General features: G+C 49.5%; 1 protein-coding gene across 3 annotated transcripts; it reads right to left on the bottom strand.

Annotated features, from left to right (window-relative positions):
- Positions 1-1316: 1316 nt before the first annotated feature.
- On the bottom strand, positions 1317-40200 carry ACAN (aggrecan). Of its 3 annotated transcripts, XM_030931685.1 has the most exons (19): positions 40131-40200; positions 37045-37428; positions 35902-36076; positions 34130-34257; positions 32362-32655; positions 30120-30497; positions 28573-28747; positions 27953-28080; positions 26250-26543; positions 23941-24180; positions 18882-20755; positions 17192-18821; positions 16187-16300; positions 7474-7587; positions 4262-4420; positions 3737-3819; positions 2792-2936; positions 1785-1967; positions 1317-1393 (listed from the first exon to the last, which is right to left on the bottom strand). In XM_030931685.1, exons 1-19 carry the CDS (start codon positions 40198-40200, stop codon positions 1317-1319), a joined length of 6645 nt encoding a protein of 2214 aa, XP_030787545.1. The 3 variants fall into 3 exon arrangements, with proteins under 3 accessions (XP_030787545.1, XP_010360606.2, XP_010360608.2); XM_010362304.2 differs by lacking the exon at positions 7474-7587; XM_010362306.2 differs by lacking the exons at positions 1785-1967; positions 7474-7587; positions 16187-16300.
- Positions 40201-60948: the final 20748 nt, after the last annotated feature.

The raw sequence follows: 60948 nt of genomic DNA, 5'->3' as shown, positions 1-60948 counted from the left end.
ACTGTCTGCAGTTTGTTTTTCCCTTCCCTTCTTATAAATCCTGATTTTTGTCTCTGTTCTTGGACTCAGTCTACCAACCTACCAGAGCAGTGTGATCACAAAGAACCAAAGCACGCAAGGAGACCAGATGTCTTGCTTGAGTTGTTCTTTGGCAGTGCCCACTTGTAAATCCATATGGTACCCACTGACTGACACATGTCACACATATCACGTATGCTTACATGCAGATCATCTACCAAACACATTGGCACCCTAGGAAAAATAAAGCACAACAGTTGTGACTGTCCCAGGTGCTCTGAACAGACCAGAGTCACAGAGTCACACCAATTTGAGATCATTTGATCAAAACCTGTCTCCACTGCCACCATTCCTAAGAACCCCTTTGGGGGACTCTGGGTCATGATTGCCCTCTTCTTAAATTAAAAAAGGGAAAAGAAAAGAGATAGATCTCTTCCAAGGTCTTTATTATTATTATAATATCATCATCTTCAGTTTTCAAAAATATAAATAGGTGCACGGAACCCTGGTGCCTGCACGGTCCCGGGGGCGGGGGTGGGGAGGGGAGAAGGTTGGGTGGCACCCCCACTGGGCAGGAAGTGCCCCCAGCAGCCCTGCTGAGTTGCCACCTGCTAGGGTGGCCGACCCAGGTGAGAGAGAGGACGCTGGAGGAGGGACCCTTGGAGGGAACCCAACCCCCAGGCAGTGGAAGGTCCTTCAGATGGCTCTCCCCTGCCGGCTTACCCTCGGCAGGAGGCAGGAACCCGCCCCTCTCCCCCAAGGCTTCTCCCTCGTATAGATGGTGCAGCCCTCCTGGCTCCTTCTCATCCAATACATTCAGCTGCAGTTCGGAGTTCTTCATGCTCTCAGGCCTCTGCCCCTTCCAGCTCCTTTGGAGCCCTCCTCCCTCCTCCCTAGCTCTCCCCGGAGGTGAAATAACCAACGATTGCACTGCTCTTGGATAAAGTCAGGAAACAAAAATAATCTTCTTTATTTAACTTAACCCCTCCCCTTCTCCCCCTGTCCCTGCACTGGTCCCTGGAAAGGCACGATGGGAGATTGAAGAAATGTCTCTAAACTCAGTCCACGGGTTATAATAAGTTTGCTTTGCTTTGGCATTCGGCGGACAAATTAGATGCGGTTTTGCTGATTTGGAGGGGTGAGTGGGTGCATACACAATGTGGGATTTATTTTTTCCTTCTTTAATGGGATTCCTTATTGACAAAAAGCGACAAGAAGAGGACACCATCTGGGTGGGATGCATGTCAGCCTGGCAGGCTCCTGGGCTCAGCGTCCTGGGTGCGTCCTGGAAGCTCTTCTCAGTGGGCCGTGCTGGGGCGGCTCCTCCGAGGGTGCCGTGAGCTCCGCTTCTGTAGTCTGCGTTTGTAGGCGGCGGCTAGGGCGAAAGGGAGATGGAAAAATATCAATGGGCCTGGAAAGAAAGTGGGGCGAGCCTAGGCTCTCCCGAGACTATCCTCTCTCCCTTGTGGAAACCAGGGACTCAGCGAGGCACCTGAGGCTTTATCAGCTTTCCTGATTTTGATTTTTCTTGGACTTTCTCCCTTTTTCTCTTTCATCCTCTCAGTGAAAGTGAGCCCTCTCTGGGACAAGTACGTGGCCCTTCTAGGGGCAGCGATCAGCTATTTGTGACTGAGCAGCCCCCTGACCTCCCCTCCCTTGCTCAACCCTGCGGATGGTGCAGGGTCCCCAGGAGAGGGGATGGGGGGAAGGCTGTGCTGGCAGAATCTAACCCTGTGCTCAGTGAGGGTGGCCAGGGTGATGCTTACCATCTGTGCAGGTGATCCGAGGCTCCTCCCAGTGCCCGCTGGGTTGGCACCGGATGGTGGGCACGTGGCGCTGGACAAACCCCTCTGTGCACTGGTACCGCACCAGGGAATTGATCTCATACCGGTCCTTCTTCTGCCCGAAGGTCCTGGCATGCTGCACCACAGGGGGCTCTCCACAGGCCACTGAGGGGCAAACACCCTTTATAAAGGGTCTCCTAGGGTCTCCTGGGATGACCTAAACTGGCTGTGACCTGAGGCACTGTGGGGGACACAGCCTCAACACCTGACGGTGAGCCCAGGATGTTTTCAGTACAGCGCTAAGAATCTAGAAGCTGCTGGCTCTGACATCTGGGTTCCTCAACAACTTAGAACAGCAGGAAGGTAATACAAACGGGGTGGTCTTTAAAGGGATGAAGAGAAGATGAAAGGGAGGTAGAAAGGTGTGGAGGGCAAGAGCCAGGCAGACTTAGGCTTCTTGATGAAAACATCCAGTTCAGGGTAAAATGAGACCAAAAGGAGGCCTGGGGGATGCAAGGTGGTGAGCAGGGGCAGTGGGGCACATCCTACCAGCACCTCAATGTCCACAGACTGAAAGCCAAGGGATTGAGGCCTGACAACTATGACTCTGTGATTGATGGCCTTGGGAATCCCAAAGACAGGGAGGCTCCCCACCTCAAGCAGAGTTGCCCTTGTGGGTAACTCTGCTGCTGCTATCCAAGGGACTGTGTGGAGTGTGGAGTGGGGGTCCTGTCTTCTAGCCTGCGACCTTCATGTGCTCGTTGTCCCTGCAAATGGTCCCTGGCAGCAAGCTTGCCCTTGCCATTGGCCCTGGGATGCTGGTGCTAGGAGGGACCCCCAGGTCAGCTCCAATCTGCTTTTTGGACAGGTGAGGAGACACCAGAAGCTAGGAGACAAGGGACTCACCCCAGGCCACACAGCAAGAGCCTCACCTGTAGCTGGAGGTCTTGATCCTATCCTCCCCAGGCCCCTCCCAGGCCTCAGCTTACCTGTGCCCTTTTTACACGTGAAGGGGAGGTGGTAATTGCAGGGAACATCATTCCACTCGCCCTTCTCATGCCAGATCATCACCACACAGTCCTCTCCAGCAGCAAAGAAGTTGTCAGGCTGGTTGGGGCGCCAGTTCTCAAATTGCTGTGGGTGGGAGTGGGGAAGGAGTAAGGAGGGGGCAGGACAGTGCGGGTTGGCCTGCTCCGACTGTCTTCCCCATGGAGCCTCTTCATCGTCTCCTTTCTCTTTTAGCCCCAACTTCAGGCTCCTCTGATAGCAGCACAAAGGCTGCTGGGAGTCTGGTCAGGGCTGTTCTAGGGGCCACGGAACCCGGTGGCCCCCTAGGGAATCGGTCACACAGCCTGACTCGGGTCCTTCTCAGGAGCTCAGAGCCCCCAGGACTCACAGGCCCTGTACATGAGCTGATTCCACTCCTCTTATCCAGAAGGGCCAACCAGGGCTGACCACATTGGGTAGGGATGGATGGTAGGAACATGGCTCTAAAGTCTGGCCTCTGCCCACCAAGAAGTCCTCCCAAGGCTTATCCTTCCATCCTTGCTTCAGGACAAAGAGAATCACTGGGTGCCTGTACCATTCACTTGGCATCTATGTTGCTTTCTGTCTGTCTCCTTGAGTAGACTCGAGTCCAATGTGGGCAAGAAACCTCTCTAAAGCTTCCGTGTACTCCTCATAGTGGTGGCTGTTATTCCTTCATCTCCTTCCTGGCTTCTTCCCTTGCCTCATGCCGTCATTGGCTCAATCTGTCCAGCCCCAGGCTGGGTTCCAGAGGCAGAGATGAAGGAGACAATCCCTGCCCTCAAGGACTCCCGGTCTAACAGCCGGTCAGTGAGTATCTGCATGGGGTTTGAATGCATCTCTCTCCAGGGGTCTTTATCCCACGCCCTGTCCTCTGGGTCACCAGCTGTGCCTACGGCAGAACTCACCATGGGGTGTCCATCTGACCAGCGGAAGTCCCCTTCGATGGTTCTGTCATTCAGGCCGATCCACTGGTAGTCTTGGGCATTGTCTGGGGAAAGGGTGAGGGTGTCAGGCCTCACGCTCGACATGCTGGGGTGTCTGAGAAACTTGAGCTCATGGAGGCAGAGGGGATGGAGGAGGGAAGGAGGTAGGTGGGCTCCTAGGAGCAAGCCATCTGCTTCTCAGGTCCTCACAAGGTGCTCGGCACGTGCATGCTTGGAGTGCACTTTGGGCCACCTCTCTAAGCTGGCATGGACAAGTGACAGCCACAGCTTAGTTTTGGGCTGACTCTGGCTGGCATTGGGTCTGCCCTGGGTGCAGCCAGAGCTACTGGCCCCAAAGACCGCTGTCTTCTCTCTGAGAGCTCAGACCTCCCCCAGGTCCCTGTCCTGCAGTCTCACGAGGCCCAAGTCTGCTGCCTTCTGAAAGGTGAGGCCATTTGCCTACACCGCCACTCTCCTCTCAGGCTCCAGAGGCCCTGCTGCACTCACTGTTGACAAACTCCTGCTCCTCGGGGGTGACGATGCTGCTCAGGTGTGACTGCTGCTCCCGACACCGCCGCTCAGCATCCACCCAGGTCTCGCGGTCTGGGAAGTGGCGGTAACAGTGGCCCTGGTACTTGGTCCAGCCCTCTTCACATACCTCCTGGTCTGCAACACAGGTCAGGGGCTTGAAGGGAGGGGCAGAGGCCACCAGGGGATGGCAGATGCTGCCAGTCTTATGGCATAGGTTCCTGCATTTACCCCACCTTCAATGCTGTGCCCTTAAGGGAAGGGAGAGGCACAGCTGGAGGGGGTTCAGGTTGGAAACTGGTCTGGTCCCTGGGAGCCTCTGCACATGCTTCCACTCTGGAAAATGCCAGGGGCCCTTTCCTTCCCTGATGCCACGCCCTCCCCCCTCACCCTCTCCCAAGCTTTCCTCCTCTTGATGCCTGCTCTGGTGGGCCAGCAGAGGTCAGCAGGCCAGGTAAAAAGAGGTGGGAAGGTGGGAGGTCTTGAGATTTAAGGCAAGATTTGAGGCTCTGAGGGGCTCCAGGGAGAGAGGGAGTGGAGCTGTGGGGAAGTTCGTGGAGGCAGTGGGAGCTGGTAGCACTGGGGCATGGAGCGGAGCTGGCAGCTTCCTTCCTGCAGAACCTCAGTGGGAACAGAGGAGCAGAAATAAGTCTGCTTGGGGTGCAGAGAAGACTCAGAGCTCTAAGGCTGTTGATCAGAGGTAGCTTTAGTTAAGCACACTGTGCCTGCCTCTTGGGGCAGTCAGATAGCCCACTGGGGGTCTGGGATCCAGGGGCCCTGGCTTTTTATTTTGGGGGTGAATCGGAGGAGGGGAGGAACTTCTCTCCTCACAAACCTAAATTTGTAATGGGTTCTCAGTCTGGAGAAGGGGCTGGCTTGGAGTTCTTGGAGCCTGGGGGATAGGCAGAACCGTGCTGAGCTGGCTCACTCAACTTTGAGAGAGCTCATTCTTAGTGTCTCCTCCCAACCTCGCCTTCAGTGACATCATGTTGATAGCTTTAAACTGGCTCTAGTGGAAGCATTTATACCTCAGGAATTGGCAGATGCTCAATCAGGGCTCCCTTCTCCTCTATGAGAGCTGCTTGTTAAACATCTGCCAGCACAGCGTGGGACAGAGTGAATTCCAAGGCCCCCCTTCTTCCTTCTTCCCCTGGGGTCTCCTAGGTGGAGGGCCACGAACCCCTCCGGCTACATGGTGGTCTCCCTGATTGGGTGCCACCATAGTCTGGCTGTCCTGGAATGGAAGGACCAGTACCTGAGCGGAAGGAGTCGTAGGCTGAAGGGGCGGATGCTTGGCAAAGTGGGGGAGAGACAGTTGGGACAGTGGAGGGAGAGCAGAGCAGGGGGTCAGCAGCCTGAGAAGAAAGAGCAGAGCTGTAGGATGGGCTGTGGAGGCCTCTGGTGCCTCAGCTACGAACGCCTTCCCGAAGGGATGAGGCTGCAGTCTGGAAAGAGGTGGAGAGGCCTCAGAGTAGCTCAGCACTCTGAAGAGGCCAGATATATCATCTTAGAGCTGACTTAGGGGGTCAGTTTTTGGCCCCTTCAGTGGCTGAGGGCTGAGCTGGGCAGGCAGAGCTGGAGGGTGCAGCTTCTCTGGGAGGTGGGTATGGGAGGGCAGGGCTGTGCAGGCTGAAGGTTCTTAGGAAACAGAAATAATTCCAGGGAGGCTGGAAGAGGCAGCAGGGACAGAGCCAAGGCAGGAGGCACCGTGGAGTGGTGAGGACTCAGGATTGGAATGGGAGAGGAGATGCAGCCCTGCTTAGCTGGGCCCACAGGCCCAGGGCCAAGCTGGGTGGCTCTGTCACCATCACTCTTCCCCATCAGGGTACAGAGCCCTATGAGGGTCCTGCCTCATTCCAGCAGAGCACACTTCTCCAGTCTGGAACCAAACAGCTGTTGTCGGCGTGGAAGTCCCAGACTCTTCTACTCTGTGGCAAATGTTTTAGTATCATGGGGAGAAAATCCTTGTAGTCTCTGCTTCCACCCCAGCCAAGACCCTATATATCAATTTCTTGGGGTCTTCGGGTGAGGATGGAGGGTGGGAGGCTGCAAGGGAGTAGAAGTGTCCAGGCTTTTTTTCCCAGAAGCCTTAAATTCCTCTACCAGTTTGTAACTTGGCAGTGCCTCAAAGGAATATGAAACCCAAAACTACCCCTCCCCACACTGCTTAGGACCAAAGGGAGACTTCTCAGGAGTTTCAGCTGCTTTCTGGAAGTTTCTGGGAATCCAACTTGAGAGTTTATTGAAAAGGGTTTTAAGCCCCTACATACTTCCAGTTCTCTCTGGGCCATGGAGACAAGCATCCAAAGGTCCCATCTCCCCTTTTCTGAGCTGGGAAACCCCTGAGATCCAGGAGGCTGGTGGGGAGACTAGGAAGCACCAAAGGTGAGAGAGCTGAGGGTTCAGTTTGTCCCTGGGAGGGTTCCTGGTGCACAGCTCCTTTTGGTAGAAGTGGTGGCCCTGCCTAACTGCAGAAATGGAGAGGTTGGCAAGGCCCAAGAGAGGTAACTCAGCTTCTTCCCCTTGTAACACAGTTCTGTTCTCTCTGGCCACCCTTTGCTTTGCACAAGGGAGGCAAAAAGGAAGCATAGGCTGGCATGCCATTGCCATGGCAGCTGTCACAATAGTGATGAGAAGAAGGTAACATGCAGCAGTCCTTGCTCATGCATGACCTGAGCATGCTGGTGACATGGGAGATCTCAGGCAGACCAACCACAGCTCTCACCCCAGGAGAAGAGAAAGGCAGCTTGGCCAATGTGGCACAGTGGCTCCCAGGGCCATGAAGGAACCACAGAGCTCCCATGCCCATGACCACACTGAGAAGATCCGTGGCTGTCATCTGGAATGAGAACCAATTACTCCCACCCCATAGCTTCCTTCAAGACAAGTGCTCAGAATTAGCCCTGTCCTCTGAACCATACACCAACCTCAGTGGTGGCATCAATAGGTCTGGAAGCCCTGGAAAAAGTCAGATCAGCCAGTGCTCCAGAAAAGGGTTTTCAAGGAGGAGAGCAAGAAAAAGAGTGGGAATCAGTGGGGCAGACTTTTCAGTTGTTGTCCCTGAAATGGCTCTCCAGATGGACCTTGGGGGCCCCAGCCAGGGCCTGGAGCCTATCATTAGGAGGGAAAGGTGAGGGAGGAGGAGTGGGTGCAGCAGTTAGTAACATTAGCTGAAGCCGAGACGGCCGTACCGATCTCACACAGGTCCCCTCCGTAGCTGGGAAGGCATAAGCATGTGAAAGAGTCGATGGCATCCACGCAGGTGGCTCCATTCAGACAAGGGCTTGAGAGGCACTCATCAATGTCTGCAAGAAACCAAGGGCCACCATTAGGACTCCTGCCGGCAACTGCAGCCTCACAAGCACTGTGGCCTCCTTTTGAGTGGCCAGTCCTGCTGCTCTCCAGACCCCTGGGAGGGAACAGGCTGGTTTTCCTAAGATCTGTTGCTGCTGCTGCTGCTGCTGCCATCTTGGAGTGCTGAAGCAAAGATCCAGACAAGGGTTTTCTTGGGCATGTGTGATTCTTGATTGTTAAACTTGGAGCACTGGAGCCAAATTTCCCAGTGGTTTGAAGAGATCTGATATGTCTAAAGCCAAATGCCTTTTGTGACAGTGAACATAGAGTTCCTCCAAGATGCCTTCTCTTGCGAATATTTTGAAAGACCATGGATTCTGAAGTGGTTACGAACATGGTGGTGAGCAAGGAAACTGAAGTCAAGTTCTTGAAGCTTGGTTAGAAGTCTTTCTTTTCCTGGCTTCCTTTGTAGTTATAACCCAGAGAAAGAGGGCAAGGCTGTGTGGGGCTAGAATGAATGACCTCGAAATGGTCTGAAGAGTGTAGAGCCATATGAAAATGGCAGCATGGGATGTTCACGTGAGACTCATCAGACTTCTTGGGCTGCAGACATCTTCTTTGTCTTCAGTAGATATGATTTTAGAATGTCTTGTGAAAATGAAGCCTGAATCTTTCTCTCGGGAGAAGGATAGAAACCCTGTCCAACATTTCCCCATATAATCTCCTTTCAGCTTAAGGCCCCAGATGGTGGCTATCTCCAGGGAGACACAATTTCCAGATGGACTCCATCCTGGCCAGTGGGAGACAAGCGTTTGGAGCTACAGAGGTGGTTAGCAAGTGGCCGCACAACACTGGCACCAGTCTGGGATACAGGCACATCCCCATCCTCTGCCTCTTTTCAGATAGGCTCTTCTTCTCTTCTGTTCTTCTGGTCCTGAGATATCCTTTCTGATCAAACTTCTTTGTGGTACTTGAGTTGGTAAGTCATTGGCCATTGCCTCAAATTTTCATGAATTAGTCAAGGTGAGAACTAAATCTCCTCATCTGGTCTTTCTGCATCTTGCTGAGAAACCAGAAGACCTGGTTTCTCTTCTGCCTTCTTTGTATTTGTACTTCAAAGGTTCCTGCTGTTTTATCCCCCCACTTCATTTCCTCTTCTGGGAACATGATAAATAGTATTATGAAGCTCCTCTTGCCAGGAGATCAGTAAAATTCTGCAACAAGTGGGTTTTTCCACCGGCTGTGGGGCACTATGACATGTTGTTTGAAGATACTGAGCCTCAGTATGTGCAGCTGTGTTCACACAACCTTTCAGATCCAACGACAAGTCTGTAGGTGGGCTCTGCAGGACAGGGAAGCCCTGTGGTGGGAATAGGATCTCAGAGTCCTAAACATGTGCCAGGACTTAGTTCTTCCCTCCCATTAGAGCAGACCAGACCTTAAAGTCAACCTTCTGATGCGATGGTAAAGGCACTTTCCTCTGAGTCCTTACGCTGGTGCATAGTAGACATCTTCTAGGCCAGAGGCAGATTTGTGCAACAGGTGGCCTGAAAATCCCCAGCTCTCAGGCATCTTGCTCATCCCACGAAGCTCCTAATCGCCAGTTGTCAGGCATCTCTTTCTTCCCACGAAGTCTTTAACTTCTTCTCAAGGAGTGCACACCATGGACTAGAACCAACAGTTCCAAGTCGGAACTGTTCCAAGCAAACCCAAAATGCATGGAGGAACAGACTGAAATCCCAGCATGCACTTGGATTCCCAGCATGCCCCAGGATTCCCAGCAGCAGCAGTAGCAGCAATAGGTCAGGCCAGTCGGCAGGGCGGAAGCTGGGGGCGGCTCTCCTGCATGTTCTGTTTTGTCCATTAGCATCATTATGGGAGATGGGAAGCACTGGGCAAGGGGAATTAAGCAAATGTAGGTGCTAAAGCAGTTGTACAGAGCAGGGAACAGGAGTGGCCTCTGGGGAGAAGAGCAAAACATCAACACTGGGGTCTCTGGCTGCCCATGGGAGAAAGGGCAGGAAAGGAGAGACGCCCCAGTGGAGGGGCATCCAGTTGTCCCAGAGGCTGATGGCACAAAACCTGCTCCCAGGCTGCCCGAGTCGGGGTGAGGGGTAGTGTTGCTTTCTTTGTGTTTGACCAGGGCACACAATCTGAGAAGGCTGCGGGGACTGAAGGAAAAAATTCCTGGGCTCAGAATTTTTTTTTCAGGGACCTGGATTTATAGATGAGGAGGGAAAGAAGGGCCACAATCCTGAAAATCAGAAAACCTGTGTTTGCCATCAGGGTAGTTTGGAGAGGCTGAGTCAGTATCTTCAGCAGTGGGCAGAAGGCCAGGTGTCTGGCGTGGGGCTTTCTTATTAGCTATTTTGGCCTGTGGTGCCTCATCTCCTCTTGCTCTGGCTATAAGAGCCATTCTGGCCCTGCATGGCCCACCTCTTTCCGAGAAGGGCAATTAGGACGTCTCGTGGCTTCTGGAACTGGTAGAGGAGTTGGGCTGGGCCCTGCTACGAATGCAGTGAGGGATCCCAGATAAGGAGCTTGCAAGGGGAGGGAGGGAAGGGCTTTGGGCAATGGGCAGGCTTCACAAAGAAAGAGAGGAAAGGGAGGAAACCAATAACTCTCAAGAACCTCCTGTGAGCCAAGTGCTGACTCACACATGTTCTCCTTCATTATCCTTCCAATGGCCAGGTGGCAAGACATTACTATGCCATTTACAGGTGAGAAAACGTGAATTCGTTAACATGTTTGAGATGTAAAAACAAAACAGAAAAAGAAAGAACAAAAAGAAAACAAGTGAGGTGACTTGCCCAATCTGGGTGTTGGGGAGACAGAGTGGAAGAGATGGAGGAGTCAGGAAATGAGACTGGAAGTTGGCTTCTGCCCCACGTGGAGGCGGAGAGACACTGGAATCCTGGACTGTCAGCACCTCCTTACCATTGCTGCTACAGCAACCCAGGACTCACCCATCATCACTGAGCAGGGACTCTGGGGAGCATCAGGATTCTCAGGGTCCTCTTCCCACTACTATAACCAAAAGGGCTGGTTTGTTCCTGAACAAGGCCCTCCAGCAATATCTCTAACTTGGGAGAGAAAATAACTGAAACCCCCTGATAAAGGCTAGGAGAGTAGAGATAGTTGCAAAGCATCACGTGGTTGTCTGAACTGGAGACCTCAGGCCTCTACCTTGAACATATCTTGTCCAGCTTTTGCCTAGATCAGAGCCCAGGACCTCCAAGTGAGTGAGAGTTTATTTGCTCATAAAAAATGCTGAATGAAGAGCGATGCAGGTGCTTTTACTCAAATGATACTCAACTAAAAGGGTTGCCACTCATAAAGACTACAATATGAATAGAACTCCTCAAGTTGTTTAGTGCACACTTGTGCAGCTGTATGTGCTGACTCTGGACATAACTTTCCTAGGCAAGGATGGGGGAAACCTCTCAAGAAACACAGATACAATTTCTCAATTCAATGGATGCTCTGCATGCTGCAAAGACCTGGGATCAATCAAGATGAACAGACCTGAGTAGATACACTGCCTTTCTGGTTGTCTGTTACACAAGTGAGAGAAGGATTATAAAAGCATATTTACAAGCCCTAATTTGGTTTTAAGATAAAATAATTAAATTAAAAAGTATAGGTCGGGCGTTGTGGCTCACACTTGTAATCCCAGCACTTTGGTAGGCCGAGGTGGGTGGATCACAAGGTCAGGAGTTCAAGACCAGCCTGGCCAACATAGTGAAACCCCGTCTCTACTAAATATTCAAAAAATTAGCCAGGCATGTTGGCGGGTGCCTATAATCCCAGCTACTCAGGAGGCTGAGGCAGGAGAATCACTTGAACCCTGGAGGCAGAGGTTGCAGTGAGGGGAGATCGTGCCACTGCACTCCAGCCTGGGTGACAGTGCAGGACTCTGTCTTAAAAAAAAAAAAAGAAGACCAGGTGCGGTGGCTCATGCCTGTAATCCCAGCACTTCGGGAGGCTGAGGTGGACGGATCACGAGGTCAGGAGATCGAGACCATCCTGGCTAACACGGTGAAACCTCGTCTCTACTAAACATCCCAAAAAAATTAGCCAGGCATGGTGGCGGGCGCCTGTAGTCCCAGCTACTCGGGAGGCTGAGGCAGGAGAATGGCATGAACCTGGGAGGCGGAGCTTGCAGTGAGCCGAGATCACGCCACTGTACTCCAGTCTGGGTGACAGAGCGAGACTCCATCTCAAAAAAAAAAAAAGATTATAATGTATGTTATCATTATTCATACTATTCAAATCTTTTGTATTTTAAAGGTTAATCTTGAATATAACTTTATTTTTTTTTTTTTTTTTTTTTTTTTTTTTTGAGACGGAGTCTGGTGCTGTCGCCCAGGCTGGAATGCAGTGGCCGGATCTCAGCTCACTGCAAGCTCCGCCTCCCAGGTTACGCCATTCTCCTGCCTCAGCCTCCGGGTAGCTGGGACTACAGGCGCCCGCCACCTCGCCCGGCTAGTTTTTTGTATTTTTTTAGTAGAGACGGGGTTTCACCGTGTTAGCCAGGATGGTCTCGATCTCCTGACCTCGCGATCCGCCCGTCTCGGCCTCCCAAAGTGCTGGGATTACAGGCTTGAGCCACTGCGCCCGGCCGAATATAACTTTAATATCTTGCTTTTTTTTTCTTTTTTTTTTTTTAGACAAGGATCTCACTCTGTCACCCAGGCTGGAGTGCAGTGGCACGACCATGGCTCACTGCAGTCTCGACATCCTGGGCTCAAGTGATCCTCCCACCTTAGCTTCCCAAGTAGCTGGGACAAAAGGCATGTACCACTATGCCCAGCTAATTAAAAAACATAATTTTGTAGTGATGGGATCCCACTGTGTTGCCCAGGCTGGTCTTGAACTCATGGGCTCAAGTGATCCTCTTGCCTCGTCCTCCCAAAGTTCTGGGATTACAGATGTGCACCACTGTGCCCAACAATATCCTGCTTCTTAAATCAATTAGTTGCCTATTAAAATCTGCCCAGGAACTTTTTGGTTAAGTCAAGAAGGTATACTTTGTATTTTCACTTGCAACCCTGTATTTTCATTTGCTTTGAAAACATTTCTTTCCCAGGGATAAAGGTTTCACTGAAATTCAAACATCTCTGCTAGACAAAGAGAGAGTGTAAGGTCATAGATCAGAGCTTCAAACCTAGAAAGTGAAAAATAGCAGTAAGATAGGAAGGAGACTGATTAAGTTCAAGGTCATGTCCTCCTAACAGAGGAGATAAGAGAAGTCTGCATAGCACCAGTGCTGACTAGAAATTGGATGTGAGATCTGGTTAGAACAGTATTTTTCAACCTTGGCTGGCACATTAGAATTACTGGAGTAGTTTTAAAATGTATTCTTATTTAAAGATTTTTTAAAAATACCAGTGCTGAAGTTCCTCTTTAGACCAATTGAATCAGACTGTCTCAGAGGGGGCCCAGGTATGATGCTTTTTAAAAGCACCCCAGGTGATTCTAAGCTGCAGCCAGTTTAGAAACCTGAGTCTGAAGCCTAATTCCCATGGCTGCTGTCAGTAATGGAAGTGGGGAAACACGCTGCTGTTTTGCAGTGGATCAGAATAGCATACTCTTGCTTTTAATCGCTAAATAATCTGAGTATTCATTAAACGGATCTTGACTTTTTTTTTTTTTTTAATAGAGATTGGGTTTCACATGTTGCCCAGGCTGGTCTCAAACTCCTGAGCTCAAGAGATCCGCCCACTTCAGCCTTCCAAAGTGCTCAGATTACAGGTGTGAGCCACCACACCCAACCTAGATCTTCATTTGAAGTCAAAAGTACTGATTGATAACTTATCAGTTATCAATCAGTAACTTATAACTTATGAATAACTTATTTATGGAAGACTGACTAAACAAGATGACAGTAATTGTCATTTTTTTTTAAGGGCTAAATACAGCTTCTGACCCCTTTGACCAGGTGGAAGTTTTCCCTGAGGATTCAAATATTACTGCAGGAATCATGCTGCATTTTGCTCCCTATGGTTCCCTGAGGATACTGATCCTTTTTTTTTTTTTTTTTTTTTTTGAGACGGAGTGTCACTCTGTCACCCAGGCTGGAGTACAGTGCAACAATCTCAGCTCACTCAACCTCCGCCTCCTGGGTTCAAGAAGTTCTCCTGCCTCAGCCTTCTGAGTAGCTGGGACTACAGGCGTGTACCACCACACCCAGCTAATTTTTGTATTTTTAGTAGAGCTGGGGTTTCACCATATTGGTCAGGCTGGTTTCGAACTCTTGACCTCAGGCAATCCACCTGCCTTGGCCTCCCAAAGTGCTGGGATTATAGGCATGAGTCATTGCACCTGGCCGATCCGTGGTCTTTTTAACAACCTGTGGTTCCTGGTTCTGGTGCAAGACAATGGTGGGTCACCCGTGGAGACTGGCCACTATCTGCAGTCCTTCTGGAAGCACTTGAACCTTGAGCTAAGTTGAACAGGAGTGACCTGGGACCCCAAGGTACAGTCACGGGAAAAGAGACCCAGGTTTTGTGCTGGTCTGATCCCCACCACTCATTCTTTGGACATACTAAAGCTTCTCTGAGCCAGTAGAGTGAGAGATGGGGAAAGGGAAGCAATTTTTATTAAATGCCTCTTCTGACCAGATGCTGTACGTGGGTGATCTTCACCCTCACAGCAGCGGTTCTCAGCCCTGGCTGCACATTGGAGTAGCCTGGGAGTTTTAAAAAGCCTCAATGCCAAGGCCACAGAACCACTTCAATCACAGTCTCTGGGGGTATATCTCAAGCATCATAATTTTTCAAAGCTGAGAACCATTACCATTGATCCCTGTTTACAAATGAGGAAAATGAAGGCTGGGCTGTAAGTCTTCAATCTGACCACCTCGGATTCCTCAGCTCCTCCCCAGTCTGGCTCCCCTGAAGTCCAGCTTCAGTTTTTTGAGACCAGCAACTGGTTGTTATGTTCAAGAGGGAGTTTCTTATTTAGCCAAGTGTGTTAAAACACGTGAATTAAGGTCTTGATTCTTGATTCGATCCACTTACTCAGTATAGTTAGGCAAAATACTTAACTCCTGTGTGTTCCAGTCTCAAATGGGGGTAGTTACCAAGCTGCTTACAGAGCCGTCTGGGGAGAAATCGTGGGAACAAAAGCCCTTTGGAAATATACATGATCACAGAAACACTGTCCTTACAGCAGAACAGTTACGGCCCACTGACACTTATTTCTACTAATTTCAGGGCTGTCAAGAACATGAGCCTTGCTTTGACTTCTGATGCTAGTGTCAGATTTTTGCCTCAAGTATCAGGTTGAGAAGGATTTGCCAAGAGTGGAGTTACCCATCAGGGGTGAGTGATGGTGGGGTGCAGCTACTGTCCCTGGGGTCACTATAGCCCAGTGGAACTGCTGTCCCCTTCTGCAGTAAGCCCGGGACCTTCCCCGGATAACCCACCCTCTCTGTCCTTGGAGCCCACACGTTGGGGAAAGAGTGAATGAATATCTACCCTAATGCTTGTTTATATGTACATATATAGTTACTGCATATGTACCAGGTATACAGCATGTTTATATTATATGATATATAATAATATATAATGATGTATTAATTTGCGTGTATATTAATATATATAGACACAGAATTCTTCTCTGTGTTTGATGTAAAGGCTATAGAAAGATAATTGCCTGACATGAGGTTTACCTGGAAGTGATTGTTTTTTCTCCAGGATTCATTTTTTCATTTTTGCACATGTCCCAGGGGTGACCCCTTTTATGAAAGGCCCTAGGTCTCTGATTCTTGACTGAGGAGGGAGGCTGGGGATAAGGGCACTGGGGCAGTAGGAGAACTAATGAAAGAATATGAGCTTGGTGGTAATTGGGCATTTCTTTCCTCAAGGGTGGTGATGTTGATGAGATGTCCTCATGACCACGGGCCTCCCGTGTGTCCGTGGAACAACAGGTAGATTCTAACCATCTCCTTCCGGGGTCCACCTCAGATCAGAGGGTCTCCAGGTCTCCACCCATCCCACAGGCTGCTTCATCCATGGCTAAGGACAAACAGGCTCATGGTGGGTGCCTGGGCAGATGCGCTGCTGGGTTACAGCTGCCCTACAGTCACGAATCCCTGTGCTGGGTGATTAGCACTGTTTGTGTCATATCCTTCAGGGCAAGAAGGGGACCCAAACCTCATGCAGACCCAAGCATGGAGGCAACTTGGTGGGGTTCAGTCTGCACGATACAAGACGGTCCCACTCAGAGACTCCTCACAGGAGCGGAGAGGTGTGACCCTCTGTATTTAATACTCACCCCATGCTCAATATTTCTTTGAAGTCTCATCTCCAAAATTCAAGCACATTTTTCATTGTACTCCTACAATAGTCATTGGCTTGATATAAAAATACTTACCAACTTAATTACTTGACTCTTTTCTCCTAAACCTAGTCATTCAAGAAAGTTAAGCCATGTCTGTCCTGTGGTTTCTGCCCCTGACATGTCATCATGCGACTCCTTCCCAGCCTGAGAAGCCTGAGCCTCAGTGGACCTTGGTTGCCTCCCCTTGCCTGGGGACCCTTTGGGGGATGAAGGAGTCTGTCCAGCACCTCTGCCCACACTCTCCACGGCCAATGAGGGCCTTACCTATGTTACAGCGCTCGCCAGTGTAGCCAGGGGGGCACAGGCATATGACATGACCCTCTGTCTCCTTGCAGGTCCCAGCGCCACAGGGCTCCTCTGCACAGGACCTGGCGGGGGCTGCAACCCCCAGGGGAGAGGTTGAGCATCAAGAACACAGTCACCTGGCTACCATGGCCTCCAAGACCTCAAAGTTGGGGCATGAGGTCCCTGAAGTCCACGAGGCTGGCTTTGGGTCAGCACTTTTCCAGGGCCTGTGTCCCTCCTGGGCACCTGACCCACAGCATCGGGGGGAGCTCTACAGCTGTGAAAGCTCTCTCAGCACAAAGGAAGGTACAAGGGACCCCAGAGCAAAAAAACAAAGGAAAATCAGCTACCAGTGCCCACTGCCCGGCATATGGGGTTATGTCACAGTGAGACAATCATGACAGTACAGGAGCCCCTTTGTACAGGGATGGGGTTGGGGATGCAGAATCTAAAGCCAGATAGCCAAATGACATTTCATAGTTCCTTAAATTGTGCAGGTTTTAACCCTGCACAAAATAAATATTCAGCCACAAACACCATCAACAGATTTACTCTCTCATCTCACACTCACTCCGGGGCAGAGTGCATGAGCAGAATTTCTAGCACTAGCTAAACAGTCATCCTTCTCTCCCTGTGCCAAGTACGGATAGTTGAATTCACATGTAAAAACTCATGGACTGTAACTCTGCTGTAACAATAGCATCACTAATCTTTATAAGTGTGCACTGTATGCAGAGTGTGATGCTAAGTGCTTGCTTTATCTATGTTTCTATTCTGCTTGATCTTCCCTGGTATGGTATTATCCTACTCTTACGTTACAGATGAGGCTCAGAGAGGTGAAGACTATTGCCTGAGGCTGCACAGCTAACCTGTGATGGAGCTGTTCTTGGAACCTTAAAGCTACGCTGTCTCCTTCTGTGCTACAGTAGCCTACAGTCTGAACTACCCAAGCACATTTAAAGGGGGAAAAAATTCCAACAATACCTGCAACAGTTGACTCTGATTCACCTGTCCATTCTGGAGAAGCTGGGATGGAAGCATCTGTTGGGGAGGTGGCTGTTTCGGCTGTGTGAGTCTCTTCTCCTGAGTATAGGAGGCTTGAGGACTCAGTTTCTAGATGCGCCTCTGCAGGGCGCTGGATCTGCTGGGTCCACTCAGATTCTGGGATGCTGGTGCTGATGACAACGCCCAGCCCCGAGGTATGACCAGACAAGTCTCCACTGATTTCAGTCCTGTCTCCAGAAGCCGTGGGAGTGGCTGAAGGCAAGCCTGGTGCCTCTGTCCCCACATCACCGGTGGTGGTAGATTTTCCACTCACTTCTGGGGCAGCTGATGCCTCGCCTTCTTGAAATGTCAAAGTGCTGCCACTCACTCCTAGGCCAGAGGATCTCTTGAGGTCAGCTTCATGGAATGCAGAGGTGGTTTCACTCAGATCAGGTGACCCAGAATCTTCTCCGCTGGTCTCAGGGGCAGCAGATGCTCCAACTCCAGCCTCAGGATAGGGAGATGTCTCACTGCTAGATTCTGGGACTGATGACACTTCTACTCCAGACCCAGGGAGCACTGGGGTAGCTCCACTAATGTCCCCAGCTGCGGAGGCTTCTCCACTGGACTCAAAAAGCTGGGGTGTGTGTGTCACAGGAGGCCTTTGGCCAAGTTCCTGAGAAACAGTTGGTTCAGTAACACCCTCCATGAACTCAGAAGTGATTAAAGTCACTTCTGGAAGTCCTGAGGCCTCTCCACTGGTGCCCATGGCTGCAGAGGATTCTCCACTTACATCGGTGGTGCTGGCAAAATCCCCACTAAAATACGGGGTACTTGGTGGCTCTCCGCTGGGCTCTACCAGCCCGAACTGCAGCCCACTTAGGTCCAGAAATCCAGAATGGTCCCCAGACATGTCTGGTGCTCCAGAATGAGTACCACTGAGTTCTAAAATGCCAGAAGGCCCTTCTCCTGCCTCTTGGGCTGTTGGAGCCTGGGTTACAGATTCCACCAAAGTTCTATCTACAAGAGAGACAGTGGGGAAACCAGATGGAAGTCCACTGCCATAATATGCTCCCGAGGGCAGGCTGCTCCCAGTCTCAGCGCCAGAGGATTCTCCACTGACCTCACCTATGCCAATTGGTAGGCTACTGAATTCTGGAGTCTGGGATGTAAACCCACTGGAATCAACTGTTCCAGAAAACTGTCCACTGACATCCACCACCCCAGATCTGCCTGACAGATCTGCCTCTCCAGAAGGGAGGCCACTGAGTTCCACAGACCCTAAGCCTTCTTCTTCTTTAAATATAGTAGGGGTCACTTCGACCAAACTGGTGTCCACAAATGTAATGCCAGAAGATTCACCGCTGCCACTCGTGGCACCAGAAACCAGGTCAGGGACTCCTGATGTTGCCCCACTGAACCCTGGTAACCCTGAAGGCTGCCCACTGAGATCAGGGACCCCAGATGTTTCTCCACTCAGGTCGGTTATGCCAAAGGGTTGACTGCTGCCATAAGGAACCCCAGATGCTTCTCCACTAACACCTGGTTGTCTAGAGGACAGCCCACTAAGCTCAGTCACTCCAGATGTTTCCCCGCTAGTGTCAGGAAACCCTGATGGCTGCCCACTAACCTCAAAAATCCCAGATGTCCCCCCACTGATGTCAGGAAACCCTGATGGCTGTCCACTGACATCAAAGAGTCCAGGTGTTTCCCCACTGACATCAGGAGACCCAGATGCTTGGCCACTGAGTTCAGTTCCTAAAGGGAGTCCACTAGCTTCCCCACTAATGTCCAGCTCACTGGAGGGCAGCCCAGATATTTCTCCTGCACCACTGATGCCAATGGTTCCCCTCCCTTCCAGTTCACTTGCAGTGGAGGCTGTGACCACTTCCACCAATGTAGAATCCACTAGGGAAACAGTTGGGAATCCAGATGGAAGTCCACTAAAGTCAGGCAGGCCAGAGGGTGGGCCACTTCCAAGGTCCACCCCAGAATACTCGCCACTAAATCCAGAGGGAAGGCCACTTGTTTCTGGAGCTTGCCCACTTCCTAGAGTTCCAGAAGGCAGTTTGCCCAAGTCCAGGTCTCCAGAAGCTGAACCCACCAAGTCTTCTTTTCCAGAAGGCAACCCACTGAGGTCCTCAGCTCCAGAAGCTGAAGTCTCTAGACCCTCCCTTCCAGAAGGAAGTCCACTGAGGTCAGTCCCTACTCCAGAAGCAGAGGTCTCTAGACCTTCTCCTCCAGAAGGAAGTCTACTGATGTCCCCTACTCCAGAGGCAGAAGTCTCTAGAACTTCTCCAGAAGGGAGCCTGCTGAGGTCTTCTACTCCAGAAGCAGAGGTCTCTAGACCTTCTCCTGAAGGAAGTTCACTGATATCCTCTATTCCAGAGGCAGTAGTCTCTAGAACTTCTCCAGAAGGAAGCCCGCTGATGTCCTCCACTCCAGAGGTAGAAGTCTCTAGAACTTCTCCTCCAGAGGGAAGTCCACTGAGGTCCTCTACTCCAGAGGTAGAAGTCTCTACAACTTCTCCAGAAGGAAGTCCACTGAGGTCTCCTACTCCAGAGGTAGAAGTCTCTAGAACTTCTCCAGAAGGAAGCCCACTGAGGTCTCCTACTCCAGAGGCAGTAGTCTCTAGAACTTCTCCAGAAGGAAGCCCACTGATGTCCTCTACTCCAGAGGCGGTAGTCTCCAGAACTTCTCCAGAAGGAAGGCCACTGATGTCCTCTACTCCAGAGGCAGTAGTCTCCAGAACTTCTCCAGAAGGAAGGCCACTGATGTCCTCTACTCCAGAGGCAGTAGTCTCTAGAACTTCTCCAGAAGGAAGTCCACTGAGGTCCTCTACTCCAGAGGCAGTAGTCTCCAGAACTTCTCCTGCAGAAGACAGTCCACTAAGGTCCCCTACTCCAGAGGTAGAAGTCTCTAGAACTTCTCCAGAAGGAAGCCCACTGAGGTCTCCTACTCCAGAGGCAGAAGTCTCTAGAACTTCTCCAGAAGGAAGTCCACTGAGGTCCCCAACTTCAGAGGCAGAGCCCTCTAGGATCTCAGCTCCAGAGGGCAGTTCACCAACTGTAGGAGTGCTGGACCACTCAATTCTCTCTTCATCCCCTGAGGCTAGTCCACTGTCCACAGGCAGGCCTGAGCCCACTGTGGAAGTCAGACCACTGGAGTCAAGGTCTCCAGAGGGCAGTCCACTTGCCCTGTCCCCTGACAGCTGCCCACTGAAGTCAAGGTGTCCTGAAACATCTCCACTGCCTATGAAGTCACCACTGACATCAGGGACCCCAGATTCCTCCCCAGAGCCTGGCAGCTCAGTCCAGCTGGGCACCGGGGGTGAAGGTGTATATGGCTCTTCTGAGGCTGATGGCTTCTCTGAGGGGGACGGCTCCTTGGAGGGGAATGGCTCCTCCGAAGGGGACGGCTCCACTGAGGGGAATGGCCTCACTGAGGGGAATGGTTCCTCTGAGGGGGATGGTTCCTTTGAGGCAGTAAGCACTTCAGTTGCAGAAGGGCCTTCTGTGCTTTCCTCTGTTGCTGTGCCAGTGGGAGGCCAAGTAGGAAGGATCCCTGTAGGAAAGAAGGAAGAAAGATGAGGTATGAGTTTATTAACTGTCCCCCTTTTTAAGCTCATACATAGAATCTAAACTCCATTCTTTCCACGGTAAAATTTTTCTCTCAAGAGCTCAGCAACACGTCCAAATGCTTTCTTTCTTTCTTTCTTTCTTTTTTTTTGAGGCGGAGTCTCACTCTGTTGCCCAGGCTGGAGTGCAGTGGCGCAATCTCAGCTCACTGCAAGCTCCGTCTCCCGGGTTCACGCCATTCTCCTGCCTCAGCCTCCTGAGTAGCTGGGACTACAGGCGCCCGCCACCGTGCCCAGCTAATTTTTTGTATTTTTAGTAGAGACGGAGTTTCACCATGTTAGCCAGGATGGTCTCGATCTCTTGACCTTGTGATCCGCCCGCCTCAGCCTCCCAAAGTGCAGGGATTACAGGTGTGAGCCACCGCACCCGGCCCGTCCAAATGCTTTCTAATGGAACTGTGTAAAGTGTCTTGGAAATGAAGAAAGGAAGGAAGGAAGGAAAGAAAGAAGGAAGGAAAGAAGGAAGCAGGAGGATAGGGAGAAAGGAAGGAGGGAGGTAGGGAACTGGGAAGCCCCGCCAACTGCCCACAGGGACACGGGCTACACAGGCTGTACTTTGTGTGAGATGCGGGGGCCACCATCCACACAACCCACTGGATGTGGGGGCCTGGCCACCACTGAAGATCACCAAGGTCATCCTGCAAGTATTTCCACATTACCATCTTATTGATTTGGTCCCATGGTTTTCAAAGCTTGGACTTGCAGCAACAGCATCCTCTGGGAGCTTGATAGAAAAGCAAATTCCTAGACCTCACCCCAGCCCCACTGATTCAGCAACTCTGGGAAGGAGCCCAGCATGCTGTGTTTTAGCAAGCCCTCCCTGTGATGCTGGGACTCTTTCCAATGTAAGAACTGTTCATTTTAAGCCATCCTTCTGAGGAAGAAAGGGCCAGGTGGTGATGTTTGTAAACATACAGTGACTTTTTCCAATTCTGAGAACTCTATTACAGACAATTTGAAAAATAGAGAAATGAAAGAAGGAAACCCCAAAATTCTAACTAATCAAGGCTACATTCTTTGCTTTAGTTCTTCTTTCCTTTGGCATTTGAAAAATAACCACACTGCATTTTAACCTTGTACGTACTTTGGGGCCTACTTCTCAGGTGGGGCCCCTGAGCACTGAGGGTGCTGGGTCCACTGGGCAGGTTTAGTTTGTTCTTGCTGAGAGGAGAATCTTAGAGGGGGAGGTGGGGCATGAAGAATAGCGGTGGTGCCGTGCAAAAAAAAAAAAAAAAAAAAAAAAAAAAGTTAGTTGGGCAGGACCCAAAAAATATTATTTTTATTTTGATGGGTATATATGTATGTATGTGTCTATCTATGAAACACACCAGGATGACCATGTGCAGTCATAATATAACAGTTCCCTCTTAAATAAATTTACATTTCTTTCTTTCTTTCTTTCTTTCTTTCTTTCTTTCTTTCTTTCTTTCTTTCTTTCTTTCTTTCTTTCTTTCTTTCTTTCTTTCTTTCTTTCTTTCCTTTCTCTCTCTCTCTCTCTCTCTCTCTCTCTCTCTCTTTCTCTTTCTTTCTTTCTTTCTTTCTTTGAGACAGGGTCTTGCTCTGTTGCCCAGGCTGCAGTACGGTGGTACCATCTTGGCTCACTGCAACCTCCACCTCCTGGGTTCAAGTGATCCTCATGCCTCTGCCTCCTGAGTAGCTGGGACTACAGGTGCGTGCCACCACACCTGGATTATTTATAGTAGACAGTAGGTTTTGCCATGTTGGCCAGGCTGGTCTTGAACTCCTGGCCTCAAGTGGTCCTCCCACCTTGGCCTCCCAAAGTGCTGGGATTACAGGTGTAAGCCACCATACTCAGCCCTACATTTCTTTTTTTTTTTTTAAAGCAAGTCAACTTAAAGAAAAATACATGGAGCAAATGAGAGTGCAGATGGTTCCCAGATATGGCTGAAATCAGCAAGGTGGTCAGGAACTGAAGTCTAGAAAACATTTCTAGCAGGCTGCTGGAGCCACTTTCCCACTGGTAACTCCCCACTAGTGGTTGCCAGAGTCCCGTGCAAAGTCATACCCCGGTGCCAAAGAGGACTCAGTCATTCTTGTCCTGGTGAGGGCGAGGAAGGCCACAGGCAGGTGTGACTGCTGGGTGAGACTGCTGGCCAGACTCTTCCCTGCTCTACAGAGGCATCCTAACCTTCTGATATGGAGGGAGGCCAGGCTTTGCATCTCCAATGCCCAGAAGAGGGCCTGACACCACCAGATTGCTCTGGAACCATGCACAGAATGCTGATGCATGGCTGGATGAGTTAGTGGGAGCTTGGATACACTCCTTTTTTCAAATGCACATACCCCCAAGGAAACCGACTCTACCAGGTATACACATATACTACTGTACATTGTTTTAAATCAAGCTTACCCCAACTAGAAGCTGCTAGATATTAACAATGCTCTGCGGTAAGGTTCATTTGGGACACACCACATCTATCACCTCCTCTTGGAGATTTACAGTGCGTATTAGCATATTCAAGGCTCTGAGAAGGTCTGCAGTGAGGAAACCTGTTAATCTCTGTAAGCCAGCATTTCCCAAACCTTAGTGGCCACAAAACACTTTATCCAACAAGGTTTAGGGGTGCTGCTTTCATCTTGTTAAGTATCATCTGGTTTAATTGTGACAGATGGAGTTCAGGAAGTTCTGGCTGAGGAGGCCTGGCCCAGAAGAGGGACATGGAAGGAGGAGAAAGGCAAGGAGACAGGTCACAGTCAGACTTCCAACAGTAACCCCCTCCCTGGTTCTTTCTCCCACAAGAGAGGGTTGAAGTTAGGGTAAGTGTGTCAGTGAAAGAGGACAAGGTAACTGAGGGCCCTCTGATCAGCACAGTCCTGGGCATTTGGGGGTTCATGCAAGGGAAATAAGGGCCAGAACAGTAAATGTGTATAGAAGCATTTTACGAACAAGGCTGTTTTTGTCACTCTGGGGCAGGTCCTAGAGGCCAGTTGAGGTGGCTAAAGTTGCCCACAGCAGCACCCCCAGACAGTGTCAGGGCTGGGGAAACAGCACAAATCCCAGGGAGGGAAACCCACCACCCCACCAGGCACACTGTAGGCAGACAGGGGCATGCAGCTTCAGGGTGTGCCCCAGAACCCAAACCATACCAACCTGGCAGCGGGGATGTGCCCATTGGGGTGTAGGCTGGTTCCCATTCTGTCTGGTTTTCTGGCTCAGTGGTGAACTCTAGGATGGCAGTAGTCTCCCCTAAGGGTACAGCAGTTGTCTCCTCTTCTACAGGGACAGCAGCCACACCAGGCACTACTTGGGTAGCGATCCAGTCCTCCACACCAGAGGGTGATGTGGGTGTGCCACCCTCTTCTTCTCCTGGAGAAGGAACTGCTGAAACCCCTAAAGGAGATGTGGGTAGTGAGAGTGAGTCCCTCTCTTACCAGTGACCCGTCCTTGGCTGGCCCTTCTTGAGAGAGCTAGGGGACTCTGAGGTGGGCCAGGCCCCACCACCTAGTTCAGCGGATGGCTGTTTGCCTTCTCACTTAATAAGAGCCATCGGCACCAATGATACACTATCCATATGCACCATCAGCAGTTTAGTTCCGGTGACCTGGGTCATCTCCCCTGCAGAATTGATCATACATGCCAGGCATTGCTATAAAGGCTTATGTATATAAAATCACTTTATCTCATAACAGCTTTATGAGAGAGATATGATTATCTCATTTTACAGACGGGGAAACTGAGGCACAGAGTTACATGATTTGCCATGGTCAATGGCTTACAAATGGCAGATCTAGTCTTTGAATTCAAGCATCTGGTGCCAGACTCCATGCTGTCAACCGCTGAACAACGCTGCCGATCTTGGGGATGGGGATTATGTTCCAAGTGTGTCAGGACTAAAAATAGGAGGATGGTGCTTAAATTCCATGAAACCATCTCGGCATTTGAAAGTGTGAAGGTAGGATTCATGGGCTGGGGGTAAGTGTTCTGGTGTGGGGGAACCAGCAGTGGGCATGGTCAGCAAGGAAGCTGAACTGTGCAGGATAATATACAAGGCTGAGTTCACGGAGGGTCAGGAGTGGAAGGCTGGGGGTAGCATGGCTGGGAACTTCCTGGGAGGCTAACTGGCTTGGCTTCTGCTTCCCAGAGCAGGGAGACGGGCACTGGGACAAGAGCCTCATCAAAGCCTCTGGGAGAGAATTAAACTTGACTTTTAGAGTCTGGCTGAGTGGGGCTGAATTTCGAATTTTTTTTTTTGAGACAGAGTCTTGCTCTGCTGTCCAGGCTGGAGTGCAGCAGAACAATCTCGGCTCACTAGTAACCTCCGCCTCCCGGGTTCAGGCGATTCTCCTGCCTCAGCCTCCCCAGTAGCTGGGATTACAGGTGCACACCACCAAGCCCGGCTAATTTTTGCACTTTTTTCAGTAGAGACAGGGTTTCGCCATATTGGCCAGGCTGATCTTGAACCCCTGACCTCAAGTGATCCACCTGCCTCAACCTCCCAAAGTGCTGGGATTACAGGCATGAGCCACCGCTCCTGGCCTTGAATTGGGTTTTAAAAGTGACCCTGGATTTCTGGGAAACTTGGGGACACTCAAGGATTTTTCCCCTTAAGTTTATTTGAGAATAATTATAGATTCACAGGAAGTTGCAAAGACACTCAGTTTTGATGTAAACTACCAAAACTGGCACAGGCTGTTATTACAATCTACATTCTGGTCCATGTACCCAGACCCTCCATGGACTATGCAGGAACTCATCCAATCAGAGCCCAGCAATTCCTTGGCTGCGGTCTGGCCATGCTTATTATATTGCTTGATGACATCACTCTCAGAAGTCCATGGGGAGTGATGGTTGAAATGGTAGCATATCCATAGCATGGGTCAACGAAAAACATGAATCATCAGTGCTTAGTGAGGAATAATAGAATAATTTGACTAAACTCATCACAAAAATATTTGCAAGCAGGAGAGAATTTGACAAGGATGTACAAATTACAGGTTGTATAAAATAAAGCTGTATATTATAGCTTTACATATATATAAGTATACAAAACAAAGCAAACATTTATTGAGCATTTACTGTGTCCCAGGCACTATGCCAAGGGCACCATGTGCACTCAATTAATTCTTGCAGCTCTCTCTGAAGTAGGAACCATTATATCTCCATTTTTACACAGCTATTAAGTAGCAGAACCATAACTCAAATTCAGGTCTGCCTCATTTCTAGTACCGATAAATATCAACTCAAGCCCTTATTTATCTCTACTTGTCTCTGGGGAACTTTAGAAGGATAACCTTGCCTTGGGGTCAAAGCCTGCGCTGTGCTGGTTTCAGAGCTGGTTCTGCCCCAGAGGGACTGACTTTTTCTTGCTCTGATGGATGCAAAACTGGGTGGTGGCAGGATGGGGTGAACCCAGGTCTCCAGACAAAAGGGGCTTCTGGAGCCGAGGTGAGGCTGCATACCTCGGAAGCAGAAGGCATGGTGCCGGGACAGTGGGTCCGGAAGGCCCGTCTGGTTAGGGTAGAGGTAGACCGTTCTCACGCCTGGTTTGTCCCCACCGCAGGCAGGCCTTGGGGTAACGATGGGGTAGCGGAGGCTGCTGTCGGCCAGCCAGCCAGCATAGCACTTGTCCAGGCCACGGCTCCAGGCGGCGTAGAGCTGGCCCGTGGTGGCCAGCGTGGCATTGTGAGATTCACAGAACTCCAGTGCTTCCTGGAAGGTGAACTGCTCAAGTCGTGTGGCGAAGAACACCTCCCCTGGGGGCAGAGAGAAGCGGTAGGACATGACCCCCCCACACTCAGGCCAGGTCAATCCCTGCCCACCCAGGACAGAGCTCCTCCAACCCTCCTCACCAGGGCTAAGACTCAGCCCAGCTCCATCACCCCTTCTTTGACCACTCTCCCTTAGATTTTCTGGGACCCTGGGAAATAGGTGACCACTGCTCTGGTTTGTACTGGACTGGGCTATCCTGGGACACAGGACTTTCAGTGCCAAAAAAGTCAAAATTCCAGTCAAACTGGACTGAGTTGTTTCCACAACAACTTTTCCTCCTTCCCTCTTTTCTGGATTCTCCAGTCACACTTAGGCATCCCCTTCCTTGGCTAAGCAAGGCGGCTCACCTGGGCCCCTCCAATCCCTGTGCACCCCTATACCACTGCACTTATCACTGTGACTGCTGTGGACCTGCCCACCCCACACCCTGGAAACTCATCCAGGGCAGGGCTGGGTCCCAGCACCTAGCAATGCACCTGGTACCTATCTGGTTCAGGGCTAGGAGAGCTTACACTTACTGAACACCTACTTGTGCCAAGAACTTTTCATACATATCTCATTTAATACTCAAAAAAACCTCTGATGTACATATAAATCAGTCCCATTTTTATAGATGAAGGAGCTGAGGCTTAGAGAGGTTAAGTGACTTGCCCAGGGTCTTGAAACAAGTGAGTGGCAATGCCAAAATCTTTCTGGAATACCAGCATTTCCAAAATTGCGTTCAGTGGAAATTTGGTAATTTTCATGGAAATGGAAAGAAATGAAATAAAACAAAATAAAGGTTTGTGGTTAAAAATTGGGCAATGCTGAGTTAAAGAAAGTTAAGGAAGTTTTTCTTTTTCTTTCTTTTTAAATAAGCAGAGACAGGGTTTGGGCACATTGCCCAGGCCGGTCTTGAACTCCTGGGCTAGAGCAATCCACCCACACTGAGGCACCTCTGCCTCCCAAAGTGCTAGGATTACAGGTGTGAGCCATGGCGCCCAACCTAAAGAGGTGTTTTTGTTTTTGTTTTTGTTTTTACTGCAGGACTTCTCAGTGCCTTTGATTTGTGCCCAGGCACTGGGACTCTCCAAGAAGGAGTTGGCGTATAGAGCATTTATTTATAATAAACTGAGATTTACCCACAGACCTCACTGCTTTTTAAAGGGACGGATGCTCCCCTGCAATGCCAGAGGAGACCATAAGAAACATTCAGTAGGAGAGCTGGGGCTGGATCTGAGGGAGGGCCTGGGGGCCTTCCTTTTCAGCAGGACCTTTTCCCACCTGGAAAGCTGGGTGGGATCAGGGGTGGGTGGGTGTGTGGTAACCCCCTCTCTTCTTTGTATCACCCTGTCAGCCCCCTGCCCACCCCCCTGCCCATCTAGGGCCCAAAATGTGAGAATGTGGCTTGTACCCTCAAGTCTGTCCACATAGCAGTAGACATCGTAGGTCTCTGTTGATGGGCGCACGCCGTAGGTCCTGACCCCTGGGCTGCTGTCCTTGTCGCCCACGCATGGGGTCCTTGGGCTCACAATGGGGTATCTGCAAAGGAGAGTGGGAGGAGAAGATGAAGGCCTGTTTCGGGGGCTGGTAGATGCAGGGCCCTGGGCTGAGGCCAGAGGCCACTCAGGGACTTCGGTATGTCTTCAGTTGTCTGGTGGGATTCAAACCAGGAAGAAGCCCCTTATGCAGCAAGTTCTCCGGGCAGCCTGGGGAAGGGTCTGGTGGCTCCCGGGGGATTTCTGGCTTCAGGAGAGAGCAGCTGCATGGAAGGGCACTGGGTCAGGCTGGAGGGGAATGGGGCACTTGAGGAGGGGGCTGCTGCCTCTGTCTGCTGGGGAGAAATGACCAAGAACTGAACATTACCCAGTGCCCTTCACCACCCTTTCGGGATATGCCTCAGTTGAGTCACTAATTAATTCATTAACCCACAAGGTATTGGGTGCTCAGTGTGCTGGGGGCCGTGCCAGTCTGTGGCTCCTTAAGCCTGACCTCTTCAGCTGGGTTTGGGCTGGGCGAGGAGCATGGCTTCACCTGACGGTCTGGTCCCTCAGCCAGCCGGCGTCACACTGCTCATAGCCTGCTTCGTAGGCAGCCTGGAGCTGCTCTGGTGAGGCAATGACTGCCCCGGTTCGCAGGCAGGCCTGCTGCGCCTCCTCAAAGGTCAGCGAGTAGCGGGTAGATCCTGGGCGGTAGTGGAATACGACCCCTGGGTGGGGAGGAGGGGGAGAGGAAGAGGGAGCAGTCAGGTTCAAGGACCCATGGTGTGCAGTTCCCAAGGCTCCATGGGCACAGAGGTAGGCCAACTTCTGCTGCCTGACATATTGGATTTATCTGGGCAATGCAAGCTGAAATCCCACTTGGTAGCCATGTGGGTGTGATGGTGGATGGCAGTGTCCATCTGCTCCTCCCCTGTGTGGCAACCCCACCAAGGCCATTATGGAATAAGGCCACACCAGAGTGTCCTTGTTCATAGACTTGAGTTTGGGAAGCACTGGGCTCTATGCTACCTGACATCCAATTCTCATACATGTATTAAGCATATAGAACATTGTCATCTTAGAATAGGAGTTGGAAGCGTTTTCTGGAAAGAGCCGAATGGTAAATATTTTAGGCTTTGTAGGCTATGTGGCTTCTGTAACAACTACAGTTATCCTTCGGGATCCAGGATGTTCTCAGATACCAAAATCCACAGAGGCTCAAGTCCCTGATATAAAAGTGTACTATTTGTATACAATCATCTCTAGATTACCTATAATACCTGAAACAATGTCAATGCTATGTAAGTAGTGGTTATACGGTATTGTTTTAAATCTGTATTACTTTTATTGTTGTATTGTTATGTTATTGTTTCTTTTCTTTTGGAATATTTTCCATCCACGGTTGGTTGAATCCGGACATGAAGGACTCACTGTATTCAACCCCGCTGTGATTGTCCTCAGTTAGCCACAGACAACTTGTCCACAGATGGCTATGGCTTTGTTTCAATTCAACTTTATTTGTGGTCATTGAAATTTGAATTTTATATAATTTTCACGTGTCACTAAATATTGTTTTTCTTTTGACTTTTTGCCCCTATTTAAGAATGTAAAAGTCATTCTTAAGTCATGGGCCATATCAGAACAGCTAAACCCGGCCCACTGGCCACAGTTTGCTGGCCTTTGTCCTGGGAGGTCAGAACACTGAGAGACCTCAGGGGTCATCCAAGGCAGTGGTTTTCTAGTGGCTCTGTTTTGTGGGGGTGTCTGATGGGGTAAGGAGGGGCCCTGGACAGAAGCAGCCCCGGTTGTTCTCCACTCTACTTCCCTTAGATCTATGTGGCACATGTGTCCGCTTGATGTAGAGACTGGATTCCACATACGACCTCATTTGAAATAAATCCTTGGTGGCAAGAGTGTGGACCTGATAGTCTGGCCTATTGTTTTTGTTTCACAGATGAGGAGAGCAAGGTCTGAGAGGAGAGAACATTGTCCCAGGTGCCAGGTTAAGTAGAAGGCACAGACTTCAACTGCGGGAATCCCTTCCCTGCAGGCCAAGTTCTCTCCACTTGCCCCTGGATGCACCCACGGGCAGCTACTTACCCCCTGGCAAATGCGGCTGCCCAGGGACAGCGGTCACTTGCACGACGAGGTCCTCACTGGTGAATGCCGTGGCAGGGCCCAGGCCAGGTGTGGGAAAGCCCCAGGGCCTGGTGGCCTCTCCAGTCTCATTCTCAACCTCAGGGAAGGCAGTGGCCCCTATTTCAGGGGCAAACGTGAAGGGCTCCTCAGGTTCCAGGGGACTGGGGGAGACATCGAAGATGGGCTTTACGGTAAGGATCACGCTGCCTCGGGCTTCACCCTCAGTGATGTTTCGAGGCAGTGGCAGCTCCATGTCAGGCCAGGTCACTGTCTGGACGGTGATGTCCTCCTCACCCCCCACTCCAAAGAAGTTTTCTGGGATGTCCACAAAGTCTTCACCTAGGGAAGGGGCAAAGACAAGCTTCAGCCTCTCAGCCTGGAACCGGCTTGAGGGGGATGAGGAGTGGGCTGGAGATGAGCATGGCTCCTCCTCTTTCCCGGCTGGGGCAGGAGGGCACCACTGTGTGCCAGGCACCTTGCCAAGCCCATTTCAGGGGTACTCAGCTATTGGCATTCATGGTAGGAGTCCCCACAGTTTCAAGATTGCAAAAGAGTGCAAGAGCTATCAGAGGGCAAGATATTGACCAATGAGCTGACTGCTCATAAAGATCAGTTCCCACCCCAACATCCCTTCCTGCTCAACACAGCTGCTCCTTCACTCGTCTCATGAGCACCTTGCCAACCATCTGATGCTGTAACTATCCAACAGGACCAGGTAAGGCAGTTATAAAGAGAGATCAGAAAATCTTACAAAAAGCACAGTTTGTGAAGTTGATGAAGGTAGCTTTGGAGAACTGCCTGTCTCATAGTCATGGAAAAATGAGGGTCTCATGAGAGTGATACTACTTCCAAAAGAGTAGTTAGAATACCAAAAGGTTAAGAGCGGCTTCGAGGGGGAAATCCCAACTACTGTTGCAAAAGTAACCCTCTTCCTGTGAGATCAGGTTGTGGAAATGAAACATGTAATGAGTTGTCATTGTGCTATTACCACTTACACCATAAAAGTTTTGCAACTCCTCATTCATGTGATGCATTGCTTTTCCTCCAAGAATTAGCATGTAATTATGATTATAACCCAAAATGTGTTAAATGGAAGATAAAAACTTATTTGAACATTTTGGTGTAATTTTTCAAAATAAAGTCCCCATCAAACTTTCCCCTACTCTTTTCAATAACATTTTGTGGCTGGGTGCAGTGGCTCATGCATGTAACCCCAGCACTTTGGGAGGCTGAGGCGGGTGGATCACCTGAGGTCAGGAGTTGAAGACCAGCCTGCTCAACATGGTGAAACCCTATCTCTACTAAAAATACAAAATTAGCTGGGCATGATGGCGCGCACCTGTAATCCCAGTCTACCTGGGAGGCTGAGGCAGAAGAATCGCTTGAACCTGGGAGATGGAGGTTGCAATGAGCTGAGATTGCACCACTGCACTCCAGCCTGGGCGACAGAGTGAGATTCTATCTCAAAAATCATAATAATAATAAAATAAAATAACATTTTGCCCAGCCTGGGCAACATGACGAGACCCCATCTCTACCAAAAGGAAAAAAAAAATTAGCAAAGCATGGTGGTGCCTGTATTCCCAGTTGCATGGGAGGCTGAGGCAGGAAGATTGCTTGAGCCCAGGAGGCTAAGGCTGCAGTAAGCTATGATTGCACCACTGAACTCCCGCCTGGATGACAGAGTGAGACCCTGTCTCAAAGAAAAACAAAAAAACAGAACACAACAAAACCCCTTTTGACCCTCCTTTTAGACACATTCAATTTAAAAAGGCAGACAGCAGCACCCTCTCATGGGTGCCAGGGTCGCATGTCTGACCCCCAACATCTTCCTAGGTGGGTACCCCATCTCCCCACTAGACAGATGAGAAGAATGAGGTTCACGGCCTTGACTTTGCCAGGGTCGCACAGTAGTAGGTGACAGAGCTTTGATTCAAACTGGAGAAAACAATTTGGAGGCTTTTAAGTCTCTAGTGTGCTGATCCGATGAGACAGGGCTGGATACTCTGCAGTCTCAAGAGTCTTTACCCTAGTGCTTCCTAGAAACCAGTGAAAATGGAGGGGTGTCCTAAAAACATGGGGTTCAGGTACCCAGTGGCCCTTTCGAGGGCAAAAACCAACCCTCCCTTTCCAAGATCTCCTCGTTCTCTAGGACCCCATTTTAGTGGCATGAACTCCCTTCCCACCACCAGTCGTGCCCCACCTGTGTAGCAGATGGCGTCGTAGCGGGATGAGGGGTCAGGGTAGCCCGTCTGGTTGGCGTGAAGGTAGACGGTCCTCACACCCAGAAGGTTGCCACCGCAGTTGGGCCGGGCCTTGGAGATGGGGTAGCGCACGCTTCGGTCGGCCAGCCAGCCGGCACTGCACATGTCCATGCCAGCCTGCCAGGCCAGGTAGAGCTGGCCCGTGGTGGCCAGTCGGGCACCCAGCCGCCGGCACTCATTGGCTGCTTCCTGGAAGGTGAACTTCTCTGGAGATGTTGCATAAAAGACCTCACCTGTGAAGGACACAGCCAGCTGGGTAAGAGTCTCCTCCCCCTCCCCCTGCTCTGCATCCCCAGAGAGATCCACACTCTTCCACGAGGTCCGGGGAGTCCTCTAACTTCCCAAAGTCCTGGTCCCACATGTCTGTATCTCAGATCTTGCCCTTCGTTACTTATTTCTGGGCTTTTGTGTAGGATGACATCAATTTCCTAAAACAAGGGGACCAAGAGAGAAGCAGCAAAAATGGCAGAGAGATTGGGCAAAGGGTGGAGCAAACTTGAAATCTGGGAGGAAAATTCTGCTCAAAAGCCTCTTTGCCCCATTTGCACTCCACCATTAGGGGGATCTTTCCTAGGAGTTAAGCATTGCCCACTCAAGGCAAATCCTTTTAAAAAACTCCTGGGAATTTTCCTGGGAAAAGGAGGATCAGACCTTGAACCCTTGGAGCAGTGGTTCCCAAACTGGGGTCTCTAGACCCTGAAGAGTCCGTAAGGGCATCATTTGAGGACTGTGAGCTTAAAAAAAATTTCCCAAAACCTAACAAGGTTGTGTCAGGGATAAGGGTAAGGGGTAAGGGTGGGGGTGGTGGGCATCGACTCACAGGGGTGGTTCTGGCTACCCCTGCTCAGTGGCAGCTCGAACTGGCCATTCTATTTGTCTTCGGTTAGCCAAATGTGGGAACACACAAATAACTTGTTACCTAATAGGCAGGTCTGCCCCGTGTGGTGGGAATGCGGCAGGGGGCTATGGTGGTGAGAAAGCCTGGCCATGGCCCCTTACTCAGAAAGTGCCTGTTGTCAGCTCTTCTCCCCAGCCTGGAGGAGCTGTGGGCACTGTACTCAGGTGAGGGAAGCGGGGGGGCAGGGAGGGAGGAGACAGGCATTGCAGAGTCTGTAATGTACAAAGGAGTATATGGGTGCAGATGGGGGAAAGGGTGTCATACACGTGTGTGGGTAACTCTGTGACCAAAATCGGTGCCCTTTAGAAAACAGAAAATGTCTAGGTTTCTCTCCGCTGCCCCCGGCTCTGTCCAGGAACAGAGCTGGGGTTGCCCACAGGGACTCTGGGAGAGGGTGGCTAGGTGGCCAGCTGCCCTGGGAGCTTCGTTGCTGGTGTAGTGTCGCTTGTGAGGGTAAGGCTGGGCTGGACTTTGACAGCATGGTGGACCTTAGAACAGGGATGTACTTGTCACAGCAGCCAGGGTTTCGGCTGGGAGGGGCAATCCCAGGTGAGAAACCTCCTGTGACACGTGCTCTTGGGTACGGTGGTGACACCAGACATTTTGCAGATGTTGGCGCCACTGAGACCCTCTCCAAAGTGGAGCGGGAGGGGTGCAGACCTGTAGGCCTCAGCCCACCTCCCTTCATGGGAGAGGAGGACGGAGTGTGTCAGGCCCTGAGCTGGCACCCTGTGTCAGTGGGGAGATGGGGAGGGGAAGGGGACCTTGGGAAGCGAGCGGGGTGCCTCCTGGTGGGCAGGGCAGCTCACCCTCCATCTCCTCGGCGAAGCAGTACACGTCATAGGTCTCGTTGGTGTCCCGGATGCCATACGTCCTCACACCAGGAAACTCATCCTTGTCTCCATAGCAGCCTTCCCGGGGAGTGTGGATGGGGTATCTGCCAGAACCCGAAATGGAGGTGTGACACTCAGGGGACAAAGAGAAGCCCATGGCCTCTGCCCTTGAATCCTCCTCCCTCATGGGAGGAAACAGTGACTTAATATTGCATTTGACCATGTCTCTTCTGAATATGTCAACTGCCTATCTCTTTTTACAGTGAATCATGATTAAAGGCAGCCCCCACTACCCAATATTTAGTGGTACAAAACACACTTTCTCTATCAGGGGCTCTCATATTTTTTTTCTATAAAAGGCCAGACAGTAAATATTTTGGGTTTTGCATAGTCTCTTCGGTGACCACTCAACTGCCACTGTAGCATGAAGCACCCAGAGATATGCAAATGGGTGTAACTGTGTCCCAATAAAACTTTATTTACAGAAGCAAGGGGTGGGTTGGACTTGGCCTCTGGGTCGTAGTTTGTTAGGCCTCGCTGTATATCATTTGCATCTCACGTCAACCCAATGAGGTAGGTGCTATCATCGATCTACTTTACACTTGAAGAAACTGGGCTCAGAGGTGTTAAACGATTTGTCCAGTCACGTGGCTTCCAAGTGCCAGAGCTGGAATTTGAGTCCAGTTTTTTTGTTTGTGTTTTTGTTTTTGAGTCGGAGTCTTGCTCTGTTGCCTAGACTGGAGTGCAGTGGCACAATCTCGGCTCACTGCAAGCTCCGCCTCCCAGGTTCATGCCATTCTCCTGCCTCAGCCTCCCGAGTAGCTGGGACTACAGGTGCCTACTACCATGCCTGGCTAATTTTTTTGTATTTTTTTAGTAGAGATGGGGTTTCACCATGTTAGCCAGGATGGTCTCGACCTCCTGACCTCGTGATCCGCCCGCCTCAGCCTCCCAAAGTGTTGGGATTACAGGCATGAAACCACTGCATCTGGCTGAGTCCAGTTCTTTATGCCGCCCAGGTGTAGGCTCTTGCACTATGCTAGACTATTGTCTCATCTTTTTTTTTTTTTTTTTAATGGCTATAGTTTTTGTATCCTAAGATCTCTTTTCCTACCCTGAGACTGCAAAGACATTTTCCTTTGTTTTCTTCCTGAGGCTTTGTGGTTCTAGCTGTTGGAGCTATGGTGCACCCGAAATGAGTGATGATATCATCTTGCCTTCAGGCTTTGTGGTTCTGGCTGTTGGAGCTATGGTGCTCCTGGAATGGGTGATATCATCTTGCCTTCAGAGTGCATTGAGATCCCTTGAGGGCAGGGTCTATCTGGACTGCTCCGCACCTCACTCCCCAGCAACTACACTCAGGGAAGGATGTAGCAAGGGGTTCAATTTATGTCTTGCTTTATTAAAAATAAAAAGGATGGAAGGCTGTTTACAAAAATACTGAAGACACCAAAGTTTAAAAGTGAGGAAATCATGGGAAAGAAAAAATGGGTAGGAAAAAATGACGCATAGGGCAAGGTTGCTAGCAGTCCCTCATCCCATTTGCAAGAGAGAATCACAATAACAAGGGTTTGGGATGGGTCACTGAGCTCCTGTTTGGCCAAGGTATGACCACAGCCCCGAACCTAGACTGGCCACAGTGTCATGCTGGCACCAGCTCAGTCTGGCCAATGTTCCACCCAGCACCTGCCCCACTCCCCTGTGGCCCCTGACTCCTGGCCCCCACTCACTGGTGGGCTGGGGCTCACCTGACAGTCTGATCAGCCAGCCAGCCGGCATCACACTGGTGGAAGCCGTCTTCGTAGGCGGCCTGCAGCTGCTCGGGTGTGGCAATGATGGCACTGTTCTGCAGGCAGGCCCGCTGTGCCCTGTCAAAGTCGAGGGTGTAGCGTGTAGAGATGGCTCTGTAATGGAACACGATGCCTGCAAGACACATACACGCCCACAAGCAGAGGAGCTGGTCAGGCACAGTCTCTGATCACCGAGGCCCTCGAAGAATGATGGCAATAGTCAAAGGGACCTTAGGGAACTAGCTGGTCCAGGCTGATGCATGACCCCCTGTACACCTTTGCATGTCATGCTTCTGAATTTGCTGGAACACCCTGTAATGGGGAGCTCACTACCTTACAAAGCATTCCTTTTTGAAGACTTATGATAATTCTGATAATGAGAAAGTTCTTTGAATTAAACTAAAATCTGCCTCCTTATAATTTTTTCTTTTCACTCCAAGACCCCCATATTGTGTTAGGGGAAAGAGACACTCAGAACCCCCTGCACTCTCAGCCCAGGGTCATCCTAGCAGAAACCCCATTTAAGATGTGCCCAGGAGTGAACCATCTTTGACAGAGCCTCCCACTGTACCTCTCCCTGGGAAAAATCTGGTGTTGACTGAAGTCCTGAAGCTAACCAAGGACCTGACTGTTCTCCTTGGGCCATAGAGAGAAAGAGACCAGGGAGTCTTCAGCCCTTGCTTTGGCTTCTGGAACTGAGAATGAGAGTGGAGGGGGGGAGGGAAAAGACACGAGGATGAGCTGTCAGGAGACTGCTCTTACTCATTTCCAGGGTAACCTCAGGCAAGTCACTTGACCTCAGTTTGCTTGTCTGTAAAATGGGCATGATCACAAGATCCACCGGATCACAGGATTCTTGGGAAGCACAAACTGTCAGTTACCTGTGACCATAGCCAGGAAGTATTTAATGCTCCCTAAGTCCAGAGAGAATGATATTACCAGATCCATGTCACAGAGGAAGCAGCTGAAGTTAATTAAGTAACTTGGCTGAGGTGCGTCGAGGAGCTGTTTGAAGGCCAGCCTGCCTGCGCCCGCACTGCAGAGACTGCTCTGGTTCTTTCTCTGGGTGAAGCAGTGTCTGTCCCTGTGGGAGGCTCTCACCTTTCACCACGACCTCCAGGGTGGCCTCGCTGTCCTCGATGCCGTGCATCACCTCACAGCGGTAGACCCCAGAGTCATTGGAGCGCAGGCTCTGGATTTCCAAGGTGGCGTCACTGGGGATGGCCGGGTAGTTGGGCAGCGAGACCTTGTCCTGGTAGGCACTGTTGACCCTCACGCGCCCTTCAGTGGCCACCAGCAGCACTACCTCCTTCTCCTTGGACACACGGCTCCACTTGATTCTTGGGGCCAGGGGGGCAGTAGAGGGGGCGGTGGTCACAGGGTGCATGGGGTCGATGAAATAGCAGGGGATGGTGAGGGAGGTCCCCAGGAGGACCTTCAGCGGGGATGGTTGGGGGATGCTGACACTCAGCGAGTTGTCATGGTCTGTGTGGGAGGGGTGGGGTGGAAGAGAGACCTGTTAGTGCCTAGAGAGGACCACCCCGCCTCCCCATCCATCCTTCCAGTAATGCACTCTCCTGAGAGAGTGAAATCCAATGAGTGTGTCTGTCTGTACAATGAGGATGCTCCTGTGCCATGTGGGAATCCCCAGGAAGGCTTGCAACACCCTTTCCAGAGCAGCGTTCCTCAAGACCCCTGGCCTCTGGACCTCCAGAAGGAAACTATGGAGCCAGAAAAAGATTCCAGAGGAGGGCAGGGGAGATGTCAGGGTCAAGACCACCTCCCTGTTTCTCAAACTGGGGTACTGCAGGGGGCATCAAAGCATGGAATAAAACAGGACCCATCTACTTGGAGTGACAGCTTAACTCAAAGGTTTTGGGAAAAATTATTTTGGGGTAGAAAAGTAATCTACACAATTTAAAAGCTGAGACAGAAAACTTCCAAGATGTGTCCCATTTGTGGAGGTCTGCTTTGGGTGCAAGCCTGAATTTGCCACCGGGACAAGTCACTCTCTTCTGCTGAGGGGGCGGTGGAGAAGCAGCCGAGAAGATCAGACATTTTGGTGCGCAAAGAGTCAGGATCAGACTCCAAAAATGTTAACATAAAGGAGAGTGTCAATAGGGGAGGTGCAACAAGCTTACCAAATCTTGTTAGAAGTAAAAGATCTTCTGGGAATCGGGGAAAAAAAAAACAGCTTTCCAAAAAAAAAAAAAAAAAGGAACGGGAAAAAACAAAAACAGCTTTCCAAAAAAAAAAAAAAAAATAGCACCTTTCATGCATGGAGACTCATACATGAAACCTGTGCTTTCAGGAGAGCCTACAGGTTGAAATAAAAAATGTTTCAGGCTGGGCGCAGTGTCTCACGCCTGTAATCCCAGCACTTTGGGAGGCCGAGGAGGGTGGATCATGAGGTCTGGAGATTAAGACCATGCTGGCTAACACGGGGAAACCCTGTCTCTACTAAAAATACATATATATATATAAATTAGCCGGCTGTGGTGGTGGATACTTGTAGTCCCAGCTACTCGGGAGGCTGAGGCAGGAGAATGGCGTGAACCCGGGAGGCGGAGGTTGCAGTGAGCCGAGATCACGCCACTGCACTCCAGCCTGGGCGACAGAGCAAGACTCCGTCTCAAAAAAAAAAAAAAAGTTTCAGATATTTGTGGGTAGTAGATACATCACAGGGCAAGGGCAGGGGAGCCAGGAATGCTTGGAGTCCAGCCCTTAACCTTCTGATGTCCCGGACAGTCCCATCGGCCCCTTCCACAGGCATCTTCCTCCGAGTGCTGGGCCCTTGCACCCTGGACATGGCTTGGTTTTAGCAGTAGTGGTTCTCAGGGGAGAGCTGAAAGGGACTGTGGTGCCCAGCTCAGCAGTTTTTAAAGCCTCACTCAAACCTAATGAACTGGTTTCCCTGTGTGGGCAGACCACCCCTGGGTACAGCCAGGGGTTGCATGGCTGTGGGTCTCCCAGCAACAGTACAAATGAAGGTCCTTGTCCCACATGTCTACAGATGCAAAAGTTGTAAATCAGGCCAACAGATTGTTAAGTTCTATGTCCTATCTTCCTATTTGACAACGATACCTTTCAAAATGACCTGAAAGAAAAGATTTAAATTCAGAATTCTTGGATTCCTTGGTGTTTTGCCTTGGGATATAGTGACTGGGTGAGAGCATGGGGAGCTGGGCCCTCTTCTTTTTCCCACACTGAATGCACTGTGAGGGGGTCTCATGTGCTGCTGTGCTGGTCTCAGCCCCACAGCCCTGCTCTGCCCACACCCCATACAAACAGCCACTCCTTAGCCCCTCCCTTGGGCCCAGGGTGGCTCCCACCAGAGGTGTGGTGTCCCCATAGGAGGATGGACCCATGCAGACCCTGGACGTGGCCTGGGCTCACTTGGATAGGAAATTCTGGGCATCCTGGGACCCCAGAATGTGCTGTAAAGGAGAAGTACAGATTTGGGTGGACACACTGGCCCTACTGACTCCCCTTCCTTTGGAGAGGGTTGAGGCTGGAGGAGGGCCAGTGGGGGCCTCTAAAATACACAGCCAAGAGCAGAGTCCTCTCTTGTCTGGGCCTAGGGGAGACATAACTTCCCTTCTGGGGTCAAGCCCATCCTAGGGTCAGTGGAAGGTTTGCTCATTTGGTCCAATGCTCGATTAGCAGTAGACCCAGAGCCTGCCACATGCACGAGACCAGGCTGGGGCTTCCGAGGATGGTTTGCAAAAAAGGCAAATACCTGTCTGACTCCCTGGGGCTTTTCTCTGGCTCTCAAGTGACCTTTCTTCTGTGGTGCTCCAGCCAATCCTCCCTCAATGGCCCTTTCTCCACTGGTTTGTCTATGTCCTGCCCCTCCTGCAAGCTCAGTGTGCAGCAGTCCTCACTGAGATCCATGGAGGGAAGGAGGACACCTGCCTGGAGCTCTCCCTGCCAGCTGTCGGGGCTCGAGGGCAGCCAGGAGCAGTGTTATCTGAGCGAGGCTCCTGGACGCGTGTGCCCGCGCATGGGTGCTGTCCCATCACAGTTATGCATGCATCAATAGGGGAAGGGTGGGGCCAGGAAAAGGCCAGGAAAGGGGAAATTATATCCCTGGGACCAGTAGCACCAGGATCAATACCCAGTACTAAAACCCAGTACTGGGTTTCATGCCTACTGTATATGTGAGACTTGCATAGGAATGTCCTCACCTGAAGTTTCTACAGTGACAGCTGCAGCAATCACCCTCAGAGTCACGAAAACCCAGAGTAATGTGGTCATAGTTCACCTGGAAGAGGGGAGGCAGAGGCGTTATTTAGACAGTGAAGGCTTGGTGAGGTCAAGCAGAGTCATGTGACATATGATGCAAAGTGATAATTCCACACCCAAGGACCTGGAATCATCTCCAGAGAAGGCGGCTGCACGTGGTTTGTGAGATATTTTCTTCAAGAATCCTTCCCTCACAAAACCTTCACAGGTTTCCCAGTTTAATTCCAGGCATTAGGTTAATAAACCTAACCTCCCATCTTTCAGCCAGTGAAGTCTCATCTGAATGAGTTCCTGTGATGGTTAATTTTATGAGTCAACTTGACTGAGCCGGGGCACCCAGACATTTGGTCAAGCATTGTTCTGGGTGTGTCTGTGAGGGTGTTTCTGGATGACATTGACATTGGAATCGGTAGACTGAATAAAGCAGATGGTCCTCCCTAATGTGGGAGGGTCTTGTCCAATCAGTTGAAGACTGAATAGAGAGAAAAGACTGACCTCCCCTGAGAGAGAGAGAGAATTCTTCGTGCTTGATGGCTTTTGAGCTAGAACATTGCTTTTTCTTCCCTTTGGACTTGAACTGAAGCATTAACTCTTCCTGGATCTCAAGCTTACTGACTTTCAAACTGAAACTACCCCAATCAGTTTGTGTGGGTTTCAAGCCTTCGAACTTGGACTAGAACTATACGGCAGGTCTCCTGGTCTAGCTTGCCAACTTACCATGCAGACCTTGGTACTTGCCAGCCTCTATAATTGCATGAACCCATTCATTATAATAATTCTCTCTCTCTCTGTCTCGTGTGTGTGTGTGGGGGGGGGGGGGGGGGTATGTGTGTGTCTGTGTGCATGTGTCCTGTTGGTTTGTTTCCTTGGAGAACACTGACTAATACAGTCCTCCAGGCCCAGAGAAGTGATGAGTTGCTCAACATCCCTAATGAAACCTGGTCCTGCCACTAACTTCAAATCCAGAGATCATGTGTGTTTTAGAATGGACCAGCCTCCAAGGTTTCAGGCAAGGTTTAGGGGCCTGGTTCATGGCAGGGAAAAGATATTCACCTAGAGAGCTCTTGAGGAGGCTGTGGGATGAATGGATTAATATTTTAGGAGAGAAATTAGACCAAGGATGCTGTAGCTCTCCTGCTACTTCAATGACTTCATGTGGATTAGAAAGACAAACCTTCCTTAGCGTCATCTGCTGGAAAGCTGACATGGTAAGTACAGAGGTCTGTGACAACCACAGTGTAAACGTGCACAATTGGAACCCTGACTCCAGCATAGGACCCAACAGAATGTACAGGAGACCCATCAGAGCAGTACTCTCAACCTCAGCTGCACATTGAAATCACCTGGGCTTCAGCCTGGACCTCAGGATTTTTAGAGCTTGGAAGGTTCTAAGGTGCAGCCAAGATGGAGCACCGCTGGCCTAGAACACGTGCAGTCTCATTACAGACACCTCATCTGACCTTCCCTCCACGGCGCATGCCTGGTGATGTTCCCCGAGTTGTTCTGTTGGATGGACTTGCATCAGCACCTACCCTGCCCTTTTGGTTTAAGAAGTGTTTGCATCACAGTGGGAGGGAACCTTGGAGCAGATGGAGGATCTGGGACTAAAGAAGAGTGGAGCTTTCAGCAACGCCCGTGGCGTTCCCAGACCTTTGCTCTATCAGAGCCTAATGGCCCAGCAGGTGTCGCTCTTGGCTCATTCACTGCTAACTGGGGCTGGATGGATTTGGGGACGAGGGGAGCACCCCAGGAGTCCCTAGGCTCAGGAGGGGTGTTGGGAGGGCACTGGTGTTCCTATCCAGGAATGCCAGGGGCAGGGGCAGGGTGGGCCCAGGACTCTGAGTGACTGCTTCTGCCTGTTGATTGAGCGTGACATCTTTCTACCACCTATGCTACATATACGAGTCACCCCAGAAACGAAAGGGCTGTCTATGGGTGCTGCTGGGGGTATGAGGTGAATGCATGAGGCATGTCATCCTCACACTGGAGAAAGTCTGGAAAATCCCAAGGTTCTGAGAAGTAGCCCCTTGTGTCTCCTTAGGGATTTTTTCTACCTAGATGTTGCCTTTTAAAGGAGTCTCTGGCTCCAGGCTGTGGCACCATGAGGGGCTCTCGTTCAAGCTCCATGTGACCAGTTGCGGCTGGGAAATAGTTCCCCAGAGGGCAGAGGGCAAGGTGTCTTCTCCATTCCGGGGAGGGGTCTAGACTTTCCGGCTCCTCTCTTCCCAGAGCCTCAGGGATTCGTGTTCAGACACAAGGCCCGCCTGTTCTTCCCTCAGAACACCCTTCATTGGGAGGTTGTGTGTATGTTTTCGGAGCTGTGTTTCTTCCCTCACTCTCTGAACAAGCTGGACATTGTCCGGGGTTGTAGGAGTGCTCTGTGGGGCTTGGACGGCTTGATTTCTCTCCCTGGCCTAGACCAGGAAATGGGAAGGAATGAAAAGAGGTGGGGAGGGGTAGAGTGGGGGTGGGGGGATGGGGTGGAGTGGGTAGAGAAACTAATTTTCTTTCTTTCTTTTTTTTTTTAAAGACAAACTTTGGGATAGAAATATCGCAATAAATATGCTCTTGTGTTTGTGTGTGTTTTCTCAGCTGTAAAGAAAATAGGGAGAAATTCCATTCTGTCTGGTTTCCAAGTGTCTCCAGAACTCACTGAGCCTTTTATGCAAGAAGACTGACTTTGGCAGCCCCGAGTCCCAGCACCGCCCTGTCAACAGGGAGACCTTTCTCCATGAGAAGCTGAATTAGGTGCTGACAGGGCGACTGCATAGGTGAGGCAGAGGAAGGGGACAGGGAGCCTGAAATGAAGTGGAGAGGGGAGCTTGGGGAGCAGGAAGGGGATGCTGGGTGAAGGTCAGGTGAGAGCTATGTGGTTTGGGTCCATCATCAAGGAACTGACTTTCTCGGAGAGAATTATGTGGAGATTTGGTAGGGGAAAGTGAGGTGCTTTTAGCTTGAGCTGAGGCTGTGTGAGCATGCGTGCATGTGTCCCGGTTGGAGACAAGGAAACCTTCATCTCCTCATCAGCCAGACTCTACCCCATGGTTGTCTACCTGGCCAAGGTCTTGGCCTGGATTCCATCAAATTATGGGATTCAACAGGCATCTCACCCACTCTCCCTGAATGCCTCTTCCAGCAACATGTGCAGTGGAGATCCCTCCTCGACCTGCGTGGACCCCTACTGCTTAATAATCCAGGATCTGCCCCATGGCTGTTTCAAAGACTGAGATAATGTGACAGCCATCATCCCTCTTCAAGGCCGGACACTGTTTCTTTGGCTCTGCACCCAGCACAGGCTCTGGCACTCAGCAAGCATCCATCAGTGCAACTTTCCTCCCACCTCCCTGGTTGTCAGGCCTGAGTGAGCCTCTCAGAACTGGGGGATTGGAAGAGAGTTTAGTGGTTGTAGAGAGGCTTCCTGTCCCAGGATGAGGTTTGGAGTAGATGACTTTCCATAAATAATAAAACTGCATTCATTTCAAAAACAACATTACCATACTACCAAACATTTGGAAAATAGGACAATGGGAAAAAAATGACCATCATCTACAATCCAAATCCTCATTATTAGTGTTTTGATAGTTTGCCTTCTAGTCACCCATGCTGGAGTACAGTGGCATGATCTCGGCTCACTGCAACCTCTGCCTCCCAGGTTCAAGCAATTGTCCTGCCTCAGCCATTGAGTAGCTGGGAATACAGGTATGTGCCACCATGCCTGGCTTACTTTTGTATTTTTTGGTAGAGATAGGGTTTCACCATGTTGGGCAGGCTGGTCTCATACTCCTGTCCTCAAGTGATCCACCCACTTTGGCCTCCCAAAGTGCTGGAATTATAGGTGTGAGCCACCTTACCTGGTCATTCAAGTCTTTTTTTTTTTTTTTTTCAGGTATCTACTTGTGTTTTTTGGTAATTGCAATCCTTTTGCCTGCTAGTTCCCTTTCCCACATAACACAATGGACCACACAACTTCTTTTCTTTCATTCCTTCACTACTGATGATCATGATGCTTTACAATTATGACCTCCCTGCCATGAATCCTGTATATGCAGCTCAGCCAGGTGGTCTTTAGCCTCTGATTGCATGGTAGGTGCTCATTCCTTCACAAGGTGGCCCATTCCATGGCTGAGTAGCTCCAATTGTGCTCAAGAACTTTCAAGATTGAGTCAAAATGGCTCGCCCACATTATAATTTCCACGCAAGAGTTCCACCATCAGGAGCCCCACAAAACACATCCCCTCCTCTTTCACAGGACTCGTGGTGAATCTTCAGAGGTCCAATCTGCTTCCTGTCTGCTGTTCTTCCATGGAGACATTCCTGGTCCCTCCAATCAACCCTTCCTCCTGTGGTGGCCTTCTGGACCTCTCTTTACCCCCTGGAGTCACAGAAGGTCTAAGCTGTGATAGACCTTAGTGAACATCAAGCCTAACTTCCTCATTTTACAGGTGAAGAAACTGAGGCCCAAGGAGGAGACTGAGTTGCTCAAGGCCATATGGTAGGTTGGAAGTGGAGCCAAAACCAGAACCCAGCACCAGGGGACCTGGCCCTCACAATTCCCAGCATTAACAAACTTCATAAGGTAGCTGCTGTGTCTGTCTTGTTCTCCATTGTCTCCCTGGCACCCAATGTAGTGTGTGGCACAGAGAGAGGAAATGTCTGTTGAATGCATGAATGAATGAATGAACAAATGGTGGCCCGTACATCCTTAGAAGTAATCTCCTCCAACAAGGCTTTTGGGGGAGGAGGGCTGAGGATGGGACTAGAGGCTCATATGTGATGAGCACCTAGGTGGTGCCCGGCTGAATGAGGTAGACCACTACCACATCACATTCAGTAAGTCTCAGCTAGAGACACACTGCTTGCTTGTGATGTGCATGGGTGTATTGATTAATGATAACGCTTCAGTGCAGCATGTGACTTTGGGAAGGTCATAGGCCATTTGCGGCCCAGAGGAGGAACAATCAGGGTCACCCCTTCCCAGGGCTCCAAGGAAAACCAGCGTTATGCTACAGCCAACTGACACCAGCTGGCTAGAGTCCATTTTACGCATCTCTTTCCAATTTTGTGTTCGGTGACATCACACTGGTAGTGTGAAACTGGTTATGATGGGAGTATGTACACCATGGATATCAGCAGACACTATCAACGAGGTGAGACCTCTTCTTTTCCTTTTTCTTTCTTTTCCTTTTTGAGAGTGGATTTACCAGCACACTACTGAAGTAATGGGTCACATAACATTTCAGTCAACAACGAACTGTACTTATGATGATGGTCCTGTAAGATTCTAATGGGGCTGACAAACGCCAATCACCTGGTGACGTTGTAGCCGTCGTAACGTCATAGTGCAATTACTTTATTTATTTTTACAAATTTAGTGTAGCCTAAGTGTACAGTGTCCATAAAGCCTACACCAGTGTATGGTAATGTCCTAGGCCTTAGCGTTCACTTACCACTCACTCACTCACCCATCCAGAGCAACTTCCAGTCCTGCAAGCTCTGTTCATGATAAATGCCCTATAGGTGTACCATTGTTTATCTTTTATACAGGATTTTTACTCTACCTTGTATATACAAAGGGAGGTATTTGTGTATCTGAACCTATCTAAACATATAAAAGGTACAGTAAAAATACAGTATTGTAACATGCTGTATGGGTGTGTCACCTAGGAGCACTAGGCTATACCATATGGCCTAGGAGTGTAGTAGGCTGTACCATCCGGGTTTGTGTAAGTACATTTTAGTGGAGGGGTCTCCACTGCACATGTTGCTGGATGACAAAATTGCCTAAGAATGCATTTCTCAGAATGCATCCCTGTTAAATGTTGCATAACTATAATAGTAAAGAAAGAAACGGGCTGGGGAAGGATAATGAGCACTTTTCTTTCCTTTGAATGAAGTCTCATTCTCCATTCATTGTGCTGTCCTTCATGTGTCCCTGGGGACATTGAGGCTGGCCCTATAACCAAGGCCACTTTGCCAGCCCTAGGGTATGGTCAGGCCATGTTCATCTCCATGTCACCTCCCCTGGCCCAGCCTGATTCCACATCAGTGTAGACTCAGCAAATGTTTGCTGGCTATGTGAATGCCCGCCTCCTCCTCCCAGACCCTGCAGGCCTCCTCCCTGATGCCTCACCAGGCCTTGGCCCTGGGTTCTAGTTCCCCCAGCTATGACTTTCTACACGCTCTTTAGCACCTAATTTTTCTTCTGTTGTTTTATGTGTGCTAACTTCGTCTCACCACACAGACCATGACCTCCGAGAGGCTGAAAATCAAGGCTTAAATTAAAACAAAATCCCTCTATGCTAACTCACCAGGAATAACACAAAATAGTATTTGACACCTCCTTGTTAGGTGAGCAAGTAGACGTTGGGGTTTGGTAGACTGATGGACCAGTAAGATCTGCCTGCGACCAGTGGCTCTGTGTCCCTGACTTAAGTCCTAGAAGATGGATTCCAAAGGACCAAGGTCCCCCATTCCTGCAGTCACCAGCCACCAGCACATCACTTATTTGCAGCCTAATTTCCCAATGGCATCTCTTCTCTTGTCACTTGCTCATGGACAAGATCATCCTGATAGCTGTGCATAAACGCAGTAGCACGTGCACTTGAGGCTGGGATTTCAAACCTAGTATAGGGAAAAGGCCAGGGACCCTACACCAAGAGCACATCTGGCCAGAGTCACCCCAACCGCAGCTGACAACTTCCCACATACTCTAAACAGACATGGTGGGATGGTGTAGAAACGGGATGCCAGGAAGCTGATTTCAGTCCCAGTTCTGTCCTAACTCACCAGGAAACTCATGTAAGGCCTCAGTTTACAGTTTTCCCTTCTGTAAATTGGGATCCTCATGCAAACGTCACCCCCAGGGAAATTGTGAAGGTAATTTTTGTAGATGCTAATACTCTTTTGGCATTTCCTCCTCTTTCTCTTCTCCCCATTTTCTTCAACACCTTGTCTTTTTCCATATCTTTGATTTCCTTTTTCCAAATTTGTTACTTGCCCTGTCATCACTGAAGCATCTTAAGTCAAATTCCACAAGTGTTTTCCTCCGTTCCGGGCAAGTGTGTGGGTCCTGTGAAAAAGGCAGTTGGCAGCGGGGTGGTGAGTGCTGCAGACAAACTCTTCAAGGCCATACTTTTGTCTAGGATTGGCCTTGAGTAGCTCTGTGCTAAGATAGAGGGGCCCAGTGAAGGGAAAGAAAGGTTTTTCCTTGGAGTTGCTTCTAGCCTAGTGGGTGCAGACAAACCTGTATCCAGAGATAGCAGACATGAGGGCTCTGGGTCCTAACCTTGACCCTGACTAAAACGGCTGCCTGACCCTGAGCCTTGGATTTTCCATCTCTGAAATGGGGGCAGGTTGGGAGAATTAGCTCTGGAGTTCTCTGAGATTCTAGATGCCAGCTCCACACAGTGCAGAGGAGAGCTCCACCTTCTTAACTTCTGGGGACAGAAGGAGCTGCATCTCCACCCTCTCAGCCACCCTCGTGGCCAGGGACCTGCTCATCGCTTGCTGTTCTACTGCAACATCCAGGGCAATGCACAAGGGTTTCGCTTGCCTGCTAAGCACATTCTCTGGGAAGGTCCAGCCTATTCAGAAAGATGCCCCCATGCCCTCACTGTGCTAGGGAGGAAAAGGCAGAAAGGAGAGCTGTGAGGTTGGGAGGGTGGTGCACACGTCTAACAGAAGTGAGGGGAGGCTCTCTGGGGAGCAAAAGAAGGCTCAGGTAGTGGAGCTGCAAGAAAAGAAAATAAGAAACTGAGAAATGACACCATGGAGGGTGTCATAACTGCAGGTTGTACTTGTTACTTGACTGCCGATGTGGCATGGGCCTTATACCCTGGCAGTGCCCTATTTGAATCTGGGGCTAGGGTTGGCCTTGTTCTTTGCCTCTCTTCTTTTGCTCATACAGTTCCACTCCTCCAAAAAACACTCTCTCTTTAGCTCCATGTCTGACCTAATCCCACCTTCCTTGAGGTCTTATGCAAATGCCACCACCTGGAAACCTCCCCCAGCCTGAAACTCTCTCCTCTGCCTATGTCCTTTGTCATTTCTTGTTTTTTTTTTTTTTTTTTTTTTGAGACAGAGTCTTGCTCTGCTGCCCAGGCTGGAGTGCAGTGGCCAGATCTCAGCTCACTGCAAGCTCCGCCTCCTGGGTTTAGGCCATTCTCCTGCCTCAGCCTCCCGAGTAGCTGGGACTACAGGCGCCCGCCACCTCACCCGGCTAGATTTTGTATTTTTTTAGTAGAGACGGGGTTTCACCATGTTAGCCAGGATGGTCTCGATCTCCTGACCTCGTGATCCGCCCGTCTCGGCCTCCCAAAGTGCTGGGATTACAGGCTTGAGCCACCGCGCCCGGCCATTTCTTGTTGTTATATCCAACTTATTAGCAGACTCATCCTGGCTTGTGGCTTCTTTTCCACTGTTGTTTTAAACTACTAGGCCAACCACTTAAGGGATGTGTGCATGGGTGGGTGTAATGGCCAGGGTGGGAGCAGGGCTGGTGCAACAGAAAGAGCATGATTCTGAGTCAGACAGATGGTGGTTGAATCGCAGCTCTGACACTTTCCTGTGAGCATATGACCTTGGCTCAATTATTTAACCTCTCAGAGGCTCAATTTCCTTACCTCTAAAGTGCTAATAAGATAGGATCTATCACATAGCATAGGACGCTGTAGGACTTAAATGAGAGATGCTGAGTTGGCCTCCTTTCTCAAGGCTTGTCTGGCTGGTTCCTCCCTCACTGAGGAGTGAGAACACCTGCATCGTGTATGCCCCTCACTACATTTCATCTAATATGGATACACTAAGCACCTACTATGGGCACCGAGGCCAGTCTTAGCACATAGTAGCCACCCAACTAATGGGTGCTAGCCTGATAAGGAGTGCCACTTACATACAATTTGCATCTATATCTAATTTAAATGATGGTCCAAGTGAATGGGGCACTGAGGTCAGTCTCTGCACAAAGTAGCCGCCCAACTAATGGGTGCTAGCCTGATAAGAAGTGCCACCCACATACAATTTGCATCTATATCTAATTTAAATGATGCTGTAGGTGAATGGTCATTTGTTCTGCAATGATAGCAAACAATGGGACCCCCCACCCCGCCAACTATTTTAGCCTAGGGATCATTCCTCTGTTCACCCCAGGACTAGGATGTGAGTTCAAACAAAACTGTGGACTGTAAAGTAAGAACCTAATCTGCCACTGCCATCTCCACGGCTTGCCACAGAGCTCTCGGAGCTTCTCTGTGGTCAGGGAGGGCAGTCACCCCCTCTCTATCTTCAGGCCACAGTGGGCATTTTATAGCCAGAATCCACTTATGCCATGGCTTCAGGAACAATCTAGGGGCCATCTTTAGGAAGGGCCTGCTGTATGTCAGGAACTGCTCTCTGAGTTGTACATATGCCATTTCTTATCCTTAGAACAATCTTCATAGGTAGTAAGACAATGGCTCAGAGAGGTTAGACAACATGCCCAAAGTCACACAGACAGTGAGTGGCTGAGTTTGGTTTGGAATCCAGATCCTGTGGCTACAACGCTATGGTTTTCTCAGCATTTCCAGTCCCTTTACATTCATTAGCTTTACCCATTCATTCCATTATTCAGTCAACAAACACATTTTAAGGGGGAGACAACATACTAGGTAACAAATATAAATCAAGGGGGACATGGGGAATGTTCTCACGGAATTTCAGATCCAGAAAGTTTTAGGGGTTGGTAGATGGGAAAATGCATCACTAATTAGTTCACGAGAGAGGGAAACCCAAATCTCTTCCAGTTTTGCCCGGGAATATGGGCAGAGTGCCTGGAATATGGGCAGGGTTGGTGGGATCTTGCCAATGAGTAACACAGGGTCCAGTTTGGAGGAGGGGGCTCCCAAGTGGGAGTCCTGACCCACTTTTGAACCTTCCATCCACAGGGCAGGGCCCTGCTGGGGCTTTGAGTCCTGGCTTTCCCTATGTCTCCAGAGGTTCCCGGCAAAGCTGGCTTCCACAGCCCAGCGTGGTGGCTCTTCCACAGTGTCCTTCAGGCAAATTTTCCAGGGGCTCAAAAAAAAAAAAAAAAAGGCCACTATACACATGCCCTGCTGCATGGCAGGGCTGCAGACAGTCCTATTAACTTCCTCCAGGGGTTTTCAGGATGAGCTTTTTCAAGAGCTCTAATCAAGTCATTTCTGATTACATGGGCCATGTCTCAGCCAGCACCTACAAAAGCATGAGCATCATCTGCTCAAAAATATCTGGATTCCTACTAGTCAACCTATGGGTAGTCAGCAGAGCCCCCAACATGAGCTGAGTCTCTAACCTTTTCTAAAGTCCCACCCTACCACGGAGACCGCGTACCTCTGGCAGTTGGAAGAGCTGACCAACTCCTGCTGCTTCCTGTGTTGCTGATCACAGAGGGGCAGGGAGAGGGGTGTTTTGAAGCCTCTTCGAAACTTCAGCTTCAGAAATCAGCCCAAGGAGCTGTTTCTGCCAGTGCCAGTCCGAGGCCAACCTCATTGTCCTGACCAGGAGCCAGGCGGATGCTGGTCAAACAATAAAAACAGAGCTGGCCTTGGTTTGCTGAAGGCCTGTGAGAGCTTTTAGGTGAAGGTTCTGCCTGCTTCTGGAGGTGGGGGTGGGCATAGCAGGAAGTGAAAGGAGCAGGCTGGGGTTTAGGACTTGTAGCACAGAAATACTTGAAAAGATGATAACAGTTTCTCCCCTCTCTGGCCTCTCTGTTGTGATTCCCTTCACTCGCTGATATACGTCCATGCTAGTAATACCTCTTTGACTTGGACCTGTTGGGACAAGAGATACGCTATTCTTCATCTTCTCTCTGAGGTCTACTTTGGACCCAGTCTCTATGCAGTTTCCTGAATAGCCTCTTCTCAAGCCTCTTGGGAGATAATGTGGTATACTAGTAGGTGAGTATCTTAAGAACACAACCTGAATTCATACCTTTGACTTATAATGTGCTATCTGGGTGAATTTGGGCAAGTTTCTTGGCATCTTTGGCCAGAATTTTCATGGGTAAGGCCTCTGGAAATTACTGATTTCCAGTTAGGAGAAGAGATAGAGTGATAACTCCTTGTGGCAACTCACTTGGAACTTCTTCTTATTCCCTCCAAATCACCCACCAGAAGTTCTCGTGTTCCCTGGGTAGTCTGATCCTGCTGGAGGGAATAGCTCTGAGTAGAGCTGTCAGGGGTAGCCGGGAGCATGCATATGGCCCATGGAAATATCCATTCTCACTCCTTTTCTGCTAAAAGAGGTGCAACAGTGGAGAAGGATGGGCCTAGATGGATTTCATGGCAGAAAAGGATGAATGTTATTGGAGAAAAATCCAGCTCCTTCCCAGGGCCTGTGAGGCCCCACATGATCCGCTCCTACTCCTTCCCAGACCACGTCTCATGCCTCTATTCCCCAAACCCTCAACCCTGCCACATTCTAGCTGTGCCTTGACCACACTAGCTGATTTTGTCCTAAGGGTTTTGTGCTTGCTCTTTCTTCTTCTAGCACACACTTCTGGATCTTTCCCTCGTTGGCCATTGTCATTCCAGCCTGTTTAAATGTCCTTTCCTTGACTACCCTGCTCCCCTATCCCTCCCTCCCTAGCATGTTACCCTGTTATAGTCTATTTATAGCTTTTTTTTTCTCGTTCTTTTTCTTTTTCTTTTTTTTTAAAGACAGAGTCTTGCTCTGTCAGCCAGGCTGGAGTGCAGTGGTGCTGAAGGCCTGTCAGATCTTGGCTCACTGCAACCTCCACCTCCTGGGCTCAAGCAACTCTCCTGCATCAGCCTCCCAAGTAGCTGGGATTACAGGTGTGTGCCACCACGTCCGGCTAATTTTTGTATTTTTAGTAGAGACGTGGTTTCACCATGCTGGCCAGGCTGTTCTTGAACTCCTGACCTCAGGTGAGTCACTCGACTTGGCTTCCTAAAACGCTGGGATTATAGGCAAGAGCCACCACACCTGTCCTATAGCATTATTTTTATTTGAAATTATTGTCCTTTTCTGTTTGTTTGTTTGTTCATTGTCTGTTTCAGCTACTCGAATATACACCCCATGAGGGCAGGGAGTTTTATCTGTTTTTCTCACTGCTATATTCCCAGTGCCTAGAACAGTGCTTGGCACATAGTAGCTGCTCAACAAGTATTTGTTGAATGAATGAATGCCTCTTAATCACTAGGCAATGTCCCTTTGTATTAGATTTGGAAGTAGAAGGAGTGTTAATCTTAAGACCGATCATAACTGTTGAGTGTCACCTGATCTCACAGCCTTCCTGCCTCAGCCTTAGAACATATAAGAAGCCCCAGGAGGGAGGGTAGCTCTGAGTAGAGCTGTCAGAGATAGCTGGGAGCATGCACACGGCCCATGGAAGTATCCATTCTCACTCCTTTTCTGCTAAAAGAGGTGCAAGAGTGGAGAAGGATGGGCCTGGGTCACCAAGCAGGGAGTAGTAGGTGACCCCAGAGATAGCATCCAGGGACAAAATAGAACTCAGAGCTGAGCTGTGTGCTGAATGAAGGCTGCATCTCCAAGGGGCTGGGAGTGATGCTGAGGCCAGGCACCAGACAGGAAGCCTAGTGGCGCTTCCTAAGGATGGGGTGGCTGCAGCCGTGGATGGCCCGAAGCATGTGCCTGGAGAAGGGTGGGCATGCGAAGGATGAATTTGGCTGAACACCATCAGCCTTTTCCCATGATTCTTACCCCTCCCCACTCTCAATTGCAAATTCCCCAGTTTAAAGTGGAGAAGCACTGGGCATGATTAATGCTCCTGCTTCACTCACCCAGGGACACTCGGCTTTGCCCTGTTCTGTGAAGAAAAAAAAAAAAAAACCCACAAAAAAAACCCACCAAAAAAACCAAAACTAGTACCAGGGACCAGCCCCTTCCTGTTCTCAGCCTTCTGCTTCAGCCCAAGTACTTGGAAGTTTTCTCTGCATTAATTTCAGACTTTGTGTAAATATCAGACCTGAGTTTTTGGAAAGGAGCATACTTCAGCCCAAAGTTTCCATCAGGCGCAAGCACCTTTCCTAAGCAGGGATCTTGGGCCAAAAGCTAAATTCCCTTTACTTGGTGCTGACTGCCAACCCCGCAGGACAGAGAGGTCTTTCCTCTGTGAGAAGGGGCTGGGGGACCCAGTGTGATGCTTTGGTAGCCTCCCTGCATGGAAATTGAACCAGGTTTAAAAAGCGACCTCCAGTAAATGTGCCTGGTAGCTGAGGGTCCTGATGGAAATGACTATTGGCCAGAAAGGGCCATCAGATGTGTGGGGCTATAGCTGAATTTCTGGACAAAGCAAGGGCCAGGTGCCTGAGATGTGGCTGGAGGGAAATGAGGGGTGACCAGTCCAATCCTTTCAGTTTTGGGGACAGATCCTCAGGTTCTTGGAGTTCAGTCCTTGGATCTAGTCAAAGGTAAGAAAGGAGATGAGTTATCTGTAGACCAACCTCATTATTTTGACCCTAATTGTGTCCCCTGATTCTAGGGTCTGGGAAGGACCTCACCTCATAGAAAACATGTAGTTAGCTCCTTGGATCATGGTTCTCTTTGAGAGCTGATGGAAGTCATGGACACAGTTCTTAGGAAATGTTGCCCACATGCATGGGATTTTGTGTATGATTTCAGGGCATTCACAGAGCAGTCCTTCTGTTCAGCAAAGGATTAACCTTGCCCAAACAAAGGTTGGGCCCTTGACCCTGGCTGCCAGGAGGTAACCTCTAAGCCCTTGGAATGTCCTGTCTAATAAGAATCTGTTTATGTGGGAGCCTTGGGCCATGCTGGATGGCCTAAGCTAATGGTGTGATGTATGGTGGGGATGTTGGGGCATGAAGTATCAACCTGACCTTTGGAGGGACTGGAGACCAAGGTCAGCCATGTCTATATGACCACACCCCATAAAACCCCTGAATACCAAGGCTCAGGTGAGCTTCTTGTGGTTAGCAAGACTCTGTGGATGTTGCACATATTATTTCTGGGAGAAGGCAATGCTGTCTGCACGACTCCTCTAGGAGAGGACAACTGGAAGCTCATGCCTGGTCTCTCCTGGCCCCTGCCCTTGGTGCCTCTTCTCTTTGCTGATTTTCATCTGTATCCTTTTGCTGTAATAAACTGTACTGTGAGTGTAACAGTTTTGCTGAGTTCTGTGAGCTGTTCTAGCAAATTACTGAACCAGAGGGTGGTCTTGGACACCTCCCACCCTGATCCATCAGGTCAGTACATCCTGCCCAGGACAGTTCAACGTTGGCTGATTGGACAGTGAACAAGACCTCTTCAATGCATGGGCATCCTCCAGTGACACTGCTTTCCCTCCTTGGGATAGCCTTCTTCCTGGCCCTCACATGGCAGGAATAATTGCCTTTCATCCAGAAAAGCTCCAAGCATTTCTTGGCTTTCCTCCTCTTTCCTTTCCTCTGTCAAACACCCACCATATGGAAGACTCTGTAGCAGGTGCTGACAGGGATCTACAGATGGACCAGCTGTGAATCTACCCCCAGGGGCTCCCTGTGTGAGGCAGGGATGCAATGTGGGAATAAATCCTACAATATTGGGAGGCCAAAGCCAGAGGATTGCTTGAGCCCAGGAGTTTGAGACCATCCCCGACAACATAGAGAGACCACCCCCCATCCCCCCAACCCCTCCGTCTCTACAACATTAGCCAGCCATGGTGGTATGCAACTGTGATTCCAGCTACTCGGGAGGCTGAGGTAGGAGGATCACATGAGCCTGGGAGATCAAGGCTGCAGTGAATCCTGGTTGTGCCGCTGATATAGTTTGGTTGTGTCCCCACCCAAATCTCATTTTCAACTGTAGTTCCCATAATTCCCATATATAGTGGGAGGGACCCCGTGGGAGGTAATCGAATCATGGGGGTGATTACCCTCATGTTGTTCTCTTGATAGTAAGTGAGTTCTCATGAGGTCTGATAGTTTTATAAGGGGCTTTTCCCCCTTTGCTCGGCATTTCTCCTTCCTACCATCAAGTGAAGAAGGATGTGTTTGCTTCCCCTTCCACCATGATTGTATGCTTCCTGAGGCCTTCCCAGCCATGCTGAACTGTGAGTCAATTAAACCTCTTTCCTTTATAAATTACCCAGTCTTGGGTATGTCTTTATTAGCAGCATGAGAATGAACTAATGCAACCACTTCACCCCAGCCTGGGCAATGGAGGAAAACCTTATCTCAAAAAAAAAAATCCTATAACACAAAGAGAGCCCCTCTCGATGACAGGCAGAGAGAGAGGGCTCTGGGAGTTGAGAGGATGCAGAATGTAGAATCTGCATCATCCTATTTGGGAGATCTGGGAGAGCTTCAAAGAAGAGGTAAGATTTGAGTTGAGCCTTGATGGACAGTTACGATATGGACATGTAGAGGTGGGGAAAGGGCCTTCTAAGAGTAAGAGACTGCACACACAAGGCAGGAAGAAAGGAGCAGGTCCAAGTGGTGTAGCATCAAATAAAGTTAGAAACAAAGTGGGGCCAATTCTGAAGAGGCCTCCATGATTGGGCTATAGAAATTGACTTTATTCTGTAGGTGATGGAGAGGCTCTCAGGGTTTCCAGGAATGACTCAGGTATGTATCAGGGAGAAACTACAGTCCTCATGATCTTTGGTGGTGGGCCCCTCCTCCACAAAGTCCCCCATCATGTTCCCATTATGATCCAGTTTGCCCTCCTCGATCACAGCAGGAGCAGGTGCTGCCTGCAGCACCTGTCTGCCTCTGCAAGAAGACCGACTGGGAGGAGTACGCACTGGGTTTTATTAACTCTTGGATCTATACCGCATCTGTGAGCACCTATCACAACTACTTCCTCTAAACATTGCATGTATCCAGGATTGAGTCCATGCCAGGCATGGTGACCAGCAGCACTTTGAACATAAGCCTTATCTCGTTTAATGCTCACAATAGTCCTGGGAGGGGCACACTGTGATTAGTCCTATTTTAGAACCAAGGGGACAGAGGCTCAGAGCGGGTAAATAACTTATCTCATCTCCCTCAGCCAGTGAGTGGTAGAGCCAGAATTCAAACCCAGATTGGTCTGACTCCAAAAGCTGGGCTCTCAACTAGTTCCCTGCTTCCCATGTGTGTGCCAGGAATGATGCTAGGGGCTGAAGATAGTACCCCTTGGAGGTTTGTTCTAGTCCTCAAAGGGCCTTTCACAACTGTGCCCCCAGATTAATATTTTTTAATGAAAAAATTTTTTAAGAGACAGAGTCTTGCTCTGTCACCCAGGCTGGAGTGCAGTGGCGAGATCATAGCTCATTGCAGCCACCAATTCCTGGGTTCAAGTGATCATCCTGCCTCAGTCTCCTGAGTAGCTGGAACTACAGGTGTGAGCCACCATGCCAAGCTATTTTTTTTTTTTTTTTTTGGTAGAGATGAGAGTCTCATAATGTTGCCCAGGCTGCTCTCAAACTTCTGGCTTCAAGCAATGCCCCCACCTCAGCCTTCCAAAGTGTTGGGATTACAGGCATGAGTCAATGAACCCAGCCAACTCCAGATTTATTTAAATAATGGATTCAATGAACAGATATTTGCTCAGTGCCTGCTACAGAAGGGTTCTCTACATGGAGGGAGTTCAGCATCAAATTTGATTCAAAGAACCAAGGTACCTCAGGGCTGCAGAATAAGGCCTCCAACCCCAGAAGAGGAGAGACTTGCTCTCTGAGCCCCTCACAGACCTCCCTCTAACAGCCTACCTGTCCCAGAGCAGTCACTGAAGAGCTACAAAACCTTGACATGATGTTGCCCCCCGACTCTTTGTTTTCTTCCTTTCCAGCTGTCTCCTGCATGTCCCCAGTTCTCTGCCAGCCTGTACCGGCTGTGTGACTGTCCTCTGCAAGGCTGTCAGGATTATAGTGCTTAATAGCCTCCCAACAGGATGCCAGAGCAGCTGCCCTCACAAAAGTGCCTTCTAGGGACTCATGCTATCTGCTGCCTCTCAGTTCCTTCCAATCAGGGTTTCTCCAATGACATTGTCCTCCCTAGGAAGCTACCTTTCCTTACTGTAAAAAAATTGATTATGTTTTCTCCTAAATTGTGGTAAAATACACGTAACATAAAATTTGCCATCTTAATCTTCTAAAAATGCACAGTTTAGTGGCATTACGTATTCACATTGTTATGCAACCATTATCACCATCCATCTCCAGAATGCTTTTCACCGTGTCAAACTGAAACTCTGTACACATGAAACAGTAACTCCCCATTTCTCCCTCCTTCCAGTCTCTGGCAACCACCATTCTACTTTCTGCCTCTATGAATCTGACTACTGTCTTTCCTTTTGAGGAGAGAAATCAATAGTCTTATCCAATACAGTATCTAGATATCTTTAGATGCTATTCCAATTGGACAAGTTCCACTTTTTACTCTTGAGTGCTTTCTATATCCAAGAAAGCCTTCACATGCACTGGGTCCTCCCAGGTACACATCACCTTCGGCAGCCTAGGAGTCATTCACATACTCTACAGAGGAACTACCTCTTTATGGGTTTGGCCCCTAAAGCTCCACACAAGTCAGAAACCAGGTACAATCAAAATTCCCCTGAAAATCTCGGAGTAAGGCACCATATTGGAGACCCCCATGTTATCTTCCAATGAATCCAATACAACCATCTGCCTTCCATTGCTGGGTCAGACTATTATGTATTTGAGTGGCAAATAAATTAATTGGCTTGCTATGAAGGCCATATCATATGATAAATAAATATCATCAAACACCAGACACATGCTTGGTGCTGCAAGATGCTCACACCACAAGAGAAACAAGGGAACTGGGGCCAAATCTGGGAATGGCAAATTTGGGTCTCTTGTCTCTGGCTCACTGAGGACACATACTTACCAGGAGAGGAACCTGCAGAATTTCTCACTAAAGTATTCTCTCCCCCAGTGGCACACCACTGCATTGCAGCTGAACCTCAAATCCATTCAAACTTGGTGGGAGCAACTGTGCAGATTTTCCCTGATGGAAGAATGCACTCACAGTTGTGTTATCAGATGCAGTGCTAGGGCAAAGAATTAGGGCTCTTTGCATTCTACTGACAAGTACTTTTTGTTGCAGACATGCCTCTCTCCTACCTAGACTGTGGACTCCCTGAGAGCAGAGAAAACTTCTATCCCTCCTTTTCTATCTCTTCCTGTGTCTGGTAGAGAGCCTGGCACATAGAGTACTCAAGTAAGGAAAACTGTTTACTGACTTGGAAACATGTTCATGTTATATCATTAAGCACAAAAAGTAAACTGTAAAATAACACATAGAATACAATTCTATTCTATTTTTCTGTATACCTATTCAATGGGAAAAAGGAAAGACAGATGGAAATTTAATTCTAGTTATCTTTGGGTGATAAGTCTATAGCAGATTTTTCTTTTTTCTTTTTTTTTCCTTTCCTCCCCTCCTCTCCCCTCTCCTCCCCTCCCCTCCCCTCCCCTCCCCTCCCCTCTCCTTTCCTTTTTTTCAGACAGAGTCTCACTCTGTTGCCCAGGCTGGAGTGCAGTGGCATGATCTGGGCTCACTGCAACCTCTACCTCCCAGGCTCAAGCAATCCTCCCACCTCAGCCTCCTGAATAGCTGGGACTATAGCATGCACCACTATGCCCGGCTAATTTTTGTATTTTTTTGTAGAGACAGGGTTTCACCATGTTGCTCAGGCTGGTCTTGAACTCCTGAGCTCAAATGATCTGTCTGCTTTGGCTTCCCAAACTGCTGGGATTACAGGTGTGAGCCACTGTACCTGGCCATTTTTTTTCTTCTGTCTTGAACCTTTATATTTCCTAAATTTTCTATGATGTCCTTTATCATTTTTAAAGGAAAATGGTCTCTAAAAATAAGGTGAATTTTATATCCTTAAAAAAAATCTACACTTGGCTGGGCACAGTGACTCATGCCTATAATCCCAGCACTTTGGGAGGCTGAGGTGGGCAGATCTCGAGGTCAGGAGAACGAGACCAACATGGTTAACACAGTGAAACCCTATCTCTACTAAAAATACAAAAAATTAGCCGGGCGTGGTGGCATATGCCTGTAGTCACAGCTACTTGGGAGGCTGAGGCAGGAGAATTGCTTGAACCCAGGAGGCAGAGGTTGCAGTGAGCTAAGATCATGCCACTGCACTCTAGCCTGGGCAACAAATCAAGGCTCTGTCTCAAAGACAAAAACAAAAACAAAAACAAAACTACATTCAAGACAATCACAGGAGAAAATAGATACCAGCCCTGGAAGGTCATTAGGAGAACAGGAGCTTTATGTCAAAGCCAAAGGGCTCCCCAGTGACCAAGATGGCAGCCAACTGGGGATAGAAGGGGAAGGAAAGTCTCAGTTGGGGAGGGACTAGGCTCCTGGTGTGTTAAAACTCTTGAGAATCTGATGGTGGGAAACATAATTTTCTTCTGTTACTGTGTTCAACAGATTTGGGGCTCAAAGTTTTTCCAGCTCACGGCCTCTGTCTCCTGACTCTGAGCTGAAGGAATCCATATGAAGTTCTTGGGCATGGTGTGTTGAAATAAACAGTACCTTACGTACATACCTTGATCCATGGGGCCCATTCTGGGTAACAGGCCTCTTTGCTTCTTTTTCTTATGCTAGATGTCAGGGTATGTGAGTAAAGACTGAGAAATTTGCCTTTTCTCTAAGCATAGTGCATGGGATAGCCAGGCAACCATGAACTTTAGAATCAGATAGTCATGAGTTCAAGTCCTGGCCCTACCACTTACCAGCTATGTCTCAGTGTTGTTATCTAGAAAATAGGAATAATTAGACCTACTTCATAGAGCTTTCTGCTGCTTCAGTGTGAAGTATGTGCACACCAGAGTTCAGCTCAGATCATACAATGGCCTTTATACCCTTTCTCCTCAATATGCCCAGTCTCTGGTTAGCATAAAAGCACTGACTGATGGGAGAGTACATCATTTGTTTAATCCATCTCCCCCAAGAGAATGACTTCCCTTAAATCCCTATGATGAAGCATAGGTATAAATATATTGACAGCAAGTCAATGAAGGGTGTTATATGTTGAACTGAGTCCCTTCCACCAAAAAAAGATACGTTACGTCTAAGCCCGAACCCCCAGTGCCTGTGAATGTGACCTTATTTGGAAACAGGGTCTTTGCACATGTAATCAAGTTAAGATGAGGTTGTTAGGCTGGGCCCTTAGTCCAATATAGCTGGTGTCCTTATTGGAGGGGAAGATGTCCTTGTGGAAACACAGACACACAGGGAGATCACCAAGTGACAGCGGAGGCAGAGATGGGAGTGATGCAGCTACAAGCCAAGGAACACCAAAGATTGACGGCCACCACCAGAATCCAGGAAGGTGCAAGGAAGGATTTCCTACAGGTTTCAGAGGGAGCATGGCCCTGCCAACGCCTTGATTTCAGACTTCTGGCCTCCAAGACTGTGAGACAATAAATGTCTGTTTTTTTAAGCCACTCAGCTTGTGGTACTTTGTTATGGCAGGCCTAGGAAGCGAATATAAAGGGTAACTTTTTATTATACTACTACTACTAATCTAAAAACTTCTTTATAAACAAGAGTACCCAGTCTTAGTTGGTAATCAACCTCAGGGTCATTTAGATTTTTCAGGAAAACTATTTCCTATGTCTGATCTCAATCTCTCTCTTTCTCTCTTTTTTTTTTTTAATCAGTGGAGACAGAACATTTCATGTCTTGGAATTGTTCTTGATTTCTTTTTTTTAGATGTTTCTCTTCTGCACTTCTACTTTTTTTTTTTTTTTTTTGAGATGGAGTCTCACTCTGTCACCCAGGCTGGAGTGCA

Source organism: Rhinopithecus roxellana, chromosome 5 (assembly GCF_007565055.1).
Source record: "Rhinopithecus roxellana isolate Shanxi Qingling chromosome 5, ASM756505v1, whole genome shotgun sequence".
NCBI lineage: Eukaryota > Metazoa > Chordata > Mammalia > Primates > Cercopithecidae > Rhinopithecus > Rhinopithecus roxellana.
Note: the sequence above shows the minus strand (reverse complement) of the source record. Positions and strands in the feature narration are given on the sequence as shown.

Bases quoted from the DNA above. Each gene is read 5' to 3' on its own strand.
- ACAN (XM_030931685.1), bottom strand. From the start codon at position 40,200: ATGACCACATTACTCTGGGTTTTCGTGACTCTGAGGGTGATTGCTGCA. The intron at 26,544-27,952 runs GTACAAGCCACA...CTCTGCCCCCAG, and splicing joins CTATGTGGACAGACTTGAGG to GGGAGGTGTTCTTCGCCACA. The intron at 3,820-4,261 runs GTGAGTGCAGCA...CCCTTTCCCCAG, and splicing joins GGAGCAGGAGTTTGTCAACA to ACAATGCCCAAGACTACCAG.